The 72,089-nt window shown below is 36.7% G+C and overlaps 5 protein-coding genes across 11 annotated transcripts; 4 read left to right on the top strand and 1 right to left on the bottom strand.

Moving 5' to 3' along the window:
• The first annotated feature begins 2,348 nt into the window (after nucleotides 1-2,348).
• LOC114524265 (metalloprotease TIKI homolog) lies at nucleotides 2,349-13,125 on the top strand. The gene is made up of 8 exons (XM_028545412.1): nucleotides 2,349-2,498; nucleotides 3,276-3,474; nucleotides 3,580-3,654; nucleotides 3,729-4,289; nucleotides 10,039-10,360; nucleotides 11,071-11,161; nucleotides 11,672-11,851; nucleotides 12,067-13,125. Exons 2-8 carry the CDS (start codon nucleotides 3,433-3,435, stop codon nucleotides 12,233-12,235), a joined length of 1,440 nt encoding a protein of 479 aa, XP_028401213.1. The 5' UTR covers nucleotides 2,349-2,498; nucleotides 3,276-3,432; the 3' UTR covers nucleotides 12,236-13,125.
• Nucleotides 13,126-17,718: 4,593 nt separating this feature from the next.
• LOC114524263 (dickkopf-related protein 4-like) lies at nucleotides 17,719-19,692 on the bottom strand. The gene is made up of 3 exons (XM_028545409.1): nucleotides 19,519-19,692; nucleotides 19,037-19,410; nucleotides 17,719-17,938 (listed from the first exon to the last, which is right to left on the bottom strand). The coding sequence occupies exons 1-3, from the start codon at nucleotides 19,675-19,677 to the stop codon at nucleotides 17,881-17,883; spliced, it is 591 nt and encodes a 196-aa protein (XP_028401210.1). The 5' UTR covers nucleotides 19,678-19,692; the 3' UTR covers nucleotides 17,719-17,880.
• Nucleotides 19,693-27,056: 7,364 nt separating this feature from the next.
• On the top strand, nucleotides 27,057-31,688 carry LOC114524262 (adenosine receptor A3-like). 3 transcript variants are annotated; one of them, XM_028545407.1, is made up of 3 exons: nucleotides 27,057-30,880; nucleotides 31,127-31,206; nucleotides 31,292-31,688. In XM_028545407.1, the coding sequence occupies exon 1, from the start codon at nucleotides 28,353-28,355 to the stop codon at nucleotides 29,259-29,261; it is 909 nt and encodes a 302-aa protein (XP_028401208.1). In that variant the 5' UTR covers nucleotides 27,057-28,352; the 3' UTR covers nucleotides 29,262-30,880; nucleotides 31,127-31,206; nucleotides 31,292-31,688. The 3 variants fall into 3 exon arrangements, with proteins under 3 accessions (XP_028401208.1, XP_028401209.1, XP_028401207.1); XM_028545408.1 differs by lacking the exon at nucleotides 31,127-31,206; XM_028545406.1 differs by having other exon boundaries at nucleotides 27,057-31,206.
• Nucleotides 31,689-35,258: 3,570 nt separating this feature from the next.
• LOC114524239 (titin-like) lies at nucleotides 35,259-47,358 on the top strand. Of its 4 annotated transcripts, XM_028545382.1 has the most exons (9): nucleotides 37,023-37,322; nucleotides 37,470-37,868; nucleotides 38,251-38,297; nucleotides 41,356-41,640; nucleotides 42,095-42,388; nucleotides 43,799-44,101; nucleotides 45,001-45,273; nucleotides 45,971-46,021; nucleotides 47,193-47,358. In XM_028545382.1, the coding sequence occupies exons 4-9, from the start codon at nucleotides 41,622-41,624 to the stop codon at nucleotides 47,318-47,320; spliced, it is 1,068 nt and encodes a 355-aa protein (XP_028401183.1). In that variant the 5' UTR covers nucleotides 37,023-37,322; nucleotides 37,470-37,868; nucleotides 38,251-38,297; nucleotides 41,356-41,621; the 3' UTR covers nucleotides 47,321-47,358. The 4 variants fall into 4 exon arrangements, with proteins under 4 accessions (XP_028401182.1, XP_028401180.1, XP_028401181.1 ...); XM_028545381.1 differs by lacking the exons at nucleotides 37,023-37,322; nucleotides 38,251-38,297 and adding an exon at nucleotides 35,259-35,326; XM_028545379.1 differs by lacking the exon at nucleotides 38,251-38,297 and having other exon boundaries at nucleotides 37,021-37,322.
• A 5,576-nt stretch (nucleotides 47,359-52,934) lies between these two features.
• On the top strand, nucleotides 52,935-63,654 carry LOC114524240 (titin-like). Of its 2 annotated transcripts, XM_028545383.1 has the most exons (5): nucleotides 52,935-53,240; nucleotides 54,698-55,108; nucleotides 60,067-60,348; nucleotides 61,302-61,586; nucleotides 62,211-63,654. In XM_028545383.1, the coding sequence occupies exons 1-5, from the start codon at nucleotides 53,162-53,164 to the stop codon at nucleotides 62,300-62,302; spliced, it is 1,149 nt and encodes a 382-aa protein (XP_028401184.1). In that variant the 5' UTR covers nucleotides 52,935-53,161; the 3' UTR covers nucleotides 62,303-63,654. The 2 variants fall into 2 exon arrangements, with proteins under 2 accessions (XP_028401184.1, XP_028401185.1); XM_028545384.1 differs by lacking the exons at nucleotides 52,935-53,240; nucleotides 54,698-55,108 and adding an exon at nucleotides 56,207-56,269.
• Nucleotides 63,655-72,089: the final 8,435 nt, after the last annotated feature.

The raw sequence follows: 72,089 nt of genomic DNA, 5'->3' as shown, positions 1-72,089 counted from the left end.
ATTAAATATACCCACTTTAAGCCCTCTATTATCTGATAAATTTATTATCATCACAGTATCGCTACCATTATTTGCAGGCATGCTGGTAGCGTGATTGTTCATACATGTTCTTACACTCTTCGACATGCGTGTAATTTTGGCATTTGTGTAATATGAGTAAATTCTTGCTGATGTGCGTATTTTCCTAATCGTGCGTATTTACGCTTCATTATTATGCATTCTTCGCTCCATTCCCCACACCTACGCATTATTCTATTCGCGCGTGGAGTCCACGCATATATACGACATATTGAGACAGTTTGCGACGTCCCGCGTGGGGGTAATCTACTCACTCCTGATGGACAGTCATGTTCAATAAACAAAATGTGTTTTTACATGTACATTTGAGTTGACTGAAGTTAAAGCAGCCGTATTTTAAACCTGCATGCGTAACTGTACCAAACTGGCTGTCACATTATTTAAAGCCAGAACGTATGAGCTTTTTACAAGAGTTTGGTACTCATATTTGACGTGGCATATCGTTTTGTTTTGTTATCTAGTTTTTTCAGTTGACAGTCAGTGAAAACGTCATAAACTAGAAGGTAATTCCCTTCCGTCTGTATTTGGCATCACTAAGAGTTGCAACTATGAACCTCGATAAGAAGTTAACATTTATGCATGGGCGTTGATTCCTGCTATACAAAAGTATGTGTTATTCACGGCTAAAAACGCTGAGCCTACCTGTGCTCTTTGCATGTACAGCAGGTTAGAACAATATTATGCTGACATATCAAATATCAATAAGGTCCAACAATGCTGAACAGTATTGTTAACAACTAGCAACAATAGGCGTAGCAACGGTAGCACGATATTGTTGCAGTCTGTTTTTACTAGCATTGAATGCCCATTAGCATCGGATAGTGATTTTTAAACCTTTGGAAAATGCTTGAAAAGCAATAAAAGAAAAGAATATATAAAGCCATGAAAATAAAGATTTTAGAAAAAAGAAATTGTAATTTAAATTACAGATCCGGGTTGTGTTATACCAAACTATATAAAGCGATAAAAAGACTTTCTCAGTGTTGGATAGCGCTACCAGCTTTTCACGGCCTACTTTGACGTGCGCAGTATTGTACATTTTGTGCATTATTGATGAGAAAGCGCATGTAGTTTTGTAAATATGTGTAGTATTGAAATTTGGAAAACGTTGATTGTATCGAGCATATATTAATAAACATCAATATGATATGTGACGGAAAAAGCGGGGCTAAAGAGTGTTGAAATATCTTTCCTGGCCTGCAAAAGAACTTACTATAGATAAATCATTTAAACACATCGTTGCCAATTGTATACGAAGGTGTATATAATATATATTATTTTACTGAAAAGCAATCTGCTGAGGAACTAGGTAAGGGGCAAACTGAATCTCAATGTTTCAGTCAATCATTTTAGAAATTCGTGATCTCACTTTCAATGTATGTAGTGTTCAAAGCTTTGCATGCAGCTTCTTTCGTACAACCAGCCATGTTTGGAGGATAGAAGTTACCATTGCAAGGGCTCGAAAAACCGGCATTCAACACAAGAATCAATTTCGTAGCCGCGTTTAATAAAAGGATTGAGGAGCAGCTACTTTTTTGAAGCCCATGCAGTCAGAAAAACGTTTGTCCTTAAATTTAGTTTTGAGGATTTTTGTTTACAGATAAAACTGAAATTCATGAAATTTGGATTACCTACTCGGATCGTCAAGCTTCATCCGTATTAATTTTATTCGCAGCAAACCTGAAATCGGTTGCAATGTAAATGGGGCTTGAGCCATTCATTAAACCTACGTGGACGTGGGGAAAACTGATTATCGTTACTGTCAATACAGTTTCACTACAGGAAAATAATTATGGTCATCAGTTAGACCAAGTAATAAAATCAGATTCTTGATACTATAGCTGCTGTAGTTGTGACTGGTGAGCTGAAGAATCTCAGTACGCGCTTAGAAGGCTATGGTCTCCAAATGAGCAGATCGGTTATGCATAGAATGGAAAATCCCGCTCTACTTTGGGTGAGTTTGCCACGTTCTGCTGTCTACTCGGTCTCCATGCCCCAACCTTACCTCTGAACTAGAGGGGAACTGAATTGGTCGGCGTTTCGGTGTGAGTAAAATTGAAGGGAGGCATATTTTAATTGATGTACCAAGCCAAGGTGAGGATTTTACCAAAGGTTTGTGTTATAGTCCACTATCTGGTACCTAATTTTGGGATCAGTGAACAGATAGCACGTGTTCTGAAAAAAATGTGTCTATAATAACGCTATATAATTGATTCCATTGAAATATAAAATACCGTCAATATTTGCCATTCGTTCAAAGAGAGGATTGGAAATTATATAGAACTAGTCTTCACAGAAAGTTAGCTTTGTATTCTCTGGTAAGGTTTTCGCAGGGATTAGTTTAGCCTACACATCGCTTGAGAAGAAAGTCTTCGATATCAATGGTCTTTGGCTACTCGTTCCGATAAACAACACTAACGGTATGTGCCAAGCAGCGAATAAATTTGTGTACCTATATATAGTCTCTCTATACGTCAAAATATCGTTTCAATGGCAAAATATTTACATAGTGAAGACAAACATGACATTAAACTGCTTATTTCTGAATTAGCAGAATGAGATTAACAGCAAATGGTACAACAAATATACTAGATCAGAATGTTAAGACGAATACGAAATAATAAACGGTTCAATTTAAAATCAAGCATGCGTATCGCACACTTTCACTACACCGCTTAGTATATAATTGATCGGAAAGAATATCGGAATGCTTGTATATATATATATAAATTATTTCGGGAAGAATACATCACTACGACCAAGAAAATGAGAAAGCCGATTCGAATTCATGATCGAATTTTGATAAGCTGATTGGGCTATAGATTCCGAGCAGGTTATACAAAATATATTATCCAATTAGAATATACGTTATCTGTGTCATATACAAATATTTATCGAGCGGATGTGGGGTTATGTTTAAATTCTGCCATGCAATAGATTTTGTAGTTTATTTCCCACCGTAGACCATGTCCACAAATGGGAACCATGTTCATCGTCTAGCACACGAACAAGATGTCCGAGGAGAGTCCTTTTTTATCCTGCATTTCATATTTAAAAATATACATTGACTCGGCAATTTAATGTCGGTTCCCTGCTGTGGTTGAGTGCCTTTTATTGAGGAGTAGATTGGCGAAGGAAGCGCAGAGGACCAATTAGAGGAGACATTAAGTTGATTAATCTCTTGTCTTTTGTTTCAGCATTATACGAGATGAACAGTAGCTAAGCGAGGTTAACTGCCGAAAGCTATAGGCGAAAGACTCGCAGGGCACAAAGTAAACATGTTCGAAGCGTTTTGGAGGCTTCCGTTGATAATACGTTATTATCACGTACTCGATAATTTCTCATAGACAACAAATGGCCACTTACGCGCTGTGGCTCTGGTTACTTGTTAATTTGGTAAGCAAATATAGAATTAAATCGGGTAACGACCGTGAGACCTTCTGTTGATTTAATTATTTGTATATTTCTGTTACCTAAAAGACGACGAAATTTTCGTTTTAGCAAAACGACGATCGGATTACACGACGTTTGACGAAACGAGACTTCGATAGCACAGGGGAATGTCCATCTGACGGGGTAAGATAAGCGATACACCAATTACAATTCTCACTTCGAATAATTATTCTGAGTTGATATATTTGTAATTCCAGCCACGACAGTTCAACTCGTTTCTTTGGGCATTGGAGAGGAATCCTCCCGTGTACTTTTTTGGTACTATACATGTACCGTATACGAAAGTGTGGGATCACATTCCGGCGAATAGCGAGCAGGCGTTTTACGAATCCCATAATATCTTCTTTGAGCTTGACCTAACGGATTCGGTAACTCAGCACACGCTTGCCAAGTGTCAAATCCTCCCGGGAGGAACGCAGCTCCGCGAAGTGATCCCAAGGACACTGTTCAGACGGATTCGACGGCACTTGTCGTACATTAAGAGAACTTTTCCTCGGTGGATGACGACGGAACAGCGAAGCATGGGCTTGAATCCAGTAGATTTGTTCACGTCCATGACGAAGGACTGGCGGAGAAAGAGGCCCATCTGGATCATGTTGCTGCTCAATGCCTTAAACGAGTACGACACGAAAAATCGTGGCACCTCCGTCCTTGACACGTTTCTGATCCGCGAGGCTTCCTTGTTAAACAAGAGGAAGGGATCAATTGAGAGTGTCGAAGAACAATGTGGACCTTTAAATGCTCTTAATAACAGTCAGGTAATGCTTATATAAAGAAAGACACATTTTAATACACCATAATTCACCCAAATTCTACCTCCAAAATTTTAGCTCGTAATTGTCATTAATACATAATCGTTTCGGAACTATCCTTTTAATCGTATCTACGAAAAATGGCAATGGATATTCAAGTCTGGACTGCAACATTAGCCCGATACTCTTGGTTTTTAACGTTGACCATGCCCCCTTTTTCGAACATTTCATGTCCATGTCCAGTGGAACTGTTCAGGGCCATGCAGATGTATAAAAGGTTCTTTTTGGAAAAGCATTTTTAAAATTGAATGAAAATCATATCAAATTAGAAGACACATACTGCATTGCATGTCTAGCTAAATTGTAGCTACAGTGGAAACAATTTTTAATTTTCGCGAAATTGTGCAATGATGATACCTGTGGTATAGGAGTGCACGTGAAATTTACGTGCAACAGTTATATTTTAACCCTACATTAGAAAAACTGGTCTATGTAGGCATCTGATATCGTCTACGCTAAGTTTAAGGCGTGAACTGGCTTATATTCTATCAAACTTAAGTCTTCTGGAGAATACCGAGCATAAAGTATATATTGCGTTATTGCAAAATCGTCTTTTTAACCCTCGCTTTTTGTTAAGCAGCTCGAATGAGAATGGGTTTCTACAACATAAGGTCAAGGATCCTAATACGGCAAATGAAACCCAACGGGCAGTTGTTCGCACGCCGCTTATTTTATAAGCAGAGTGTTCATGTAGTAACGACTATATGTCTATATATATATGCTCCGATATTTCTTTGTTGTAAAGGCTTGCCCTCCCACCCGATTCTTTTCAAATTTTAATAGCTTGTTTTAGGCTTTGTGAAATGCACACAATACATGGTCGATGCTTATGAGTAGGTTATTGTGACTGGGTATATAAAGGATTTACTTTGTAATCAGCTTTTCGATAATTATCAGTGCATTATACAACATATAGCCTCGTAACATAGCATACCTCGAATTTTTCTCATCGTTCATTGGTATTATAAAGGAAAATATATCATACATGCAGGAATATACATTATCTCTGTACATAAAAAAAAGACACGCTTGTGTTTGTTTTCTAACGCTAATATGCATCACTATGGTAGTCTAATATAATATTATGTTGTACTATATGCCCAGTGCCATAGATTTCTTTACTATTCTAATCATTCTTAGTTAGCTGCTATAGGGGCTTATCAATTCGTCGACTCAGTTACGAAGTATTTCGATCATCCCAACCATGAAGGCTACGCTTTAAGACAAATTGGCTATTTATTATGCATGTCTACTTTTACCAATTTTACTTCAATCGTTCAATTTTTTGCTCCATGTCTCCTCGTTGTCCATGGATAGATATGATTTCGGAAACATGATGCACTATTGACAAAACTTCTGTCCGATCAATATATGAAATTATCTTCGCGTGGAACTGCATGAATTTTTATGATAAGCTAACTGTCTGCTTGTGAAGATTTCCTGCTTTTATAATTTATTATAAACATGAGTTTGCCTGTTGTAGCGAGTATTATTGCTGGGTTGCTTTGAATAAAAGAAAAAACTTGAATAGTATATCATTGAAATAACGAATTATGAAATATAATAAAGCAACCTCGCCGGTACAGTTATCGTAAATATCGATAAATATATCGTATCTTGAATTCAATCAATGTATTTGCTCAACATCTTGAGACAAAAGTACATTTTAATAGCTTGTTTTAAGCTTTGTGAAATGCACACAATACATGGTCGATGCTTATGAGTAGGTTATTGTGACCGGGTATATAAAGGATTTACTTTGTTATCAGCTTTTCAATATAATTATATCAGTGCATTATACATAAATAGCCTATCTCGATTTTTTTTCATCATTCTTCAGCATTATAAAGAGAAGCTTTGATTCGACTCTATAGCAGCCATAATCGGGCCTAAACTTTAAATTATTGGAATTGTTTAAGACATTTTACTCGACAAAGGGAGTGGTTTTGGCAATATAGTAGAAAGGCCTAATTAATAATCTTCAATTAACCCGTTTATGGCATAATGATCTATCGTATATCTATTTCATTTTTGTAACACCAATTCATGATACATGATTGACAGTTGGGAGGGACAGATGATGGCCTACATATTTTTGCAACATTGCTCGAAATTTTCCAATTGTAGAGCAACCATGCGATTATTAATAGGGGCAGCATTTCGACATGCAGTGTTCAACTCTCTACATCATTGTCCACATATTTGCCTCACAAAACTGGCGTCATAATACGCTGTATATAACGCTGTCAATATTTCAATGTAGCTGCATATTTGCAGCTGTTCTTATTATAATTCTGTCTCCGGTTAAGCATTTTAATATTTAGTTCAAATTCATTGTTAAATATCGAAAGGAAGCTGTTAGATTATCTAGAAGTCTCTTGAGCTTTCGCACGGCTATTAATCATCGTGACCATTTTAGGACAACGGTATATGGTTAAGAATGAACGAGAAGGCATGTGGCCTGAAAAATAATGCAAAATATGAATCCGGTGTATAAGCGAAGCAATTATACTGTGGCTAGATTTAGTACCATGCACATTATGTCACGCTGCACGACAGCGCGAGTCAAAAATCACGCGGAGAACCATTCTTTCCATCAACGTCTTTGTATAGTGACATTATGTCATTGTGGACAAACAAGATAAGCCCCATGTTGCGAGCATTACCATAAAAATAGCTTGTATGCAACACAACATGCCAAGTATTCGAACCTTCGGTAGAAAAAAGAAGTTTTGTATTCAACAGATGTAATGTCTTGTAATTGCTAAGCACCAGCACTTAAACGTCCACTTGACGCTATATAACGTTGTGGGCAACAAAAATGATATGACAGATGAATCGTAATTATTAATTGAAACTCGTCAGCCCATTGATTTGAATTTTGAAAAACCTTTAGTACCAACTGATGTAAATAAGCAATGCGAGCACAAGCGCACGCGCAGTATTACGGCGTAGGTGCATGGATTTGCTTAGATATATGTTCTGCCAATCTACTGCCAAAGTTCATAGTTCGTGCACATGGCACAAAGAGGAACCAAATTTTCAAGGGCTTTTTAAGAAATGCAGAGGAAAGTCTACCGCAAAAGCGCTCAGAGGGACATTCGGCGTAATGTTTGAAGGGATATTGGAATTTCAAAAACTTTTTTATTTGAAAGACTCCAAAGTTGAGCCTCATACGCAGAAACTTTGCGTTGATTTTGACCGCTTAGCATAAGATAGAAGATAATTAAGACATCATTTTTTTAAGTAAACAAAATAATCCTTCTACATGTATAATGACGAGATTCAGCAGGATTAAATATAATGAGAAAACGAGTCAAATTTGCGATTATCAGGAGCTCGTTCGCCAGTTTTATATTAGCTGCGCATATAGTTTTAAGGACATATCACTGTGATACAGTTTTACGTACACACACGTACGATGGATGTTGTCGCGGCTTAATAGTCTGTAACAAAATAAGGAGTTATGATCACAGGGGGACTGCATTACTGAAACATTTTCGATCGTAAAAACGCCCATGCATTATGTTAACAAAACAGCCTTTGCAGAGACGTTGATAATATAGAAAAAAGAACTATAATGTTTGCAATGATAAACAATGCGTGTTGTTTGATATGTTCAATAAACAACGACGTGATACCTCCAAGAGGGAAGCATGTGTTTTTCAGCAGAACAAAAAGAAGGAAAGCGGTGTCAAGAGAACGTTGTTAAAGCACTTATATTCTTTTTGGTATTTAGTCTCGAGGAAGGTATTTAGTCCCCTGTACACCAGTGTGTTTCCTGCAAAAGATCGTTCAAAAAATAATGACAACTCACTAAGATCCTTTTCCTCGTTAGGAAAAGTACTTACGTTTGTTGTTATACGTCGAAATGAGGTATACGTCGTTAGCAGGTTAGCTCAGCTAGTTTTCTCTACATATATCTTTTGCCATATAGTGTTAGAAATTTGTCACTCGGTAAACAAAAATTAATTTGTTTACAGCTGAAACATATTCAAAGCACTGCAAGGGGCCAACGCCTGCCTATCAATACAACAATATCTTTTCATTCGCTCAAACGCGTTAACACCAGTATTAGGTGATATTTTTTATAGGCTATACTAATAATATATGACGGTATTTTCTCTTGTTAAAATGCATGAGTTCTTGGCTATTCAGCTCAAGTGAAATTTTGTTTGATTCTCTTTCATTACACACTGTTTAACTATAGACTATAGTTGACAATCATCATTCGAATTACATACAGTATCGTATTTCTCCTTGCAGTTATGTTAGGGTATGAATTATTATTAGCTAAGTATGGTGTAGCCTTAAATGCTGTAGTCCTTTTAGTAATTTGACTTTCGCTTTGAGCATATATTCAATTGCAGGAATGTAAAAGAACCATTTGATCCATTTTTGCCCTTTAGACTTTAGAACGAAAGTAAATTAGCTTCTCAGGCATTCCATTCATTTCTTATTTCTGAAGCGTATTTTTGGAAAATCAGGAAGTATTTCCTGCTATTAATGTCGTCAATCATCATACAAAGAAAATTCTCTCAAGAAGGAGTAAATAGTCGATTTAGGTTCAATTCAGGGATTGAATTCAGTTGAGAGACTTTTATTCTTACCGAGTATACAATTAAATCAGCAAATGACCAGCAGTCATGCCTTTTCTCAACAATGATACATGGGTATAGCTTGTTCGTATTTTTGATGACCTATTATACGTGCTTAATGTGCTCAAGAAAAATAACAACCAATAAAAATTGCAACCAGATTGACCAACGATAGGCTCGTGTGACAGGCTTAGAAGTGAAGTACCAATCTTTCATTTGCAAAAGTAATCTAAGTTGGCTGCTCTTTAGCATTCTCTTACCTGATATTTGCCTCCGAGTGAGAGGCCGAAAATTAGGCATAAATATAAAGACAATTCTTGCAAAGCAACTGTCACAACCACGCATCTATCATCTAATGATTATGATGTCCGCACAGGAATGCGATAATATCATAAAGACATTTGATGAACTTTCTAATCGAAGGAAGATTCGAGTTTTCACTCTATAATTTGAATATCAGTTCCCCGTTTACACTACACATAACTTATTGGCACGGAACGACTAAAATTTGTGCCCTTGCCAAGTTGGTACTCTTTCCCAATGTTCAGGCTACCAAAACAAAGGCTTACGTGTACCAACTTATAGCCTAGTGTAAACGTGGCATCAAACAGAGACTTAATTAGTCATCAACAGTAACTTATTTAATGTGTAAATAAGTCACTATTTAAAACACAGAAACGGAAACGGCAGTAAAATGGCAACAACGCTGGAAAATTACAAAACTATTATTTATTTGCTCAATTATTTGCAATGCAACACCGAAAAGTTCGAAAAATATGAAAAAAACCCTCTCATTTAAGTCAATATTCAATACCCATCACTTAAAACTGTGTATGCACTATAAGCAAATTATGGTAAACGTCAAACAACTTGTCGCCGTAGCTCATATATTTCAGTTACTCTATTGGAAACGGAGGGACATGCTGCGTCGTGATTCGAAATCGGTGTGATAACTTTTAAATCGCAGATCGTCCTGTCCAGCTCCAAAAAATTTTTAGATTGTTCCACTGAAAGTCTCCGACATTCATACCAAGAAATGAACTAGAAGTAAAAAAGCATATTTTGACAATCTTGTCTCTTCATTTCATCAATTTTAGGTGATCATCGCCCTTAATCAGACTTTAGTTCTACATGAGAAAATAAGACGTGGCCTGGCTGAGTTGACCATCTCTACGAAAGAACTGATCTATCATTACAATTGTGGCGATCTCAACGACGTGCTCCTCGCCCAGACGAGTTCCCTCAGTCCACAGAATACATCAATTCCAAGCAACAAGTATGAAATTGAACAGACGAGAAAACTGGATGAATATTTGAAAGAAGAACTGATATTCAAACGTAATCGAAGGATGGCAAAACGCGTTCTGAAACTCATCGCGGAAGAGCCAAAGAAAAAGTTTTTCTTTGCTTTTGGCGCAGGTAATTTACGAGAGAAGACTTTGTTTCTTTTTCAAAAACAACTGCTATATGTTAATATAATTATCACGAATAAGGTATACTAGTTGCCTTCGAGCTGAAAAATATAAACATACACCTAAATCGCCAAACATGCATTCATTATCAATATTTCTCGACGGAGTCTATTATATAATCCATTAGCGAACTACTAGAGCTCAGACTAGGGAGCACAGGGGGTCCATGGCAAAGGCGCCATGTCCAGAATGTTATTGCAGAACAAAAACATTTTACACATTAGCCGTTTGCATTAAAAGGTTATTAATTTATAATATTGTAATGAAGGGGGAATTTTTAATATTTTCCGAAACCCCAGATGTTATGCTAGAATCTGAGCCTTGAGCGCTGTTCAGCCTAAAAGCCGCGTTGTTTGAATCCCTTTTCATAATCAAACGATTAAATATCAACGGTTAAATTTTCTTTACCCTACTTTTCTCTTTTCTACTCGCGGCGTTGAGTTGTCATAAAACGCAATATTGGCTTTGATTAAACTGAAACAGTTTATAAAAACTACGGATTCGCTAAACGCATGAATAACATATGCTACACGAAATCCGCAGTTTAGTCGTAGAAGCTCGGAAAGCATATTCGATAAATTTGAAACACGAAAACGCCAACAAACCAATCTATCATTTACATGGCAATTAAATTTAGGATTTTTTTGTGCTGTTTAGGTCATTTTCTGGGAAATGGTAGCGTTATTGATATCCTGAAGAGAAAAGGACACAACGTTACGCATATCAAGCCAGGTGATGCATTGCCAAGGTGAGGAATATCATCCCTGTTCTATAAGAGAGATTTTACGTTACCGGCTACGGCAAATAAAAAAAACCGTTGCATTTTTTATAAAATAAATAAGCTTTTCGCCTTTCTACTTTGAACGGTGGCGAGCGAAAATTAGGGGAGGGGGGGAGTAATTTATACCAGTTGAAATAATCATAGGAATGCGCGACTTGCCCCATTCACTATAATTGTTAGCTTTTCCTGTGATATTATATGGTAAATTTACTTGAGAATCGTGCTTGTGAATGAAAAAATCAAATACAATGCCTTTTACGAGGAATATAGGTGAAATAGTGGCCATCGGTAGAAATATTCGGTGTCTCGTACTCCAAAATCAATAAATAAGTATGGTTAATTTTAAAGTCACAAAATATGTGCGCAAATTAAATTCGAATAACTAGTGACCAGTCGAAACTATTTCGGGTACAATTTGTAATAGATTGAAATATTGGATTATAAATTTAACTATTCTTTTCTGCATTATTATTAAAGGTATGGAAATATGCGTACCGCCAAGAGACCGGCGAAGAAAGTTCGATGGACACGGAAGCGAGTGAAAAAGAGAGGGCGACGCAGAAGGAGAAGAAAACAGAAAATAAGAATCTCAAATGTTGATAACCTCTGGGAGAGAATCCACACTTGGACAAATCGTCCAGACATCTTAGATGCAACGTAAGTTATCACCCCAATTTACGAGAAGTCGTAACTTGTTGGTCTAAAATTACTGAACAATCAAAACATCATTCCAATTCCAATCTTCAAGCTAGACAGCTGTTCAAAACAACAACTGATGCGACTACAAGCTAGCCAAAGAAAATTGCTAATTGTTCTCCATACTCCATATAAAAGTGCGGTAGATTTGATCTTAATTTTTTTCTGTGTAATAGGTCGGTTCCTCGACAATACGTTGAACGAAAAACAAAGAGACCGTCGAGTACTATTAACCGGAATACTGGAATTAACCCGGTCCGTTCTTCCTCGTTTTCTAGCAGTGCAACTGCGTGGGTGGTTTGGATTTGTTTCGTTCCTATTTTCTATGAAATATTTCCCTTGTAAATGTGAAAATATCTACAATGAGTTGTTGCGCACTTGGTCCCCCCCCCCCGCCGAAAATATTGGAATAACTGAGTGACCTTTCCGAGTTGGACGTATTTCCAGATTAATTATAGAGAAGAATAAAACAAAGTTTTTATATTAAGCATCTTCCATAGTCCGGTTTTGGAAAAATGCATAGTTGCATTGATCATGTCAGAAATTTTTTCCCTTTCATTTTTTCGGAAAGTTAGTTATCCGCCGATTGGAACAAAAATGATCCGGATACTGCGTTTTTTATAAGTCATTCTTTAAAGAACGATTTTAGGTTTACATATAGAATTTATAACAACCTGCTTTTGAATAGTTTATTTTTAAATAGAGAAAAAATTGTTTTCGGGGCATTCAAAACGCTTATCGGCATACAAAGTTATTTCTACGTATTTTATTTCCACTTTTCCATATAGTTAAGACAACAATGATCGTCATGTGACGATGGTACATGGGACGTCTGTGAGGGATGCTTTGAACATAAGTGCGTTCCCTGAAGTATATATCCTAAGTTTTTTTCGCTTCAATTAAAAAAGTACAGTATTTGTGACTCCCTATCAACATCCAGCCACTTCATATTATCTATATCAATGTGATGGGGTAACTCCGACATTTTCTACCTAAATTCTCATCAACTGTACAGATTGCTATCGAATACGATAATTCTTTTCTCGGACTAACACATTCTAGCTTAGAAGTTTGTAAAAATGTAATATCAATTTTAGCTTCATAATTATGTTTATTATAAGAATATTGGCGGAATATTAACCAAGGACTGGTTTACTAACGTATACGCTTGTGTAAACAGGTTTACTATCGTATACGCTGAAATATTAAAGGATATATTATTAATATATATATTACTAATAAAAAACTCACGATAGTCGTGATCACAAAACTTTCAGACATTAAAGCCAAGCCTGATTTTCATCACTCGCGGACAGTCGGCGATGCTCTAAGATCTATTGTTTCGCACTAGCTCCTAATTAAGCATCGGGGATCCATTGTATTACCTTCCGATAGACAAAGAATTTTGCGCACTAGTGACCTCAGACAATGAGAAGGCCTGATTCTTGATTCACACTAGCTCCTAAGAATCGGGGATCCACTGTATTATTTTCCGATAGACAAAGGATCTTATGCACAAGTGACCTCAGACAAAGGGAATCCCAGATTCTTACGACGAGTGTGAACCAGGCAATGGTTCTCGTATGACGTAATTCATCGACGATGCTCTACAATCGTTACCGGTGACCAATGAAGTAAATAATTTTTTCGATAGACAAAGCAATTTATGCATGAATTACCACCGACAATAGACATCGCCGATGAACGGCGATATATGAAAACCAGTCATCACGACCAAGTACATTTTTTTCTCCGTGGGGACAAAGCGCTTTGTGCATCAGTGACAACTGACATCCCGGAAACTTTATCCTGAGCTATCCCAAAAAAACCCCAACAGGTTGTCCCCCAAAACCCCAAACTCTTGCAATGACCCATAACAATATAATAGAGTTTGAATGTCTAAGCACCCTTTATATGGACCGGAGCCACAAGTGTCTAAATGTTTGTTTAAAATTTACAGATATGGATAGCAATATTTATATTTACAACTCCAGCTCCATGACCATCGACATGTCCCTCCTCTCTAGCAAATTTTAAATTTTTGTATAGGCCTATTTAGTATTTAATAAGTTGCGTTAATCCCCACCGGCAAGAATTCACGAACAGGTCATTCAATTTCCAACAACTGGTGATTTGAGTACTTTTGGGGCTTTTGGGACACTCTGTACAGCGTGTATGGTCCTTTGCTTAGGTCCATTTTCCGACATCCATGACAACGAATTTTTGATCATTCCAACCTGGAAGTTGCAGCTCTCTTCCCGTCCTGCACGCATAAGATTTCATTTTGCTGCTGTTGTAGCATTGTATGTATACTAAGCATCATACTTACGTTATTTTGATTAACTTCTTGGCGAGAAGGAACTTTACTTGGTTATTTCGAAAAGGTATGTCGACCATCATGAACGTGTCAATTGCGAAGGGTAAAATCAGCTTAAATTTGACATCGAAACGACCGTTTTATGTGACCAAGAAGTATATAATATCCGTATTCGAAACTATTTTGAGGGGATATTTTGACAAGACTCATGAGCTATCAACGGATGTATTGATGAGCTGTGCCTATTCGAAATGGTTAAAAAAAGAGCCCTGGAAATCGCAGTGTAAGAATCGCATGGAGACCCAAAGGAATGTTTTAGTCATAAAACTGACATTGTCCGTTAAAGGAAATGCTCGAATTTGACGTACGTGGGACAACTGCAAGAATGTATTTATTGTACATTTTATAATTATAGCGGGCAAATACAGACATTTGGCTGGTGAGTATGCAGCAGTTACGTAATCGAGTATATAAACAGAATTTGGTATATAAACAGAATTGGAGACCCTTTCGCAACTTCGCTAGCCCAGTTTTTGTGAGTAGCCGCGGCGCATGCGCGGTTAACCACTATGTTGTCGAAAAGTGTCTGTGGGTTCGTTCTTCCATTCTCCACCATTCTCGGATGGACGAAAGATGACGAACATACTCGCTCGCGCGCTCGTCACGACCTTCGGAAAATGTCGTGAGTTGTTTATCGAGATTTTCATTACATCATCTTTAAAATGGGGAAACGAGGAATCGGTGAACCGGAAATGGGGGAACAGGGAAACAGGTGGAACGGTGGAACTATGGACTCATTGAACAGCTAAAGAGTAATAGTTTTGAACCTAATTAAAGTAACAACTGTTAGTATAAACTATCCCCATAGGCGTGTATTTAACAGTTATTCTGCGAACTCGAGTCGTACACACAAACTTTGTCGCCCTTTCGGTGCATTTTGGTGGGCTATTATCAACTAAAGCTTGGATTTCTTTTTCACTTAACTCCCCAAATCTTTCAGCCATTTTGTTTACTTTCTCTACTAGATAGATATGAGCTAATATCTGTCTAGTAGCCAACCAATTAAATTGCAGCATACGTATACCTCATATCTAGCGCTTGTGTATATAATAAACAGTATTATCGCTTTCTGCATCTGGGATCCTAATTACAAATATTTTTATGGTTATTACTTTGTATAATGCCAACCTGGCAAGTAATATTGTGAAAGGCATTATTAGCCCCATTTACACGACACTCGATTTATTGGCACGGCACGGCTAAAATGGGTACCCGTGCCCATTTCATCTGTGCTCGGCCCTGTTTTGGTAGCCTGAACACTACTAAAATTGGGCCCACGGGTACCCATAGACCAATAAATTGACTGTAGTGCAAAAGGAACTATTGTATTTGATTTTACACTATTCAAAAATCATGATATACATCCCTTTCAGTAAAAATCAAAATTATAAATAGCATGATGGTATTGTTGTGTGACTTTTAATGGAACTACTATAAGCTACTGTGTTCATTTAGTTGGCATGCAAATTTTCAATTGAATAGTGTGTTACTTTGGAGGAATTGGGGAGTAAGAGAACAGGGGAATGGGGGAGCTGGGTAGCAGGAGAACTGGGGGACAAAGCCACAGAGGAATTCCCTTTTCCCCCCGCTCTCCATCCCTGTTTCCCCCATTCTCTTGTTCCTCCGTTCCCCAGTTTCTATATTCCGCCGGTTGCCTCTATATTCCGCCGGTTGCCTCTATATTCCGCCGGTTGCCTGATGCCTCTGTTCTCACGTCTCACATTTCTCCTACTCCCCAGTCCCTCCATTCCCCTTCTCCCCATTCCCCGTTACCCAGTTATCCTACTCCGCAGTTCCTTCATTTCTCTTTTCCTCATTCTTTCCGCTTCCCAGTTCCTCAATTCCCCTGCTCCAATGTTCCCCAGTTCCCCTGCTCCCGAGTTCTTCCATTACCCAGTCTTTGATATGAATGCTGGTAAATAGTGTGTATGGTATGTCATGGTATCCAATTGTTTTCATAAAAAAATCAGTGAATATTTGGGATCAGTCAATTCTAAATAGTAAACCCAATTTTATCAAGAGAAAAGAAAACAGCTTTGATAAGGGGAAAGGGTTTGCATGAGATTATCCGGCAGTAAATAAGACTTACTAATTGTTAAAGGCTGGTTTCCATTTAATAAGTACGATCAGTAGCGGTCGTAATGACTGCTGAAGAGATCGTAACGATTAAATTGAAACCAGCCTTAACTGATGTCTCTGAGTTTGAGAACATAGATAAAACTATAATATTAAAAATTAGTAAAATATCGGTCCTCCGGCAGAAATCGAACCTACCCTTTTGCGACGCCGGTGCAATGCTCTTGCCACTGAGCTACAGACAAGAGCAAGCTTAGTTAATGTGTATAATATGATATGGTAATGCTGGGAATAGGTGAGGGTAAATCAATTATGATTTTTGGCACTTCACTCGATGCAGGTAAAGTCTAAAGGCTTGAATTTAAAGTCTGTATAATTCCACTCGAAATTAAGACCCTTTGAACCTTTCGAATTTACCACGTCTTCTAACAGGAGGGCAACTTTATGTTGTGCTGTTTCGTCCAAAGTGAACAAGGTGGCACAGCCGGCTATATTCTACTCATTGATGATATTATTATGCAACTCGTGGGTCCGATTCGAAATAGACACCTTTGCAACCCTACCTAAAAATTGATTCCCTGTGAAATTACTGCTTTTAAGTCGTCCCAAGAAAAAAGTTTCCTCAATTTAATCTTGTTAGGAGGCGTCTATAGCCTCAGCAACGCCAATATTGGAGACTCGATCCTAGTGAGATTTCGGTGAAGTCCCCACCCTGGGTGCGCCACTGGGTTCAAAGTGAATAGGGTGGCACAGCTAGCCAATTCTACTCAGCCATTGGAATCAGTCCAGGTATTGTATATTTGATCTATTATCATCGGGTTGGCAAACAACGTCAACTTTCCTACCTTTTAATTTTATGCTTTAATGATTCCATTGTCCCAGTGCGTTTCTAAATGCTAATTTTATGTACCATAACGAATTCTAAAGGTTTTATTCAGGTGGAGTTTTTAAACTTCCTATCCATTATTTATCCGTATAAAATTTGCAATGTATGCCCAAAAGAAATAAGAACGAAAATCGTATTCATGCATCGTGCATGTATAAAAGTCATTGGATTTAAATGTGGACATGGTATTAAAAATACGACGTAGACTTTGAGGAACCAATTTCAAAAATTCTCCTTCAAAATTTAGGGCCTTCTAAGCTTATACATGAAAATATACGCCATTTTTAATCACACGCAAGTCGAAACGTAAAAGTCTGAAATATAACGAGTTCTGAAATTCGCATTAAAAGCCATAACTAATTAATTTATGTTCGGTAACAATAATTATTTTTTTACAATTGTAAAGACCATCTTATAGAGAGCTTCTGAATCATGAACAGAACCACTTCGACAGACTGACCTAAATCAGTTTCTTTTATTGCAGAAATTTTTTTATTTGATCCCCCTAAATGCACCACAATGCAATGCACGAAGAAGTTCACTTACTATATTATATTTATATCATATTGATGCCACATTTGTATATTACACTACGGAATTAATTTATATATATATGTCCACCATTTTTAATCCAGTTACGATTGTTATGAGTCATTTAGGTTGCTTTTTCTTACAGCGTCTCAGCGATAGTTTGTGGGTTTCTTTTAACCTGGAAAAATAGAATGAATCTGAAAATTACTATATTGTGAAAACACGACTTAAAGACGAGCTTTCTACTGTAGGCGTTAATAAGGCTTAATTCACAGCGAATAAGCAGCTTTACTAAATTATCAACTTGTAATATTTCAATATCTCGTAACGTCTGAAATTCCTCAAATTTTATTACATTTTTGTTGACTCTTGATCACTTTTGGCAATTCTTAACAACCTAATACATAGAGCCACTATAATAAATTCAATCCCACTCGCGAAGGTGGACATACTTTAAGACGGTTAGAATATGACACGTGTGCTCTGTAGGATAAAAGTCTTTTTAGATAAAAGTTCACGCTTTTATTTATTTCACCGGGCTGTATATATTCACTAGACCCTACATGGATTTCGATCATGCTCTGTAATTGCATAGGTCTTCAATTAACACGTATACTGCTAACAAATGTTTTTTTACAATATTATAGTAAAGGTCGATATTTCGACCTAAACAGTACTCTATATGCATTCATTTTGGCGTTACGCACATCTTCCTTGATAAACAGGAATTAAGTGTTTCTTGAAACATGAACATGTGTTTCGCATGGCGATGGCAAATCATTTCGCTTTGACATTTGAGATAAATAAGCTTTGAATTGTTCTCTAATAATTCATGCAGGCGTCAGAAGTTTAACTGTTTTGTCCTTGAATTGAATTGGAACAATTTCTTTGTCTAACACTTTCCTCATTTCTATATTGATGGGATACTGTATACAGGTTAGTTTCGCGTTCTAAAATGCGCCCGTCTTTATTTCTAAGCTCTATTTGGTAAATTGTATACTTTCCGGAAAGAATTGCTATTCCAATATTAAATCTAATGCATGGCTTGTCAAGATGCTAGTATAAGCCAATTAGACCATGCTTTTAGCATGCAACTTATCAGTAATGTAAGACATGTTAGGGAGAATTATGACCTCGTTGTCAAACTAATGACGTGTGAATTGCACAATTTCTCTTATTATATATTCTGCTGATGATCATAATTGAGTTTAATTGGTACGCCTGCCTACCAGAATGCCCCAATAAATTTGCAACAAAAAATAGATATTTTCCTTACCCTTTTCTTCTCCGTTTTTGAGTTGTGCACACCAAGCCATCGTCACAAGGACAACCATGGTTAACGGTGTAGGCAACGCCGCCTTCCAGGACCGAACAAATTTGGTTTTCTCTCAGCATAGGTTTGCACACAAACTCCCCATGACTCTTGGCACAACATAGCCCCTGCTTGCAATCTTTGTCTTTCCTGCATCGCGAGAGATAGTTTCCCTTCTTCACTATTGTTCTACATCTACCGAAGACGCATTCGAGACCCTTGCAGCAGACATGATCCCGACGGCATTTCGCTCCAACGTTCTTGCACTTGTGACATATTCCGTAGTGACGATGACAATAGTTTGTGGCTCCACACTGGCGATCCTTGGTGCAGTACGTCTGAGGAAAATAAGACATTAAGTACAGAACGAAACACAAACATGCATGTTTGCCGGCGTGTAAGTCCGGTAAATACGTATTCTAGCTGCCAAGCGCTGTCATAATTACCTTCTGGCTGGTTTGGTTCAACAAGCGGCTTGTATCGTTTTGACTTCGCGGAGAATCTCCGTCGATTTTTGGCAGACTCATGAGCCAACTGTACACAACGGTTTCACAAATCGGAATGATAAGAAATATGGAGAATACGACACCGAAGAGAGACTTCATTTTGCACCCGACAGCTTGAACGACAAATTCGAAATAACAGCACATTAATATCCCCTTGACTTGTTGGACAGTGGTTAAACGCCTATCATTAGTAGCAATATTCCTAATTCTGGCAATTAATTACCATGTCTCTTTGTTTCTCCGGTTATTCTTACCCTAAAGAGGCGTGGGGTTCTACAATAAGGCGGAGTTTAACCGCCTGCATTTATAGCCTTCCTATAGAACCCTCATTAATGCCCTATCCAAACAATAGATCCTGCATTTAAGTACACAGTAAGTGTGGCATTAGAGCTGTGAAACAAACAGATAAATGCTCAGTAGGATAAAAACAAGCTTGTATAATCCTTCCTGAAAACAGCATGGATGTCGCAGTACTTATTGCATTAAACTCAGGCAATAGTCGTTGTTTCTTGAATAATATAATGAGAGAAAAAGCTTCGTTGTGTTAACCCTTTCTCTTCTTGCCTTTATCTATACTTTAACTGCTTCGGGGAATTAATAATATGATTTATCTAACCCGTCGTCCTGGACTCTTGGTTGAATCACAGCCCAATATATGTTTAGAATAGTGCCAACTGGGTAGGGCTTTAAGAGACTTTTAATATTAGGTAAACTTCGGAACCCTCGGCGCTTTTGAAGTTTAGTCTGTAGACAATCACGAAGTTTGTTTTAATCCACTTGTTTCGTAAACATTATTTTCCGCGTTTAAAACGTTTTAAAATCCAGATTACGAAACATCGAAACTGTGTATAATTTATTACTTATTCACACATTTACAAATCTGACCTCATTAAAAATATTTCGACCTTAAAATTGGCTTATCCTGTTTAATAAAGTCGTTATCCAGTCTCTTAAGTGGGTCGTAGCCATGACAATTCGCTTCCACACCAGAGGGCTGCTTCATTTACTGTTCTGGATAATTCAGAACAGTACGAGAAGCGTGTGTAATGGTGCGCATATTGTTCTGGAACAGTGTTCAGTCTATTACATATACGTTCAACCATACGTTTTATAATTGTTCGCATAATACAAAGTATAATGATTTCATGTATTTTCATGTCTAAATGCATTTTTTAGACCCTTTTACACCTTGAATCTCTCACAGCTATAGCCATCACATTCCTGAAAATAGATATATGTCTATGGGTGACGATAAAGTCTTAAAATAAGGCCAACATAACATCACATGGTTAAACACATCATCTGTTATCATCACTTTGAAACATGTGAACCGATTGTACGCGTCACGTGCTGTGTTCTGACTGCCTACACTTAAAAGTAGGGGTAATCAGAACAATTCCGAACTTTCACGTGACAGTGTTCTGTCCCACTCCATCAGGCCGCTCCATTTACTGTCCTAAAACATTTGGAACTCTGTTCTCGAATAATGGAGCCGCACATGGTGTACTGGAACAGTGTTTAGTGTATTATATGTGCGTGCAACCATCCATTGCTATAATATGGCTCCGTTTACACTATACCTAATTGCTATCGGTGCGGGACACATTTTGAAGGTATTGAAAGCCTGTTATGCTTTTTAATGTCAGCGACCCAAATGAATATATCAAAGGCTCAAAGCTGTCAAACCACGGTCAAACTAATAAGCATTTGGTACTAACCTTTGCTCCTTAACGGCAAACGTAGATAACGTGACCAGCGAATCCGGTATAGTATAGACAGGGTTTAAGCCACCACTAGTTCGAATAATAAGTAAGTTTCGCAACGTTTCAAACGTTAATGTGGCCGGCTGTGACGATAAAACCCCCCATAAAAATAGGTATATATCGATAAAGAGCTGTTATTCATTCAAAATAACATTCTATTCAGTGTGCATTGGATATCCAAAATCTAAAGCCTCTATTTCCAATCACGTGAGTCACATGTTCTGTTCTGCTGCCCCTACTTTAGAGTTGGTGTAGCTGCAACAGTTCAGAACAGTCATGTGATTCTGTTCTATTCCATTACATTACCTAAGATTAAGATCCGGAATACTCCGAACAGTAAATGAACGCAGCCTGCATTACTGCTCCTGAAATCTGGAGCACTCCGCACAACTCTAAACAGTAAATGGAGCAGCCTGCAAGGGGGGAAAGAACACGGAGGCGATTGCGTGTACTTTTCTTATTGTACTGTGCTATACTAGCTATACGAAGTACGTATACTATAGGTTCTTCACCTCGAATCTTTCAAGCATACACTTCGTGCATTAGGTTTTTTACTTCTGAATGTAAAGAAATTAAGGTTTCGTTTGCATGGGGTAAATTGAGATAAACTACTAACACATTGCATTATGCTTATAATTTACACATGGCGATCAATAATAATATGTAAATGTCATTTGCGGTACACTACGTGTATTCTGTACTGCATGGCTATCGGTCAGTTGACCCGGACCCGTGTATATATTGCTATAATATTCAATAATCTATTCAAGTGGTTCAAATGGTTACAGTCATCAAGTCTGTTGTTGCCAGCTAGAGATGTGGTAAGCTGTATCTAAACGTATGGCATCTTTACGACGCGTATAGTGAAAGAAAATTTGTGTTCCGTTACAATTTACAGATTTACGGATTACGTTACAGATTTTTTCGATCGTATCGGCTATCCGCGATTCACTTCACCTGGTGAAGCAACGATTCACTTTCTTTCTTACCGAAAGCATGCCAAAATTGCGAACGCTATTGTATAAAGTTTTGGAAGAATATTAACCTTTTATCGCCATTCAATGTGGTCTGCCTGCATCATGTTGAAATTTGAGCAATAGAATTACAGGTTTTTCCACATGCTGGGTTTTAAGTAACTTAAGTGAATCCAAATTCTTAATCTGACTTAGGGCGTCGTGTTAAACTTGAAGTGCAGCGTAATGATAAAGTCCTATTTCTGAGTTTTTGGCAAATCAATTATACCAACCGAAAAACATGTTACCGGATGTCAGTGGATCTAGAACTGACAAAATAATACTATAATCATATAAGATTCTTAAAACCCAGCCCAAGCAACAGTCTGAATAATGCCATCAACTTTCCATTTCAAAACCGTATTTAATTCGCTCGCAGATCTGTTTTATCAGTCTGTTAACCAACACACCCTTTTTGCATGATGGTCGCTATGTAAGTCGACCAGGCATCGCCTTTAATTCACGAGCTTCGTAGCTAGCCTACGTGTTTTCTCAAGCTATGGAAGGGTGAGGAATTGAAATTGCGAGAAAAACGTGTAAAATGCTCGGACAGATTATATATAATCTGAATCACAATACGTTTTGGGTTTTCTTAACCGCCAATTTGACAATAAGGAAGTCGGATTTTTTTCTTTGCCCGAGTAATCCAAACAGGAAAAAGGGGTGAAAATCGCGTGATACCGCTTTGGCATACCGCGTATATTGTCTCGCATTTGACGTGTTCTTGCCTGATAAAAGTCATCATTATCATGCATGTGAAGATGGCGAAACTGCTGTATATTTCATTGTATAAAAAATATTTATACAGGCTACGACAAATTTATACTTAACAAATAGCCTAAATTTTCACCCTCCAAGTCTAACTCAATAAAGCTAGTTACTAATACACTAAATAATAGGAATTTTCAAATGATGGGAAGTTTTTATTATATTAAAGCGACGCCAATAAATATACAAAATCAAATACGTATGCTACTTAACGGCCTGCAGAGATATATGCCAGTCTTCAACACCTAACTACAAGACAATTTCGAATTTTTTTTTCAATTTCACAATTCTTTTCGTCGACTGTGAAAATTGAGTTGAATATTATTATTTGAGTTCCCCATGCGTTTCAGATCTCAGTGATTTCTAGAATCGGCTTTCATGCAGAATTGTCCAAATTTCAATGAGAGCGGCACAGGGAAATATTGAGTTTGCTTAAAAGTTAAAAAGTAAAAATTCAATTTATTCTGGACTTTTCTAGGACTTGTCCCACCACGGCACACTGCTTTTAAACCTTTGCTCCCAGCGAAGCTTGCACAGGAAATTGCACGTATTCTTCCAAAAATATGCTTAAACAAATAGGTGCTTTTGCAAAGTTATGCAAATTAGAGTACTTTGACTTGTTCTTGAGCGCTTAGTAACCTAAGGTATGCCCTTGTATAAAAGGCAGCATAAAACTTTTCCAACAAAGCATTAAAAAATGCGCGCAGTGGCGAATTTGAAACAGGTGAAGTGAATCGCGGATAGCCGATACGATCGAAAAAATCTGTTATTGTAACCCAACATAAATTTTCTTTCACTACGTCGTAAAGATGCCATACGTTTAGACACAGCATACGCAAGTCTACGTCGTAAATATGCCATACGTTTAGACACAGCATGCCACGTCTCTAGCTGGCAACAACAGACTTGATGACTGTAACTATTTGAACCGCCTGAATAGATTATTGGCAACATATGCCGTGATGAAAGTCCGGGTCAACCGACCGATAGCCATGCAGTACTAAATACACGTGGTGTACCATTTACATATCATTTCAGATCGCCATGTGTAATTACAAGCATAATGAAATGTGTCAGTAGTTTTTCTCAATTTACCCGATACAAACGAAACAATAATTTCTTTACATTCGAAAGTAGAAAACCCAGTGCACGACATGTATGCTTGAAAGATTCGAGGTGAAAAACCTAGCATACGTACTTCGTATATATACCTAGTATACGCAATACTAGCGTTTTTATTACACTTTTCCTCACCAGCTCACTCATTACGAGTGCTTAGGCCTTGGGACCCTAGGTGGCGGTTTAAAAGGAGAAAGGAACGCACACACAACCCAATTGCATTTGGCTGAGGCACGCCTTTTTTGAAGTAATTTCCGTATGGGTTTGATCCTCCTTGCCTGGCTTGATATCCAACTGAGCAGCTGGCACCAGCGAACTCTATATATTATATGGAAGGCTCGCTCCAGTTCAAAGTGTGAAGCCAAACATGGTGGATCATGAAGGCTGCTTGGGTACCGAACCAGACCTCCACGAAGCGTAAAATGGGAAATTAAAAACGCGTGGGAATTAAAAATACGATTCTTTCTAGAGAGGTAACATATGCCGTATATTTGTGTTGTGTTCACAAAACTGACCGAGTTCCATTCCTACACGTTGCCGCCATATTGAATTTTAATCGCTCGTGCGTGGAGGTCTGGTTCGGTACCCAAGCAGCCTTTAAGATCCGCCATGTTTGGCTTCACTTTTAGATTACGCAATGTACTAGGACGAGCCTTCCATATATATAGAGTTCACTGGCTTGCACTCAAGTGTCCATGGCAACCGCAGGTAAAACAGATATCTGGGGGGTTTGCACCAGATTGCTGACCGACTGTGTGAGAAAATAAAAAGTAAAGCAATGAGAATTACACCGAACACTCTAAAGCTCAGTGAAAATGCATTTGGCGATGTCTTCTACCTCAGCGCTATTGCGCTATGTAAAATCTGTTTTGTGTGGCTTTATATTTAAACGTCTCTCATTGGAGCTTCTTCTTTGCCGAGTGAATATCGTCCCGATAGTCTTAAATAGTCTTAATTAATAGTCTTAATTAGCATACCTACCTAGCATGATCACAATCATGCATGCATGCATTCAAACAATAGGAAAATACTTTATTTTGATCCGTGTGTCAGCCGTTTAAAAGGTTAAACCAGAGCAATTTCATAATTATATATTCTGTATGCTTCGCAATGAGCAGCCAGTGCAGCAAATTGTTCGATTACTTTCTTTCGAATTTTCCTTTTTTTTGATTACTTTCTTTCTAATGTATTCAGCAAGCTTATATCTGATGCATGGGATCTGTTCGCCTGATTGTCCTGTCGGTGTACATGTGATTTTACACCCCTGCCGCCGTGCAGTTTAGTTATATATATATGCGACGTTTTATAAGGGTTTATTTTGTTTTGTAATGGAAATGCCCAGCTGTGGCGAAAAATTCCCAATCGCGGGGCAGCCTAGTTCGTTCCCAGGCGCTTTAAAAATAAAATGTAAAAAATTTGGGAACACTACAGGCTTTTACATAGATCAGTAGCTAAGCTGATCGAACGCAAGGAATTTTGGGAGGACGCAGGAAGGGTTTGGCTTAAAACTGTATTATAGGTGTACTGTATTATAGGTGTACTGTATTATAGGTGTACTGTATTATAGGTGTAGCTAATATCTGCGGAACGACCGACAATGATTGATCCCGTTCATTTTACATCTTGTAGTTTGATTGATCGCTTATAATTATGACTCATCTTCTTTCTTATTATACACTATATTATTTTCTCGGGATTATGGATATAGTTATAACGCAAAACGATTTGAGACATTTTAGTTACAAAAATAATAAAAAGCAAAGGAAGATGCTATACGAACAATTAACAGTCATCTTCTGCAACCTTACTTTACCGTGTAAGTTTGATGTATATTTGCATTTTGCATGCGAAAAATATCGTTCACTGCCTGACCTATAAACCAAATGTTATGACTACAACCAGCATAGATAGAACAAAATACGTCTATGTTTCCAGGTTTCGAATGTATTGATGAAAAGCCAGTAGAGACCGGGGGGAGGCGCTGAACCAGTGTGGAAATTGGACAGGCTGTATTCTTCAAAATACCCCAGCGATTCAGCCTCGTTCCCAGGCGCTTTAAAAATAAAATAAATATAGGAACACTATACGCTTTTTCATAGATCAGTTGTTAAGCTGACCACGCGCGCGAGGAATTTTGGGGAAGACGCGACGGAAAAATGGAGTTAACCCTAACCTTAACCCTACGTCTTCTAAACTGGAATTGTGAAAAGTCACGATTTCCACCCTCTGTTTCCTCGTGCCTTTTTCCAACCCTGGGAACGAGTTTATAGGGTTATGGTTACAATTTTTTACGGCCAACATAAATATAATCATAAGTTCATTTTCTACTGTGGGTGTTTAGGTTTGAATAGATACGGAACTGACGTTCGAAACTGACGTTCGAAAATATGAGCACACTGCATTGTTCCTAATTTAAAAGAAATTAATTTTCCAAAATTGCAAATGAATTGGATCGTCTGACGTGCATGCATTATCCGTAATATTATATATTGCCTTATATCCATTCAGATCTAATGCGCGAATCATGGCGCTATTTAATCTGCTTAATGCGTTTTTCATTCATCAAAAGGCTTTTGTTATCAATATTACTCATGTAAATGACAATGTGATATGAAGAGACTTTTTCCCATGATTAATTATAGCCTACAAACTTAAAAAACGCAGTGTCTAATCCGATCTTAATTTTGGCGTTTACAATTTTCCAACGTTGTTTTGATAGAAATAGAAGTACAAGTATAAAATTACCTTAAATCAATGTGAGTATTATCGTTATATTCTCTGTATTTACGTATACCTTATAGTAACTTGCACATGCATGTGCCTTTTAACCGTTATCGAATTTTGAAAGAAACGAAAATGAATTTTTATCTATCATCAAATAGCTAGACATTCAGCTGTTCTTTATAAGCTATCGTTAATCTAGCTTGCGTAGCCAACTGTATAATTTAACAACTGTATATACTGTATAGTTTTTCTAACAAAAAAGCATAGTATTAGTCAAAAGAAATGCTTAATATCACCAAAGAGAGACGCCCGGAGGATAAGCCTGATATACATGTGTACCGATTTGGTAAACTTTTTTAAAGGTAGTTTTAAATTATGGTTCCTACAATGTCGTAGTTGAAAGAAATTGTGGCAAGTTAAATGCAGCAAGCATTTCTCAAAATGTATTACGTGAGTTATTTTAAACATAGTTTTACAGGTGTAAGTATACTATTCATTGTCTCGAAATGGATTTGTAAGTTTTAATTGTCGTGGCATCAAGCGGTCGAGCTGACAGGGTAACGGGGGAATTACTTGTAAAAAGACTGGAAAATGTTTCGTGCAATGCATAATAATTATATGGACAATGCATGCTCTGTATTAAAACCACTCGTTGACTCCGAGGCTTAATCTCAGTGACTAAGGCAGATAAAAAGATAGCTAGTTAGATAATATGGACCTAATGCAAAAAGGCTGTCAAAAACATAAACAAAACGGAAATTTAAACATGGAGCCCGCAAGGGACGATGCGTTGTATTGTAAAGCAAATGCTGTGTTGGATAAGCGTTTATCATAAAGCCTGCTACGTGATCGTTTGACTGAGCTGATGACTACGCGTGGCGTGTATAACACACTGTCAGGTTATGTATATAGCCAATCTCTACGATGAGTCTTTGCTGCAGAATTAAACGCGCGTGACCGTTAGATAAATCGTGGTTGCAATAAATTTGTATGCTCTTAGAATGTGGATAAATTATTCATTGAATTTCTGAGTAAGAATTTCATTCCTAAATTTAAACTTTAAACAATGTCGCGCCTATACAATGGATTTCACATTACAGTAGTTTAATTATTATATAGCTGAGGTGAAGCGGGGTTTACTAAATATCTCTCAGCAAATATAGAAGATGTTTGGTTATTTTTACACTACTATTCTTCGCTGGTTCCATGTTTTAGGTCAACATTTTTTAATTATCTGCATCCTTCTAATCGGGATTACCAGTGGTACACCTTCGCTTCGGACTATATTATTATGCTCCTCCTATGTAATCTCGTATGTAACATGAAGTAAGAGGTATATAAGACTAAACACATAACTTACGGATATCACGGGTTTTTTGTAGCAAGCATGAACAATACGCTACTAGCACATTACGTCAAAGACTGCTCCATTCTCGGCTATGCATATCTAATAATCGTGGACTTTCCTTCCAGTGAATACAACCACAACCAAGTTGTCACATCCGTTATGAACTGCGTTCTAACGATTCCTGTCATAGCTTTAAATGGTATAACCGTTCTTACACTCTGGAAAAATCGATTTCTGCTTCTAAAAGTTTCCAACATCCCGGTCCTTATTCAATCTATAGCAGACTTGGCTGTCGGATTGCTTACTCTCCCTTTATTCGCGTTCCTTCACCTAACCGAGGTTTTTGGGAGGCCTGATTGCGCGTTAAGTTTTGCATTCTCTTCAGCGGCATTCATACCATGGGGATTATCCCTTGCCGCATTATGCGCACTAACGTTAGAGAGATACATCAGTGTCGTACATCCAATTTTTCATCGAAACCTTCTTACAAAGAAAACGTTTTTCGCCTACAGCTTCATTGCGTCATTCGTAACGTTGGTCATAGTACCTTTAGCGGTAGCTTCAGCAATCTTCTATTACATATTTTGCGGAGTTTACGCAATAGTTCCTGTGCTACTGCATGCATTTTGTTACATAAGAATACTGCGTTCAAGAAGGAAACTTGTACCGGCAAACATGACCCGTAATGAAAAGGGAAAGTCTCTGAAAGAATTAAAGCTTACCAAGTCTTGTGCACTGGTTGTGCTTACGTTCTATGTTTGCTGCATCCCTGGAGAGATTCTCAACTTGTATTATCTTTCGAACATAATAATATATCGAGTTGTGATCTCTTGGTACTGCGTAGCACTTGGGATCAACACAGTTCTCAATTCCGTGATATATTTCTGGACTAGACCAGCCTTAAGAAAAGAAGCCATTAAAGTTGTTAATAACTTCTGGACTGCATGAGGCTTTCGAAACAACTACAACGTGTGAAAAAAACTTGAATAAAACTTTTAAATTAATCCTAGTTAACTAAGAAATAAACAACTCTGATTGGCCAATTCGGTCAAAAGTTAAACTAGCCTTTTGTACAACTAGCCCCTGATCGATAAAAGCATGCTGTCCTCGTGCTTAGCTGCTGTACATGTGTACAATAGTATAATGTTGTAAATAATACTATTGTTAAATTACGTTACACCTAGGCCTAATGAGAAGTAAACGTAAGCATCCCCCTCCGTAATTTAATTTAATGCAGTACAAAAATTATGCATACAATAAATAATAGTATCAGTAAAAATGTTCAGGGTAATGTTCGGTGGTTCCAACATTTGGTCGTATGAGGAATGAACAGTATAAAAAATAAGGCAATAGTTGGTTAATTTGCTACATACATGCGTGCTTGGTTATGCACGAATATTTCGTGCAGACAACGAATTTTCTTTTAATTGATTAATTAAAGCATTTTTATTACTACACGCCTACGAACGCTCAGGTTGATGCAGGTTGATACGGGCGGGATGGGGCAATTTTGTGCTGCCCACGTTGTTCAGAGTTGTTATCGGCATTGAACGATATTGTTGAAACTGAATCGGGTGTAACAATATTGTTCAATATTGATAACAGCTCTGAACGGTGTGGGCAGCACAGCATTGCTGCATCCTGTTTGTATCAGCTTGCATCAGCCTGAGCGTTTTTACGCGTGTATATGGCGATTTGTTGAAAAGGTCCGAAGGACGAGACTAGTACTTTTAATCGCCTTACCTTTTATCTCTTTATCTTTTTATTGTACATAGTGTCGAAAGTTAACAATATATGTATTGAGATATTATTATGAGCATTTATATTAGAATCATGAATGCAATAATGGTAACATGAATATGTAATTATATAATAACGCTCTATTTTCCTTCTCTTAAAAAATGAACTAGAAATACTGGCATTTATTAAACAAGGAGGAATTTAGTTTTGAACTAAAGTCAGCAAACTCGTTCACATTTTTCAAGCGACGTTAACTATATTTTTATGTAAAAATTTATGTAAGAAGAAAATTTTAAAAAAGTGTCCGCTTTGCACCGTCGACTCCGACATCCTTTGTGACGCAGTTTTTGAATTCGACCAATTATTTTTGCCCCTCTTGATAGCCCATTAATTTTGAGATCAGTTGTATGATAACTTTTATAGCCTTGCGCTTGCGATGATTGATGAAATTCGGCCGGGTAAATAGCAGAGCGGAATCAATACCCTTGCCCAAAAAAGGTCAGGCTTCCGCCCAAATAATTATATGAAAATTATGCCACTGAATATATTATTAGCTTGCAAGCAGATTTCACTTGCTATGGAATATACTCAATATCGATTCAATATACACCTGCGATGTAGACGTTTTTATTGCCAGCTGAAGCTTTTGACAAGTTCCTCGCAATATATGCATTTCAAGTGGCTTAAAGATGACACAACAATTTTCTATTAATTGTCGCAGATTATATCAATTGTCACAAATTATAGTAATTACCACAATTATATTCCCGCCTGCATCTCTGATGTGTGAAACACCTCTTCGCCGGAAAGCGACATTCTATTTGAACGTAAGTATCTTTTAACTCCTAATATTTGCCGTCCATATTCATTTAACAAACATTGCGAGAATAAAAAAATGTCGCTAAAGAGGTAATGGATTTTTCTTCCGAACTGCGATTGAACTAACTATAGCGATAATTTTGTGACACAATGGGCATCATGGGGATTCTGTCGTAAGCTTAATTGGCTATATTGCTGGACGCCACGAGGACTGCAACATATATAAGATTTCGATATCCTTTGTACAACTATAGTCGATGATTTCGAGGATTAAAGATGGTTCGTAATGCGATTCGAGAAATAACGTTGTGGCTCATTATTGCCTATTTTTCAGGTACATGTAAATGAAACAATCATGAATAAAGTTTTATAGAAGAAGTATATTTTCCAGTCGCTATATCATTAACTTTTTCCTGTAGAGAGCCTGAGCTTAAATGAAACAAGCGACGTATACGTGCTGGAATACCCAGGACCCACAAAATGTATTTTAGCCGGGGAAAAACTCGAGCTTCAGTGGAAATATCAAGTGAATATGGCGACTAAGTGGAGAATTAGCCTGTACGAATACAATTACACCAGTGCCACCAAAACAAAGCTTATAATGTTACTTCAATCGGGCATCACAGTTACAAATCCAAATTACCTCGACCTTGCATTTCGGATGTTTGATATGGAACTTTCTTACGATAAAGCTAGAATCTCCGTGCCGACAACGAAATTCCGCGACTACGACGGTTATGGAATACTTTTTGAATCGACTGGTGCGAACGACGACCTTCGTACGCATTTAGAACGGTTCACTGAAATCAATATTATCGGCAAGTATTATATCTATCAAATGCTTACCTCAATAATTTGTTTATTTCAAATTTTCATTGAAAAAGAAATGCGATATAGAGCGGGATAGAGCGGATTATACCATGCATGCAGGGCCCCGCCGAAAGCATTCGCTATAACCAAATACTGAAATAGCATAATACTAAAATACTACGAGATAAACTTTCATTTACGACTCATTTACGCGGATTATAGCGTTTATATTTTCTCTTATAAAAAATCCACCCTAAAATGCTTAAAAACAGCCATGTCATTAAAATAACTATTTTTACGCATGGATGTCATATCGTGAATTCAATTAGATACAAAATGATCGCATATACTACTCGATTCATTATTAATGTGTTGTGGGATATATTCATCAAGCATGAGTGAAAGCAATGAATATTTCATCACATGTATGACGCCGGTAATTTTTGGCGTAATTGTCGAGGAAAGGCAATCTTTTTTGTATTTGTTCTTCAATTTTCAGAACTGAACGTCTGAAATGTTAAGAGCGTATGTGACCGAGTTTCGCGGTTGTTTCTATAGACTGATATTCGAAACTGCAAATTTAGTGACATTGGTGTTCAAAGGAATTATATATCAATACTAAGCATATATATATAAAGATCATGTTGATAAATGGCATTATCTATTTATTATTTAGAAGCAAACGATGTCAAAGACGTGCCACGTTCTTCAGGAAATGCAAACCGTCCATGGTTTTCTTTTGTACTCCTCATTTTCATAATACATAAACTATAATTATATATCGATCGATAATAATAAATTAAGCTGAGAAATATTTTATATTTAACGATTAGTGATTAATTTATTTCGGTTAGAAAATCTGACTGCTATCGGATGAATAAATGAAATAGGACGCTTCTCTGATATGACTTTCGAAACGAGAGCTGACAGCCTGAATTGAAATTTCGAATGAGAAACGAAAATGAACAGCAATGCTTCGTGTGTCGGAAAATGCAAATCACATATAGCTATAACCATGGTAACTGGAGGCTGATAAAGAAATCATTTGGAGATGTTAATTTCAAATAGGCCTAAGTACTAGAACCCTACCTGTCGCCACTCTGATTATTCTTGGATAAGTTGGATTTCATTTGCTCGCTAACAACTGTTTGACCGAAGCGTCTTTTTCATCTCATGCAGTAATTATTCTGCATGCAGCATGCACATTTTGCAATTTTTTCTGTATATCATATTATGATGAGTATATTTACAAACCCGTATATGTAGCTACGAATACCTTCGAAAATTATTTGGAATAAATAAAACTTAACTTAACAAAAAAACATAAAATCATTTCATTCTCAATAAATGCATCCACTTAAGGATGTTATTGGGTATATCTTAGGTCTATAAAAAGGATTATACTTAAGTTCTATAAAATAGTATAGACATTTAGTTTGTATGTAATTTTACATTCAATAGCATATAAAAACTATGACGAAGATGTAGATAAAACAATATTTATAAGGAAACGATCTGTGCTAGGCACGACATTTATTACAGCTGTATGTAAATATTTAATTCTCATATCAGTTATTTGCATTGGCGTGGGAACCACGGGCGCTGGGAGGTTTCACTGCAAGAGTTTTTACACAGAAAGCACAAAATCATAATAAATATTAAATCTGACCCTAAAAAAAATAAATCTGAGCTTGTCACATAGAAAAGTGATAAAAAGTATAGGTAGCGATTCTACTTTTTCCTGGCGAATCAGTTTTTTTTTTATAACCAATCACATCGCCAGATTTCATATACATATATCTCTTCGCATCGCGTGAATAAACTCGCCTAGTGGAAAACGGGCTTTAAAGGCGATTCTCCATTACGTCCGCTCCCCGGGAGCGAAGCGCGCCTTGTTTTTGAGGCCGGTCACGGTCACATAGGCAGATTTTCTAAAGCCGCTTCGCCCGCGAGGGTGAAGCGGACGGTATAATGGAGAATAGATTTAACTCTTATCTCTCTCTCGGTGGAGATACCTATATATATTGAACATTCACCATAGCTGTGCCAGCATCGTAATGCATTTTACAACGAAACAAAACAAAATATCGCCACTGCATGTACATTACTTTCATAATTTTATGCGATATGCAGTGGCAATATTTTATTTTTTGAAAATCTGCCCATGCGACCGTGACGGGCCTGTATATCCGATACTAGTTCAACTGTTCAATCAATAATTCTGTATCATTTGATACAGAATACTAATAGCCCTATCAGTATTCTGTATCAAATGATACAAATCTGTAGTAAATGATACAGAATACTAATAGCTTTATTAGGATTCTGTATCAAATGGTACAGAATTATTGATTGAACAGTTGAACTATAGTACCACAATTAGTGGCGTAGCCATGCAGCCAGACTTTTCAGTCTTGCTACGCTAATATTTTGGTATTCTTTGACTGTGTATTTAATAGTCCTAAATGACTTGCATAGCATTACCAAATTGTCATGCTGGCTATACGCCACTGACTACCATGGAATTTTTTCGAGAAGGTTGGTACGTACCTACATGAACAAGCTTTGCTATTGGTTGATAATCACAATAAAACACAATGAACTACAGAAATTGACTTCTAAAAGAACGAATCATAAACACTGATGCTCACTATTGTTACAAAAAGTTCGTTCATATTAGGTAGATACCTACTGTTTTGAGAAGCTTTCGTCAAAAACGATCCGGTGTTGTTTATTCGCTAAAGTCGCTCGTTCGCACGCAAAACGAACCATTCGCAGTTATAAAAGTATACAGTGTAAATACTCAGTTGACTGCATGTCCTCCAAGTAAATTCTGTCTCCCAACTCTAACTCTTCTTCGTCCTTCACATCACTTCTCTCCGGCCTCGTCTTTGCCTGAACTATGCGTACTTTGTTAGTTTCCCTCACTTCGGCATCTATAATGCCTTAGGAAAAGTCGAAAATCTGTATATGGGAAAAACAAAACTTAGAACAGGACAACAATACCAACGATTCGTGTTCTCAAGTATACACATGCTTCAGTGCGCTGATATATATACGTATTAAACTATCCTGCTTTCCCATTTCGTATTGTATCTTGCATTTTTTTAATTGTTTCTTGCAGCCATGAAACCTCTTCCTCAACAATTTTCGGATCTGGAAAACGTGAATTTGCCATTTACAAGGCCAGTTCAACTCACCACAACGTTTGAATAAATTTTAATTATTTAACCAGTACAATGTACCTATCCCATGGGCATTCTCTAACTACCTATACACAGCACATTAAGTATAAATTAATTCTTGGGCGAATGATGGCTACGCTGATCTCGTAAAAACAACTCAATTGGGTGCTGCCTAATTATGGATATTCTATTTCTGCCCTGCGGCCAGCGCCTGATAGCTTTGTTTTTGCCAATAGCATGAAATTTTTGAACGGTCAAAACATAACTTTTGCTGTTTATGTGGATTACCGCTACGGTTAGCCACAGGGTCAATGTCCGGCGATGATTACTCTGGCGATGTAAAGTTAGTACGTCAATTGCCACCCTTTCAACTTCAAACCATCACATCGTTTAGCGCTTTTCTTAACTCTCGCAACATTCCCACGTGCTCGGATTAGGCCATTGAATGATCGAAACACAGTAAGCATTAAGTAATAGACCTTTCTTATGACAAAGTCAAATGCGGAAAGTCTGATGTTACACGAAATTTGATAGGCTCCACAAAACTATCGAGCCAATCAAACTTTGTGTAACATCAGACTTTCCGCGTTTGACGTCATTATGAAAAAGGTCCATTGTTTTATAAAATAACAAAACAAGGCAGTGTTCACGTTTGATTTTCACACGCGAATTAAATTTCCGTGTTTGCATGGATGGCTTCGACCGATCAGAACACACGTCATATAATTATATGCATATTATTTTATAAAATATTTTCGTAAATGTCGAAAGATTTAATTAATAATTGATATGTTAACATTTTTGTAAGAAACCGCTTGGCACGTGTTCATTTTTGTTTGTTAGATATTTCTAATAAAACTATGATTCAAAACGTCTCAGTTGCACTTCATTCAAGACAAATTGCGGGAATTATAATCTTCCAGAAATGATCTTCAAAAATAGACCGAGTAGCAGGTAGATCAACCTTCGATAAAAAATGAGCTTAAGCCTAATTTCGATTCATAACCGCCAATTAAAAAGGACGCAGATATCTGAAGAACGTACGTCTGCTCAAATCGCTAAAACTGTAAAATAATCGACTCCAAGTAATCATTAGTCTTTCACAAGAAAAAAATATATCACTGCATCCCCCTTGTATTAATTAGCACCACACACGTAGGTGGCTTGCAGCATAATTTTCGGCATTTTTCTCAAATTCTTTCATATTGTGTATTTCTGATTTCTACTGGAACAGGCACGAATTTGCAATTTGGCGATTAATGGTTGCCTGCATGTCTCACGCCAATTTTAATGAGTTGTGTACACACGATTTGAGCGTTTATCATTTCGTTTTTCGTTTTTCAAAATGCTGAAAACATCCTGAGATCAAATGCGATTTTTACTGCAAAAGGGCATAGATTATTGGGAATATACAACGAAATAAAAAAATTCATACAAATAGAAAATTTGCTTCTCGTTCGGAAATTTTGTTAAGTTTTATAGATAATTCTTTGAGCCAAAATTTTCTCGAAAAGCTATACATGATGCATGTTTCGGACGAAGATGGCGAATAAAAAGTGTATTATAAAAGTCGTGTTTGTGTTCAACTATTCTCTTTAGCTTATTCATTTGTGAGATCATGATCAGTCGCACATACATAGATATAATTGGTATAGAAAACCTTTATATATATGCATGCTTGTAACCAGTTGAAAAGCGTCTGGATTTAAATTTTATTACTGTGCAATAGCCATCTGAACATTCGCGAATAAGAAGAATTCATCAAGTACGTATATTTTATACTTTATTTTGAAAATATTTCTTTTAAAATTTGACTTTATTTTTAAATTTCAATTGGCTTTCCACTTCACATGCAACTGTGCAAGAGGTTGCCCGCTAAATTATTCAATATTTACAGAAGAAATATACATTATTATAAATAAAAGTTATTTAAATTGAATTCGGTCCTGAATCATTGTAAGTAAAGCCAGTGTACATACTTCACTTACCACAAACTCGGCCACAACTTTCAATTAAATGCCGTGTTTAATTACAATGACACCTGCACTTATTTTGTAAAATATGCCACTTTACTCTTATAATAATTAAGATGCAATATAACACATTTTAGTCTTCCAAACAGTATTCTTAACTTTTTGACTGTTACGGCGTTTTAACAATACCAATATTCAGTAATTCAACGATGGGAATGTTCAAAGTTTCAAACCACCGACCTTAAAGGGCGAAAAAGCGAGGGATTATAGCCTAATATAAACTCGGGTACGGACATCATGTGGATCGTTATCTTCTAATCTATGGATTCTTGACATAAAACGGGAAGGCGACGAAATTTAAATATCTTTCAGAGATATCTCGCACACAACAATTTCTTGATTCGATATCTTTAAGCCGCGTTATGAAATGGGAGGTTATACAATCCTGAAAGCGGTTTGGATAAGCTTTGTTGTTTCTTCAGGTAATTAACACAAGAAAACGCAAAGGCACAACAGCATCGCTGCGGCATGAGCATGTATACTGATATAGCACGTTTTGCAGCGTAATTACAATTTCTTTAACGCTTTAATATATAGATGCATGGCGATCAATTCACGCTTTTTTGTAGGCGCTCTTCTACTAAATGCGGCAATCCATATCGGATCGTTGGATTGCCCTCCTGCGAGCAAAAGACTGATGGTCGGTAAAAAATTGGAACTTCAGTGGAATTACGTCGTCGAAGAAAAGGCACAAAGACAATGGACGATCAGTTTATACGTTTTCAATAACACCAGCAATGCCAAAGAGAAAATATCGACTCTGCTAAATCCAAACACACTCTTGAACAGGACATCGCTGCCTCCGCGGTATCGAAGAATCAAATTTCATCTTTCATACGACAAAGCGTACATATCCATACAAGCTGCAACCTTCGACGACACTGCTAGTTATGGAATTTTGTTTGAGCCAGTGGAAAGTAGCAACAACACAAGGTCTTTTGAAAAGGTCACTGATGTCACTATTGTCGGTAAGCAAAAACAACTTTATAATGTAAATTATCATAAGATAATAATTATTATAAATTATTATATTTTGTACCATTTCTTTGACAATATTTTGTGAGAAATCGCGGAAAAAATTCTTCTGAAATTTGTTACACCTAGGAAGCATAATATTAATCCTGTATAAACCTATTATATGTATAAACACTTTAATAATTATGTAATCGATTATAAATATATCCATGCAACTTCTGCATAAGAAAGGCAGAGAAATCAATAACAGATCCGCCTTGCCTCCTTGCCTGCGTGTATAATTGATTAAAATTTTCAACGTTTGCGAAAGAAACTGGTAAATTGCAGATCCTCCTCTTACACGCAGATATACTATTAAGGCTAGTTTCCACTTAGGAAAAATCTCCTTTGGATCGGAACGGACAGGAAAATTTCCTTTGTCGGTGAGTTCTCTTGTTCAAATTCAAACTAAGAAGTTTACGCATTGTAACCTTGAAGAATGGATAAAGTGTGCAGAACCGTGTCGAAACGAAGTTTGCCGTTTCCTTGTTTTCTATAAACAGTCAGGTAGAACTAATCACTGGAAGCAAAAGAATACGGCCAATGTACGAATGATAAGTGCCATGTCGATCGAAAAGAAACATGAAATGTGCATGTTTTAACTCTGAAACGTTTTGTTCAGCATGTTTTTTGTTTATTATTCATATTATGCAATCGTATATCAATATAGCCATATTATGCAATAGTATATTTTTGCCAAATATACCGTCCTTTACTTGAGAATATCGTTGTCTTGTTGAGAGGGACTACCTGTGAAGAACTCAATTAATATACAAGTACTAAAAGCATAACTTTTCGCGTTCACGCTGGTAGAATTAATGCACGTTAACGTCGTAATAAGCTAGTCCAATTGAGCAGATAAATGGATGGGAAACAGCACGTTATACACGAACATTTATTATTTAATTAGGGCCATCGATGTTTGCCATATACGTTAAGATCATTACATATTTTGCACATGTGTTACTTGTGCATAATCGGAAGTAATAAAAGTGCATCGTCAAACAAGTTAAGATTGTAGAAATTCAAATCAATTTTGCCGCCATTTTCACCGGACTCGCAGTTTTGTTTTGCCTACCATAGATGTATAGCTAAGTGCATGCAGAATGAGCTTGAAATTATTACTGCAGGAGTTATCATTTGGTACTATCTATACTTAATTCTGATGTTGAAAGAAAGCTGCATACTTCAAAAGCATTTTAAAATTTGTGAAAGCATTTATTTTGATTTTTTGTTTGATTAAAAGATGTTTGAATGCCGCCCACACATATATATTGCGATTTTTTCAATTTGAGTTGGAAAGGATTTTTTTGGAATTACATGTTTTGCGGTTATAGATCTTCCACGACCGATTGAGATTACTTTGAAGACATGCAGCAATGACAAAACTACGATATGTATAAATGTGCTTTGCCGCACCTTATTATATAAACGGGCGGAATTGAAATATTGTAGAACCATTACAGCTACGTATTTTCAATCTAAATGCATATCGCATTTAATATTTAACAAGTGTCGCTTATTTTTTATTTTTTCATCAATAATTAATTTGCTATAATTACGTGCATATGCGATAGTTCTCTGAAAAATGCGAGGATTTTATACGTGATATGGAAAATAATGGAGAGTAATTGGAGTAGGAAACTTGAAATATGATATAATACATTTGTTCACAATATGACAACCGAACAGGTCTGAAGTACGTTTATATCCAATGTTTTGGAGTGCTTAATCGATAATTCATAGCTTCAGCGCCAGCGGCTTTAGTCATAACGGGAATTGAAATCAATCAACTTAGTGAAACCACATGTTTATAATTGTCTATGTGAAAAAAAGAGACGCGGGCAATAATTATAATCATGCTTTTGAGTCAAAATTGCGGTTGTCGTCAAAGAATAACACAATATAGAATCGTCATTTCATTCTTGGTTGAATGCCCGCATGAAGAGTATGCCAAACCTTTAGAAAATTAACCTCTGCATGTTCCCGCAGAATAAAAACCCCGCAAATCCCAATATATGTTACTATAAAGCCTGGTTTCCATTTAAATCAATAGTACGGATGTAAATTTGTCCTTCTTTCTGTATTCCAATCGGTCATCGTTGGCTGCACACAAATAGCACGTTCACAACACTTATACGACTAATTGGAAACCAGGCATAAAAGTTGTGTGTTGTGTAATGTATGAAGTAAACTTGTTCCTCTGTAGTAAAAGGATTATAGTTTCTCATCTCTGATCGTGTTATTAGCTGGCAGTTTGACTTCTGCGTGTGATAATAGAAGCTGGTGTATATATTAAAAGCATGTAATATACTCTAAGTGCACTGTGTGTTCAGCCACGGGTTTAGCACATTGCTTACTGATGGAAGTATTTGCATAAGTTCCAATATAACCAGGGAGCAGCGTGGCAGCGTCTTCAAACAACTTATATAGCATCAAATGTGGTATAGCAACTGCTTAAAATAGACAAAACACTTCTGGACGTTTCGATCTGAGGGCCTTCGTCAGGAGAGTTACTATGAAAATAAATAGGGGAGAATACATGTTTTGTATGGGGGCGAAACACGTGATAAAAATCGGCCATTAAAAAAAACAAAAAAATCAAATTGGAATACATTACGTTGCCAAAGAGACGTCTGATTGTAGATTAAGAATAGCCTGATCGATCAACAACGAAAATATATTACAAACAGTTTTGATGTAAACAAAGAAATGGAAGTCATAATATATATTACTCTGGGTGAATCAGCTTAAATGAAAGAGAGTCTGAAAGAGTGCCAAGACTGTGGATGAGTCGTAGTTCTTGTCGTTTACGGCTATCGTTAGTACCGGAAATGGGACAGAGTGCTCTAATTCTCATGTCCGTGACACAATGATTAGGCAAAGTGTCAGGCAACACAGGCTTGGTTTTATCGTGGTTGTTGACCGACCTACGCGGTGCTCGCCAAACCTTACCGACCCTTAGAGATATTCCAGTTTCACTGATATATAGTAAATCACATTTGTCAGTGCATGAGATGCAAAAAAATTTGGTTGGAAGAGAGGCATGCGAAATGGTGCCTGATGAAAAACTGTGAATTGGGAGCCCCTCCTTCAATCTCATTGGCGGGCCCTTATTACTATTTAATGGATACTATGGGGGCTCTGCATGTTTATCTGTAATAATCTTTTATACTATCAACTACTGACATGTAAATATCCCCCGACGTCCGGGGAGTATAGTTCTTTTCCTACCCTCGCCTTACGTTATCTTTATCTTTGCTGAATACTTTTTATAAATGTACCGCACTATTACTATTAGCTGCATATATAACCATGTTTGATACTTTTAAAAAAATGTATACATTTTTATTTACCTTTGGGATTTATATGTTAAAACTGTGAACGACTGTTATTTTGCCGCGTTTATGCAAATTATGAAAGCGTAATTTCTATTTCCAGACCTGTTTCTTATACCTAAGGAGTCATCAACAATTCTTCGAACCTGGATTGGTCAACCTGTAACGTTTGTTTGCGCGATTGATTTGAGAGACGGTGCAGATTCCCCATCTTTTTCATGGAAGAACGTTAGAAAAAACCTAACAATCACCGAAAATGTTAGCAAAGCAAGGTATAAAAGTGAGCTAATATTGAAACCACTGAATAAGGATGACTTTGGGAGCTATAAATGCTATGCCTGGACTAGCCACACAAAAATAAAGCACAATATGACGTTGCTAGAAATTGGTAAGTATGTCGAAAAGTTGGGTAAATTCAAATGGTTGTGGCACTAGGCAACAATCGCAAAACGAAATTTAATTACCCTTAACTTTTTGGTCTCGTATACCAGTATTAATTATGTAGCACGTGTCCCTTAATTTTTTTATTCATATTATTAATAGGTAATAGCATAAATTCTCGTGCAATTTGGAAAAACATGCTGCCTTTTCTTTCGTGAGTTACATCTCGCGAGTTTTTCAAAGACTTCAAATTGCTATTATCCCTTGTGCTGTGCATGTTTTTTTCAAATTGCACTCGACCACGCTATCATTTATATGAGAGCCGAATTGCGAAGTTTGCATGCATGTTTGCGTGTCCCTTTCCCATGCACATACCTTTCAGGTCAACTGCAAGTCCGCAACTCAGTACAGTAATTTATATATAAGTCAAACATTTGCTTTTATTTTTTCTATGAATTCAGACTATCCTGGATATCCGTTCCTTCTTAAATTTGCACCAGAAGGTCCTTTATCGTGGAAAGCGAATACTACTGACATTAAAGAACAAAAGTCGTTCTTTGTTGTGCAATTCCTACAGCAAAAATTAAAAAAGTGGATGAACGTAAATACAACATTGGAACTTTCTATGTCTCTTTACTCTCTTTCGAAATTTATTCCCCATTATGCAGGGCTGAATTGCATCGTACGAGTCTGTACTGAGCGAAAAGATGATCAGAATAACATAACCTGCTCAAAAAACCTCGAAGTGAAATCAGGTGAGTGCATTAGTAATACGTTCTATAATTATGAGTTATTAAGTTCCAATGTTCTGTGCGCGCAGTGGAATATACATATTTCTACCGCTATATAGTTATGTTCTTGCTGAAATTCGCTTCAATTTCGGAACCGTAAACGACCGAATCCGGAAATGACCGACCGAAAATATTTCCCCAAAATTAGTGAGTGCGTGCCCTAAAAAATTCATTGAATACCAATTCAAAATGCAAATGAACTGTTGAACTTTTTGGACACAAAGATAAGGTACAGTACCTAGCGTGAATTTAGTATGGAAACATTTTTGTTTTGTTTTGCTTAATCGTTGCAAACCAGGTCAACAGAATAGAGACCTTTGTTCTATTCTGTGGCAAGGTCGTTTATATAGGTCGTCTACATGAGCACCCTGTTGCAATAAGCTGAAATAACCTAAAAACAGCCATTAAAAATTTGAAAAATACAGAACTCATCATTTCTTGAGTATAGCTTAAAGGCCGCGTTACACGTTGCGTTACAATACTTGCAATGCAATTTCACTTTTGAGAGATGTGAATTAGTAGTTACACCCTCAACAGATGTTTTCTTATTCGTACTTTTTGAAAACTTTTCACTAATTCACATCTTTTAAAAGTAGAATTGCATTGCAAGTTGCTTGGGAAATTGCATCCTATAACATAATAACAATTGCACTCATCATCGTCCATTTTTTCAGAAGGAATTAAGCGCGCTGTCAAAATATAAAATAAACATTTTGGCAATTCTGGGGGAACGTAATTTTAGCTTCGATTATTCCCATTGATTATTACCGGTTTCGGTTATTTCCGGTCTCGGTTATTTCCGGTTTCGGTTATTTCCGGTCTCGGCTATTTCCGGTTTCAGTTATTTTCGGTTTCGATTATTTCCGGTCTCCGTTATTTTCGATTTCGGTTATTTCTGGTCTCGGTTTTTTTCGCTTTCGGTTTTTTCCAGTTTCGGTTTTTTCCGATTTCGGTCGTTTTGGTTTCCAGTGTTTACAGAGACCCATCAATTTCCGCCATTTTTCGCTTTACATTTTTATAGCCAATCGGTGGATTACTTAGATATCATGCTTCAAGTTATCACAGTTTAGTGGCATCGAGTTACCGGCATGCGTAACCATATTGACTGTCGTTATCGTCAGGTGCGGGGTTAACCTATTAATTTAACGACACAAAATTAATGACCGATTAGGGACTACAATCTTCGAGTTTAGCAAACGGACAGGCCGAAATTTCTTGGCAGAATTTTGTTCGACTTCTTCGCTTACCTATTTACTTTCTTATGTTAAAACAAATTTTTAGTTGTGCCTGGAGTTTTGGCTCAAATTGCCCTAAAATTGGGAGAAAAAATATTTCCATGGCGCTTTTGTGGTACTAATTTCAAATTTTATCTAGAGATATCGCCCGGTCCAAGTCTTTGCTTGATTAGCAGCAATTCTTCTAAAAAAATTACATTGACGTGGGAGCGACAAAAGGCAGACAATGCTCCAGTTCTGGGATATGTTATACAGATGTTTCCTCCTTCCAAATTTGGGGAACCAGACTATTCGTCTTTTCATCTGAAATACGAGAAACGGCGTGAAAGTTACACTGTCGAAAATTTGGACGTTGCCAGGAAGTTTGTGTTCAGGGTGTGCATAAGGAACACACTGTGCATTTTTGAACAATCTTGTTCGAAGAAAGTTGGACTGAGCCCAGGTACCGTGACAATCCATAGAGCATCTATAACGGCAATAGGCCAATTGTGAAAGTAGCTAACATACACAAAAAAATCTGTACAACGCGATCATTGCCAAATAGATAATACACGAGCTCGGTGCGAGGGTATACTAATCCTGCTGGGAGATTTCTTACACCCGGCTATTTTCACAGAAGATAGCGTAATCCAAAATTGTCCAAATTCTATGTCATGGACGGTCGACGTTCCATGTTTTTGTTAGTCATGCCCATGCGCAAGATTTAAGCAAGTAAGGACTGATTATCAGCAACGAATAGCTACATTTGGACAATACCAATAACAATAGCTAGGTTTTTTGATACAGGACATATTGCGGATACATTCATCCTCATAACCAATATAGACACTTCCCGAGTTTGCTTGAGTGCACACAAAACAATAGCTCGGGAACGAAGCGGGCAATGTGATCTATTGTCAGTGAGATTTCTTTATTGTCGGAGAACAAATTCTGGAAGTGTCTGTATACTGTAGAATCATTATTCACCTTCAGGAACTTTGAATTTGAATTCTTGCTGAAGTGTTTTTCAGACGGACCTTAAAATAAATATCCTTTTTTAAGTATTCCAACTAATCCTCTCTCTTAAGTCTAAATCGGCGTAACCCTAATATCCCATCCTCCAAAATTTGACTCTGTCTATACTACTTCTTGTACGTTAATGAATTACAGAATAGTTTACATATTTCCAAAGATACATGGACTATTCAAAACGAGTCATTTGCAACAAATTTTCTCTGGAATAAAAAATTGGATATATTAATATCAAAATATTGGAAGATTGAAATTATAGTCCACCAATAGAACTCCTGAAACTGAAAAACTTTGCATTATTATAATGATAACTTATTTAATTCTATGTAGTGTTTCCTTCGAAGCCCAGAAAAGTTGACTTTCAGTTTTACAATAACTCTGTTAGTAAAGGAAAGCTTTCGTGGAAAGCACCTCTTGAAACAGGGAAGGGAATCTTGTTCTATGTTGTTCAAGTTCAAAAAGATGGAAAGGGAAAATGGAAAAAGGAGATAGAAACAAAATATTTCCACACGACTCTTACTTCGCTGTCGTTAAGAGACCGCATTCGGGTGTGTGCGAGGAATGATATTGATCCCGAAAAGATCTCATGTTCGGATTTTCGTGGTAAGAATAATCATGATTTTACTGTAAATTTTACCTGAATTACGTTAATTCTGGCTCGGCTCGCCAATTGAGTGGACCAAATAGTTACTCATATTTACAAATTGCAAATGGTTAACCACGTTCTTCAACTGCCGAGGAATAAATGGACATCCTTATTGGTGTATGATTATAATTTCATCGTATCAATTGACGTAAATTATAATTAATTCTTAGCTAGCTGCGTGTACTGATGGATATTCCTTGAGTGTGAACTTAGTTTAATTTCAAGATGAAATTCCATTATATATTATTTAATTGGTTGATTCAGGATAGAAGTCTGTTAAATTATGTAATCGCTTCGCACACCTTAATGAACAATGGGAAATGCATCAAAAATGGTATTTCGGGTGTTAAGATGAATTTGAGCATTAGACAGTCGGTTTAATGTTTAAAAGGACGTATTTAAAATCTCGAAAGAAATATTTTTGCTTTGCTGTTAAATAGCGTATATTCGAAGCTTATATATATATAAACATTTAATATGTGAAAATTATGAAATTTTGAAATTCTTCGTATGAAAACTGTAATGATGAAAATCCGCTTCAAAAATCTTTTAATATTAGATTATTGTGTCTTCTGTCTGGCCTGAGTGACTATATTTTCGATCAACTTTTTAAACTGAAAATGGTTAAAATTAATGTCATTACATTTTTTCTAGATTTGGGCAAGGAAAAAGTCGACGAGTTTTCTGAAATTCTGCGTACAAAAAGTACTGTGATGATAAGAATGAAAAATTTCAAGTTCAATTACACCAAAAATAAACTACACCCTCACTAGCATGCAAGAGAGCACGAAAGTTATGGAAGACATAATATATCTAGTCGATTAGCATGATATTTCAAGCCAAGTTTTCAACTTCTATTGCCCCAACGGATTTGAAAACCAAGATTATTTTTCTATGTTTCAGTTGAGCGATGAAAGCTAAAACTCGGTTTCAAAAATAATACGAATAAACTGCAAAATATTCTATATATAGTATGCAGTAATTACAAAAAAATTAGTCTCTGATTCGTCCAACGACCAGACGCCGGATGTTCGAAAGGCGTTTAGCTTAAACGGTGCATGGATAAGCCAAGAATTAAAAATACTCTCATACATGTTGTAAATGACTGAACATGGATTTTATGGATTAAATATGTACTTCCATTGAAAATTAAGCCATTTACATCGAAATATTTTAGTTCATTTGTTCAATAAAGAGATAATTTTTTTCCGTTTTGAGCTAGCTTATCCGCCGTTTAAGCGAAACGCCTCTCGAACAAGCGGCTCCAGGAATTATTCGCGATAATCATCTATACGGGTTCAAAGTGACCGAGACGAGAAACAAATTGTTTTTTTTCAATAATCACCTTTGTAATTATACTAAAAAAATTGTTCGCCTTAGGCTGGATGGATATATAGTCAGAAGTAATAACTACAACTCTAACTTGCAATAATATTGTAATGTTGGCGGATTTTTTATGTAAAAATATCCTTTAGAAATGAGTAACCAATAGCATTGTCATGAAGGTGTTTTAAAAATTGGGCCATGTAATATAATAATTCTGACTTTAGCCCCGTTTACACCACACTCAATTTATCGGCAAGGCACGGCTAAAATTGGTACCCGTGCCCAGTTTTATTAGTGTTCAAACTACCAAAACAAAGGCCGAGCACGGATGAATTGGCACTGGTACTCAATTTATAGTTGTGCCGTGCCAATAAATTGAGTGTAGTGCATGTAAACGGGGCTTTTGTGTCGGTTTTTGCTCGGCGATATTCATCTCACCTTAGGCGAATAATTATTAAATAATTATGTCTTATATCTGGACTGCTCTTATGATAAATATTGTCACCTTTTATTCAAAATAGCTTGAATTAACTTTATGATTCTTTTCTAGATTTGAGCAACGAAAAAACAGAGCTTCCTCGCGAGTCTAATAGGAGTTCGCACAGCGGTGCAGGAATATTTATCATTTTTTTGGCGATAATCATACCAATATACGCAATGGTCTCTATGCAAAGTTGAAAGAGAAAAAAATTTGAAAGGAGATACAGATCAATCAGGTGTAGATACTAAATATAATTTATATACTAATATAGTTCGCTTTTCGTCATCTATGGAATCTTCTCCTGAACGTATTCGTACTGTCTAAACGACCATAATGTATGCATGGAATACACATAGCTAAGTTGAATACTGTGCGTCTCAAATTGTGGCTTTAAAATCCCCAGTCAAAGATAGACAGTAGTTGTGATCTGTATTTAACATGTCGCCTAGCAAGCATTCACGCTAAGCAAAATAAGTAAAAAATTTAAGAAAATATAAAAGCGACATGGACTTCGACTGACTCGACTAACCTCGGCTATACTATCAAGTATTTCAGAAATATTTATGTTTATCGTTTTTAAAAATTATACATAATCAAAGTCAAGCTCCATGGCCAGAAATTGCGGACATGGAATATGCAGATTGCCGTAGCAAATTTGCATATCTGTTCAAATATTATTCGTTTGCAGAACTAAAAATTATATTGCGCATTCTTAAATTTCGCAAAATTAAGGAAAACCATTGCATCTTTGCAATTTGCCCTGGTTGTTTCTTGTAATTCGTGTCATATTAAAGATCCTGAGGTAATATTTTGCTGGTAAAGGTTTATGTCGGCTCTGCATTTTTATTTTATTTGTACGCTATTACGGTTTTCGTTTTATATGGTATTCAACGTGATAAATGACCAAAACTTTGTTTTGAAAATGCAGAACGAATACTGATAAAACATTTTGAAATACTGTCTCAAAATATTAAGATTAACTTTCTCTGCAACGAGCAATTAAGGCAAATTATAATCGACCACCTAAAGCTGTATTTATAGCGTTTAGTACTGTGCACATTACAGTTTACTATAAACTCACGAAGCTTTATTTTGACACCATATGCAAATTTAGGCGGAAGTAGAATGTTAATTATGTCCGAATTTTCTGGCCATGATAAAAACAGTTATCTCGATTTTTTTTCCAGACAAAAATGTAGTGAGGACTACGAAGTTTTCTTAAAATGCCGTAATCAGATGGGCGATGGCTACGAGTCTTTGGCCTCAGTACGAAATATCACGTCAATTCAATCTTATAGCAGTTGCAAGAACGGTAGTCAAAACAAAATTTCCCTTTAATGACAGTAAAAAAGAAAACAAATATCAGCTTCATTCCCCAGTACAGTAAATTAAGGCATAGCCAAACAAAATAAAATGTAACTTGCTGCTAAAATGAGCTCAATTAATTTCTTGCAAATAGATGTTGGATTCTGAATTCCGAAAAAAAATTATTACCTAATGACTTTATTTATTTTAAACACGATAATAGTTAGAGCATAAAAAGCTTGTGGGGTCGTGTATACCTTTAGAAAAAATATAATCCTAATCTATTTTAATTAAATAAATAAAAAATCCTTATAAATAGTTGTTTTTTCAGCCTCGTAAGTTCTTCGATGTTTTTGTTGCTATGCAATCTAACCGAATTGCCAGTCCCGTTAGCTTCCTGCAACAGATGGTGAATAAGGGTGACCAATGCATGCGTATATAGTAGATGAGTTATTCAAACTCCAAACCGCCGCCTGTGAATTCTACCACGTATACAATTAATAACCCAGTCAGTAACAAAACGCTCGCAACACTTCGATAGCGTTTTAATAATGGAAATCGGTTTTACTCAGTCCCGGTTGACATTATTGAGACTGTGTGAATTCAGAATAGGGATAACATTAGCGCACTTCCAACGATTCGGGACTTGTGCGGTTTGAATAGACGCATTAAAAATTGGAGGAGTTTTTTGGAGAAGAGTATACATGGGAAATCATAGAAAACTCATCATTAATTTTATTAGCTAGTGCGGCGCCAGTGAGGGGTACCTTATCAGTACATTATATAATTGTGGTTGCGGCTTGTGAGGGAGTACGTGAGTTTTAGGTCTTTTTGGAATAACAGTCTGTTGACATCTGAATGGGCTAGAACCAATACTGATAAACAGGATCGCTTATCACTAGGCTCTATCGCGTCTAAGAGGTTCAACAATCTTTGGTTCTTCCAAATTGAATATTCTCTAGGCTAGCCGGTTCAGCTAGGAAGGAATGGCGGGACGCTAAATACCCCTGCTACATAGTCTTCCCGCAGAGGCTAAGTAAAATGGTTAATGCGACATCTTTTCGCGTTACCACATGTGCTGACAAATCCATCATTATAAATAAACAATTTTGAGATTTTATGGTGTTTTCGATCGAAAAATTCCGCCTAGTGGAAAACCGGCTTAATCTCGACCGTGCCACGAAAAGAATATTGGATAAAACATAGTTGGTCCTAAAGTGATCAAATGAAAACAAACGACGACGGGGAAGCAAGACCAAAACATGTCTTACCTCGCAGAGGAATAATTTCATCTCTGATTTATGCGCACAATTCCGTTTACGAATGGCTTCACTTCGGAACGTTGCAAGCATTTCATTCCCTTCTTTCATTCCCAAGTATATCTTCTTGTAGACAAAGGTCGATGAAGTGATTAGTGCTGCATGGCAAGGCGAAAAATACGAAGAGCCCCAAAAGTGCTAAACAGAACACTTAAAGCAACTATTGGTAAAACCAGAGTTGTAGCCTGACCGATAATTGAGAGGGTGGGGCATATATTCATATAATTTATAATCAATTGTCTGTACTGTCTTTTATCATGAATATATGAATATGCCCCCCCCCTCCCAATTATCAATGCTGGCAGCGTAAAACCAGCATAAAGCCACCAGATATGATGCATAGAGCCCTTGACTTTGTCAGCAACCTAGATAGGGGATCAACATAAATAGTATAAAGGAATAACAGACCTTTGTTTTAAGAATGGAGTTCTGCTAGAATTAGAATTATTAATACGCTAGTGATGATAATGGCCAAATGTCGGTTCACCTCATATTCACTGAATGGAAATTTTGGAGAAAACCCGTGGTTAACATCTGACCCAACGGTGATAGAATATCTTACTGCATGCACATACAGTATCAGTGACGTCCTTAGCGTGTTAAAATTTTGAATTTTTCAAGCCTTTGAAGAATACATTAAAAATAATTGATATAACAAGGTGATAGCAAGGCCTCATTCATAATTATTATGCATCTATTTTAGTGGAAGCTAATGGAAGTTTCTCTCCAGATTTACTTTATGCATGTAAATATTAAAACAGTATAGGATTATTCCCATGTCGGTTGTGGTCTTGTTTTTAATGGATGCGTGCTAAAGTAAAATGTAGTCTCCAAGTATAAATTCCAAACATTTTTAAATATTAAAATTCTAGAGGTAAGTGGACATGGTGTTAATTAGTCTTTCATGATTTTTCTTAAATTGAACAGCTTTTATCCTCTCATTTATATGCAGTATATTGGACTTGAGTTAATTAAGAACATCAAGTCAAATCAATATCCCTTTAATTTTCGTTTAAAGTAGAATATAACTTGAAGTATAAATACTAGCTTCCTTATATACACATAAGGGAGTAATATATAAGCTAGTAACTATTATTTACTAAACGAAGATCGCCAACAAGACGTCTGAGTTGCCCTTGTATTCTTTCAAACTGATTGATCGGCATCAAAAAGCGCCTGAACATTGGCAGTAAAAACCACGATGAAACTGAACAGTGAACACCCAATATTATAATGACGGTGCAAGAGAAGTGTTGATTAAACAGCAACCCATAACCTATATTTGATATTAAATTATTTCAACTTCAACAGTCCGCAACCTTCATTCATTTAAGATCAGAGTGGTACTTCAACGCCAAAAAGAACGATGATGACATTCCGCAGGTTCGCCTACGGTAACCTTGCTAATGCAAAATTAATTTTACATCATTTAAATGAAAAACGTTTGGAAACCTTTTGACCGTCTGTCAGATGGGCGAAAGATAATCTGGAAGTGCCAATCCAGAGGCCTTATTGAACCATCTAATTGGTAGTAGCAATCGTAGCATTGTCCAATCCTTCGAATCGAGAACGTCTTTCGGCGCAAAACAACATGATAATTATGGACATCATCTTAGACGTAATAAAATAACCGATATGGGGCAGCTGACTCCTTGCTTTTTACCCGTTGGGGAAAGATCTATCAGTTCTAAAACCGGGAAAAATTTTTAGCTTTATAGGGTGATTTTACTTGGAGTAAAACTGTAATCTATTTCCTGAATCTCCTCCCGCGTTTAAGATGACAATTTCTCTTATTTTTTTCGACTTACTTTTTCGGTAACATTATTTTTGGGACAATGTGTTGATAATTTTTTTATATTGTCGACATAAACTTGTACATCGCAACCTGTAAGTCGACAGGGAAATCAGTGTTAATCCCGGTAAAAATATGAGGAGGTTTTGGGTGTTGTTTATTACATCATGCAGATATTCATGAACAAAATAATTAGCTACAAAAAATCAACAATTGTTTATTACAAGCGTTTCTCTACAGACTACAGCGTCCCTAAATAATATTATGCTCATTGGGAAATATATTTAACACATATAAGAATTGTGTTCAGAGAAATCTAGTATACGTTCAATATTCGATTTAACATATATTGTAACTTACAAAATTTATGTGAAAAAATTGATTTGTTGCATAAAATTTAACTGCGAAGACAAAGACTATTTATATCTCCTACTTCCAAACAGATTCCCGAATAATCGTTTCAATAAAAATCAGCTAATTTATGTCGCCCTAGCTCATAATATATTATTGTTCAATCGATATTATTATATTGCGAAGACAATGTCATATAAACGTTGGCGTGCATTCTTAAAAACCTTTCTCGGGGAATAACTTTGTTTTGTCTTGTGATTTATACGAGACTTGACTCATCAAAAAGTTTTATTATTAATGAGTGAATATTACATTATGGCAGGCCGCAACATAAACTGATTTTCTTTAATTATCACAAAGGATTTGGCGTTCGGCATAACAGGATTGCACTATACGTCGAAGCAATATGAAACGCTATGATATAAATATCCCGTGCAGCTGCCATGTCACCTTTTGCTTCTTTCTTCCGCTAAAAACCAGGGCATTATCAGCGTTTTCTTTTTGAGAAGCTCGTTACTCATTGTTTTCACCTTTTATATTAGGCACATTAACAACACAATTAAAGATGCCTTTGTTTGGTCAGTTCGTCTAAAGCAAATGGTTTACCTCCGAGGAAGCGAAGTCAAACTATGATATTTAGGCTTAATTTCACATCCATTCTTGCACGTTTACGATTCAAGGACCAATAGCAAAATTCAGCGATTATATTCTTCATTCCATCTTTTTTTGTCAATATATATTCTGTTGTATATTGATACATAATACATAAGTATTATCAGCGTTACTCAGCATTCCCCACAAATGGAATTTTCAGTAGACAAAAGTTATTTGCAAGTGTCCTTATCAATTTCAATACCGGCGAAATATAAACGATAAGGAGTTGGTTCTTGCTAGATTTAGATAAGTACCTTTGTCTTCTATATAAACCGTTAAACTAGGTTAATATTTCACTTGGGGAATATTATAAATTTTTCGGTTCGAAACAGAGAAAAGGATTACATGGATTGAGAACGTTACTATATAATTAAAAGTTAGCCACCTACTACATCAGACGATTATAGAAATCTCGTCAGAATTGCATTCGTCGTTGCGGCTCTCTGTGAGGGAGTTTGAGGTCTTTATCACAGCTGGAATAACAGTGAGTTGACATCTGCATGGATTAGAAACAATACACACTGGGTCAGGGCGCTATTCGCTTATCACTAGGCTCTACACCACATCACAACCTAGGAGGCTCGACAATCTTGCTGGATTGAATCGGCGAATTTGTCATGAAAATTCGACAGCTGAGGCTAACAACCTTCAAATTAGTTCTCGCGATGCTCTTCGCTTTAATTTTAATATGCCAAGGTTAGTAAAAAACCATTTACTTTCTTTAATTTTGCATTGCATATGCTACAGAATCGTTAGATCATAACAATTGTCTGGATCATTTAGTGGCATATGTAGTTCTCAATAGGTGAATCGGCAAATTGCCAGGAGTATAGAATGCTTGCAGTCATATTACGCTATGGAACACAATGAAATGCATCTTGTCGAGGTAACGGAGCAGTGTTATATAATTGCCAATTATATGAAAAATTTCATTATAACGGATTTTACTCAAAAACTCTACTTTGTTTGAAATTTTGCACTTTACCCATGCCGTAATATCGACTTATTTTATTCTCGGGTAACTGTAGTACGTAAAAGAATCTTATGTCACTTAATTTTAGTGACAAATTTTCACAAACATAATTTTTTGAACGTAATTTGGACACTTTATTTTTGCGGCTCCCTGTTGGAAGCACATATATAAAATATACAAAGCATATTAAACAAAATATAGCCTACGAAAATTAGTTGTCACGCTTTGAAATACACGAATGATAAAATTAAGAGAAAGGAATTAACTTTTTTTACAAGGCAGATGTGTCAATGGTTCCATGTAGTTTTGATTGTATGCTTGATACGCCACTTCGTTGTTATGCCTATCTGTTTATATTTTACTGCCTATCTCACTCGTGGGAGGCAGATATAAACACTGCATAACAAGCGGGAGAGAAAATTAGAGTTTTCTCTTTTGGTCAAACAAAAGCAAGAATTGACCGTGGGAAGGATGCGGTGAAGACAAATGACAACTCCTAATTGAGACTGAAACTTTTTGCCAAGAAGAAAAATTTTTTCAAGCACGTTATAAACACAACCTAAGAATGGAAGGATTATTACAGCTAGTTTTCTTTTTATATTGTTCTTTTTTTTATATTGTCTTGCCCTCAATCATTCTGCATGCAAAGAAAAAAAGGTGATCTTCTGAGCCAAGAGGAAAGTGATCAAGTCTCAGCAAAATTTCAACCACGACACATGCATGCAAATGATGCAATGCATGCGATAAAATGCATGAAAAATATTCGTGAGATCCTGTGAGATGCAGGCATTAGACATTTTTGGCAGTGAATAATTTTCATTTCATTTTTCCTTCTAAAGAGTATGACAGTGTAGATTTGTCCTTCTTTGGCGATAATATGGAGAAATTCATTTGCAAAAAATGAAAATTCTACGCAAAATAGATTTACGCGGAACCTATTATAACACCAATTCCTTCCCACTAGTAAACTCTGGTCAGTAATGCCTTTTAGCATCTCGAAGAGCTCACACTACGGCTGCATGCGTAAAGAATTAGAATGAAGTGATACACTGTCAAACATTTTAGAGGGAAATAACGTTCTTTGCTATGGTTTATTTCTATCGATATTTCTTGGATATGATCCCAACAGAAAATTAATTTTCTTTTACAGTAATTTTAGTGCTAAAATCTTTCTTCAAAGGAGAAACAGTGAAAGCTAGATCCGAAGTGTTTGCTCTAAACAGTGGTCCTCCACCTTACATGAAAGTCCTATCCGGAAGTGACGTGGATTTCACTTGGAAATTTCGGGTTTTTCGGCCAAAAACGATCACTGCTGTGTCGTGGCATTTCATTCATTCAAACGACAACTTGTTGGATGACATCAAGCTTATACATGTTATGGTGAACAATTCCGTGGCAAATGCCCAGCATCCCCTCTTGAATTTAGATATACATAATCGGGCGAATTGCTCTTTTCATTTTCAAAATGACATCTGGTCGTTGCGTTGTCAATTACGTAACACTACAGTAGACGACAGTGCCCAGTACGAAACGAAAATTCATTTGGGAATAGACACGGTTGCGTCAAATACGTCGTTTTTGAAAGTCGTAGGTAAGTGTGATAATAAGCATTATAATATAACATTTATAGTACGCGCGTGCTGATTGGTCGAGAAGCGTGTTTCTATAACTGTATAGAAACACGGGAATTTTCCCGCCGAACTTGTCAAGCGAAGTAATGTAATGAGAATTTGTAATTGAATCGAATTATAATATTTGTACAAAATCTTTTTATTGAGTTATATTATAAAATAAATAGAAAACATTTTTTCCTGTGTTTCTATACAGTTATAGAAACACTTGTGGGAGTTTGGGAGAACTCGAAGTAACGTGGAAAAACTCGCCCTACGGGCTCGTTTTTCCACTGATTATTTCTCGTTCTCCCAAACTCTCACGCGTGTTTCTATAACTGTATAGAAACACGGAAAATGTTTTCTATTTAACAATTAGACAACGAGTCCGAGTTGTCTATTCGCTCATAGACAACGAAGGCGAGTTGTCTAATTGTTTTAGTATACACCATGTACCTAGATATATTAATTTCGAGAAAATAATCAATACACCGCAATTACACCGAAAAATAATTCAATTTTATACGGTTGCGCTAGCGAAATTTTCCCAACCGTGCACCATCACGAATAGACAATGGTTGAGTAGCCAATCAGAATGTAGGATTTGTAATAGACAATAGTCGGGTGTATACTAATTCTTAATTGCAAACGCTGGCTCAATAAATGCATGCATGCAGTGTATTGACTTGCTCATCCGGTAGTTAGATAGCCTAGGGGAGAATGGCTTGATAAATTCATTTATAGTGACAAAATGGTCTGGCAACAGGCTTGGTGTTATCATGGTTGTTGACCGGCCTACGGTGTTCACCAAACCTTACCCTTCAATACAACAGCCAGAGACGTGCCGGGCGGGAAGCGTATTCGAAATATAAATATTAAAGCCCAACATAGTGCTTTCAGTAAACCCATAAGAGACAATTAAACAATTTGAGAATAATAAGTATATATTTGGTAGTAACGTTTCGTCTTAACTTAAGACATCTTCAGACTAAATGATAAATTACATGATAATTTGAATATGTAGACTAGTAATATATTTACAAGGTATCAATTTACAAAAGGTGATAACAAGAGCAAAGTGAAGACAAACAGTACATGAGAGGACAAGGGACAGAGACGTCACGACACGATGACAATACGAAGTAAGGACTAGAATAGGTACAACTATGGAATACCCCGCATGCGAGAGTACTATGTAAGCTGGCTACGTGGCTACGTGTTTATTTTTTGGTTACATTTAGGGTTTTACGGTATTTAAAGTTTGAGGGTGCTTGTTTAGGAGGCTTTTTAGTGAGTAACACTGTGTTAAAGTAATTCAACTGGTTGTTTTATAGGGCGTTGAATAATAGAAGTTAGCAAATTATTGGAATTAAGGTTCTATTTTAAGAAGTGTGTATTTTAATATTTCGGTATTTTAATGGTTTTGTGCAGAATTAGTAAGTATCGGGATTTTAATTACGTAAGGGGTTGGTGGTTAGGGTTAGGGTTAGGGTGAGGGTTAGGGATAGGGTTACCAAGTGGTCAAGTAGCCATGTAGCCAAGTAGTCATATAGCCATGCATCAGTTGGCAAGTAGCCATTAAGCACGTAGCCACGTAGTCATGTAGCCATCGTCGTAGCCACGTAGCCACGTAGCCACGTAGCCATGTGGCCACGCATGTAGCCATGTAGCCATGTAGCCACGTAGCCATGTAGCCATATAGTCGTGTTGGTAAAGGAAGAGATGTTCGCATGTATGTTGCCAGGTAGCCACAGGAAAGCAACACTTACATGTGGCGGGGTATTCTATAATTACTTCCTAAAATAAATTGAGTGTGATAGAGTTGCCTTGAGCATTAAGGGAAGATTTAAGTTTGGTGATGAGGAGACTCTCATGTATCATTAGCTGATAAGAGTCAGATGAGGAAGAGAGGATTCTAAATTCGTCAAAGCTTGCCGAGTGTCCGTAAGCCTTTAATAAGTGCGAATGTATACTGGACATAACAGGGCTTGAGGTTTGTTTACCAGTGATAGATGATTTTCCCTCCCAAGTGCTCTGATATTCTGGTATGTAGATGACGCGTGGTTTGACCCGCGTGCGACGCGGAACAGCATCGACACTTAAATAAACAAGACGCCTGTTCTGCCGTTAACTCCGGCGCGCGTGCCAGTCTTTAATATAGAGCTTCTGAACATAAACAATACAGTTCATATTCGCATTTAGATGCCTTGCGAACCTAAATGTTCGATCGCGAAATTCAGAAGCACATCGTACTTTAAAAAGTATAGAAGTTCAATTGTTCAAAAATGTAAATAAACCGCATGATACATTCGCTTTGTCTTACACTTTGCCTTTGGCATTCGCGCTTATATATTATATCTTCAATCCTGTGCAAACTTCGACGTGTCAACGCGCCCATAGGACCAGAATCTACATGTATTAAATATATTCTTACCCCAATTTAATCTAAACTTAATCGAAAAGCATGAAAAGAACGGTTTATTTGTTCCTCTTGGAGGAATTGCCGTATCATGCGAGCGAAATCGAATCGCGCATCGGAAAATTAGCCAAAGCTGTGCACCACTACTCTTGGGAGATAAGACTGGGACGTAGATAAATACGGTCACATACGCGTTTAAAATACTAGAATGTTTCGCGCCATTTCAGACTTGCGACGACGAAAAATAAAAAAAAAAAACAAAAAAAAACAAACAAAACCGAGGCGAATTTTCAACTCCGTCGCTGACGCCGGAGTAATAAACTACACCAGATCTCAGGACTTTATCTTTGAAAGGAGAGAGTAAAGAAAGCCGCCTAGTGGAACGAAAAACAAATCTAACATCTATATGCGGAAAAGCGGCGCTACAAAGACAGTTGATTTGAGTGCGAATCTGAATAGAGTGTAACCCAGTAAAAGGGAGCTTAAGGGAACTTAAGCCCTCTCTTAATGTTAAAGGCAACTCTATCCCCTTCGATTTATTTTAGTCCTTACTTCGTATTGTCATCGTGTCGTGACGTCTTTGTCCCTTGTCCTCTCATGTACTGTTTGTCCTCACTTTGTTCTTGTTATCACCTTTTGTAAATTGATACATTGTAAATATATTACTAGTCTACATATTCAAATTATCAGGTAATTTATCATTTAGTCTGAAGATATCTTAAGTTAAGACGAAACGTTACTATACCAAATATATTCTTATTATTCTCAAATTGTTTAATTGTCTCTTATCGGTTTACTGAAAGCACTATGTTGGGCTTTAATATTTATATTTCGAATACGCTTCCCGCCCGGCACGTCTCTGGCAACAGTAATGAAAAACTTTTCTTAAAAAGACCTTATCTTAGGGAAACCTTGTCTTATCTTATAAAAACGTATCTCTAGAGATCTTAGTTTCACCGATATATAGTATACTATTCGCGGCACTCACCTCTCTGCTCAGTGGGGAGATTAAAAAATGTAAACAATATCCCTTATCTTTCTAGGGAGTAATTAATATTCATCATAAGTAAACGTTTCTCATGCAATACTGACTTATAAGCTATAAAATATATTTAGGACCAACTAAATTAAAATTAATATCGTCACAAACAATTATACCTCCAAATTTCCTTCATTTTCCTGGCCATTAACGTTTGCATCATCCACGGCATTTCGAGGTTTGGGGCCGGTTCTGGTTCTTGATCCATCGCTACTTGTGGCGGCTCTTGCTGTGGAAATTGAACCGCTTCGCATTCAGCCATACTTCTGACAAAATTTACGAGCTGTACAATAATTTTTCTGTACTCCTTTCGCGGCCGGACTGAACTGAGCAAAAAGGTCATCCTGCGGTAGCACACACCCTTTTAATACCACTGGGAGTCATTTCTGCGCCTGTCCATGCCTTTTCAACCATTAAATTCCTTCTAATACTCACTCTTTCCACTTCGCATATCATTATAAGCGCCGCGAATAGTAAACCACATTTGTTTCATGAAATGCAATAAATGAGGCTGGATGAGAGGCATGTGAAATGTTGCTTAATGAAACTGTGAATTAAGAGCCGAAATAACTGTGCTGGAATCAGTAATTGAGCATGCTTTACATTGGCCAATGCCACAGGGGAATGTGCCATTGGGCTCTGAACAGTTTTGCTGTAGAGAGCTGTGAACCAATGTGTCCGGGATATTTTTGTTGTGCCGAAAAGAGACTAGGAGGTTGTCAGTGAAAATGGAAGATGTCTCGGTATATTCTGCGGACATGAAAATTTTTAAGTATGATATCCCTAACAAGCTTAAACTCTCTTTTACCTCTAGGTTGTACCAGTATATTGTCCCAGTATGGATTTTATGTTTCGAAAATTCAAACAAACGCTTGCATCCTATATGAAATACAAGCATAATTATAATCCTATATATCAGTTCATTTGAAAGAGACTTAAGTTTATATATATATAATGTATAATAATTGTTAGTACGTAGTATTTAAATTATGAACAGGATAATTTAAATTATATAAATCACTGAAAATATATAACTTCAATCATCTTTAACAAAACCTTTATCACATTGACACAAATCAGAGCTGAGCATAATGTACCAGGGTGGTCCATGAAGCTTTTAACCAGCGTATTTAATGCTAACAATATGCTTTCTTCAACGTTTTAAAGATGATTTGATTTACTTGGACACCAGTTCCTGGCATTGACATTGATTCTAGGTGAAAAAATAAGAACATTTATCATCTCGATATAATTTAGAGGTTTAATTTTTTGCATATCTCAACTTTATACATGCATAACAGAAAGCAGTTCACAATTGCAATTTGGCCATGCATTGAGATATTAAGGACGCAATATAAACCGTGATATTGAAATATTTATGACGCGGAATTTTCGAGAAGAGTCACATTCATGAAAAAAACTTCGCTGTAACTATACTCTTCTTCTATTGCCTAATACATTTTATATTTTTTGCAATAAAGACTTGATGTTGGATAGCAAGAAAACGGACAACGTCGTGGAATCCTGGATTGGAAAACCGACTGTTCTGAAATGTGCCATTTTCAGGAATAGGATTCTAAAGACATCGTACATGTGGCAGGTCGTCAGTGAGAAGAAAGATATAACGCGCGGTATTAAAAAGGGAGGAAGTAAGACCTCTTATACCTTTATTCCACAATCCGACAAAGACTTCGCGAGATATAAATGCACAATTTCGACGGAGGCGACGATTGTAGAACACGAAATCCTTGTACAGCAAATATGTGAGTTACGCTAGATATTACAAACTTATAAAACATAGTAGCTACGATACAGTCGATACTTAAGAATTTATATATTCGGCGGTATAATAGTTTTCATTGACCGACGCAAACTTCTGCACGAAAAAATAGCCAAAATTTTAGAAAACGGGAATCGAGAAAGAAATTTATTTTTGAGTATAATTAAAAATGCATTCAAATAAGGAAAAACCGAATTATTTGTTCGGTTCTCTGTAATTCTCAGCGGATTTCACAATTTCACAGACACTAATATATAGTCGTAACCCTGTATAACCGCTGTAAACGGGAGTGTAAAATTAACCATATGCCGGCGCTGAAATGGGAAGAAGTGATACATCTATTATAGCTACTGATAGATGTGCCAAATAGAGTACAAGGATAATTTAAGACCTAAGAATACAATTGCATAATAACGGTACGTAAGATACAAGCTCATATGCAATTATGTTCTTTAGGTTTTAAATGATCCTTGTATTTTATTTGGCACATCTATCAGTATACCTATATCACTTCTTTCCATTTCAATGCCGGTATGGTTAATTTTACACTCCCACTTTTAATTTGCAATTTGTACTTATAAAGCTATAACGTGTCCATGCATACGAGAGCGTATACTGAAATTAGTGAAATTGCAAATTGGGTTGAAAATGGTAACAATTTTCGTAGGTAATACAAAATTAATGTACTCAAAGGCAGCTTTTGCAAGCCTATATTTTCCGAATTTTACCGAATTTTACAACCATGCATACGCTGCACTTTTACTGATTTTAGTGCGCTCTTCAGTTTAGCTGTGAAAAGGAAGTCTGCTTGTGAAATGGAAGTCTTCAATGCATGTAAAAAGTCTATTCTCCACCTGATATTGCTTATCAGTGTTAATTTAGTATAAAATATAGTATAAAAAATATAGTATAATTAATAAAAAGTTGTTCGTTTAGTTAATCCTGGTCCGCCATTGAAACTAAACGTTCAGGTCACCAACGGAGGTAGATATGTGCGACTTTTTTGGTGTCAACCAAAAAGTGATGGTGGAAGTACGATAATCAAGTATGAAGTCATTGTAACCGGAGAGGACAGACGTGAAATACGTAAAAGCACAACTGAGCTTTCGGCAGGTGTTACATTGACCGATAAGAATCGTTATGAAATACGTGTATGTTCCGTGAATAAGGTTGAGAAGCTTGTTAATTCTTCCTGTACAAAACCACGTGAAATAAAAATATGTGAGTTGGTAAATTATTTGGCTATCATTCTCCTATCCTAACCACGTATATAATATACAATTAACACCCACTATAGTTGTCTGATTGCAAGTATGGAGACTGATTTAAATTTGACTGATGACGTTTCTATTATTAATTTTGATATTATCCATTACCACTGGCATCGATACTAGAATGAGCTGGACAATCCGGAATATAGTTGTATGTTGCAACATTTATACGTAGTTAAACCTTGGAACCAAGGGGGATCATTTTTCGTAAAAAATCTACACAGTCTACTTTGCCAGTTTGCCCTTTTTATGTCATCGATCTTAGTTAATATTTTCTAACACCCGTTAAGTCAAGGTCCCTAAGTAATCGTCCTCTTATAGTAATTATAATCCCTCTAAGAGTACCTCTATATAGCTGAGAATGAAAATGCCTTCAAGTACATCATTTTATGCGGAAGCTGTAGAAAATCTTGATAACCTTTTTGTATACTCTTTCAAATAATACAGGTCGATCCATTAATTCATTACGTGAAGTTAAAAACAAACACTTTTTAATCAAAAAGCTCTTTAAATTATATAGCTATAGGATCAGTTGAACGCTATAATTATTTACTGATTTAATCTTCCTTTTTAGCTCCATTACGGCAAAAGGGTAATCAAAATAGATTGGGCAGCCATCGGCTTCTCAACATGGCCGGATTGATGCTTGTATACTGGATTATTTAAGCCACGATTGGTGGTACGCACGAATGATGCTCTTTTTCGCTGGACACAGAAAGAAGATCGAAAAAGCGTGCTACACACTCTTCCTGGACACCGGAATGAAGAAATTGAGTTATACCCGCATAGCCGAAATGGCTACATGATAATATGTCTGGACTACTGACCATTTTTATTTATATTTCAAGTAATAATGATTTTTAGCATCATGATATGAATGATGCTAAAAGACATGAATGATGCTTACTTAGCTGGACGCGGCAACTTTATGGTTCTGGATCATGAGGAGGATTTGGAATTTTTGGAGCTCCAGTGGAGCTTCGTTAACAAGATGTGCATGGGACGACTTTGAAGAAAATATTCGAAGAATAAAGGACACTTGTATACCTAATAAGTTGTCTAGCTCGAGATACAACCTCCCTTGGTTTAACCCATCAGTCAGGAGACAAACAAGAACTAAACAAGTGAGGTGCCAAGTCCTTGCTCGCGCATTCGTCTCCTGACTGTGCTCAAGGAAATGTCGAACATTTTTGCTCTACTAGCTCACAGCCGTAAAGTTATGCTAAATTAAGTAAGCTAATTGGTCTCTAGAAATATCAAATTTAGATCTCCCGGCATTCGACGCTGATACTCCTCCTGCTTCGTTGTTTTCATTAACAGGGTGAGGGCGCTCCAAAGTAGAAATCAATAGCCTAGCTTGGTTGAGGTATCCGTTACACGCATCAGGATCTTGTGCTGAAAGAACAGCAAGGCTTTGATAAATAGTTTCAGAGCTATTGAGAATTTGATAAGAAATATGAGGGTCAGGATCTGATTAGATGACAGTCATAACATCATTTATGGCTGTTTATATGGAGCGAGTTATCCCGCCTAGGCGAGGTGAAAACTGCATATAAGACTAATCAGGTTAAGCTTTTGATGTGATGCGCTTTTCATTTCGCCTAGCCGCAGGGGTTGTTCCAGCACAAGTGCACTAATTTGCAAGACACAAGAAAACTGCTAAAAATAACCACTTTGTTTTGTAATGTAAATTAGTGCACTAGTGCTTGATCCACCCCTGCGGCTAACCGTAATAACTGCATAATTGAATCTCGTAGTTCGCGTTCCGCCATCTTGTTGTCAATTTTCCAATTCCAAACTCGCGATGCAGATTACAATTGTAAATATAAAAAATTGTATACTATTTTACGGCAAACAAAATTTGTTACCGTTTTTGGCTTGAATTAATGTGGTAATAATTTCGTTTGTAGTAAAAGGTATACAAATTTTCAAACTTTGCAAGGCTATATTTTCCATATTTTACAACATTTCACCACCAAATTTTGAAATTTCTACTAATTCTAGCACGCTCTTTTCAGCTGGGGCAACTTAATTCTCGCAAATAAATTGTTGTAAAATAGAGTTTTTATTATTTAAAATAGAGTAAAACTGTTACCAAATGGTGCGGTTTTTCTTAAATTATTACTCCGCCGTGGAAGACTTAAATTTTTACTTCGCCTGGTTTTTGTTTTGTTCTTTTTATTATTTCTCTCATCGCAAGTGTGTTTTGGCGCGAAATATACTAGTAGTGAATGCTCATTTGTACCCATGACTTGAATGGATGCAACGCTCATTGAAGAGCGTATGTGATACATCGCAAGAGTTGTGGTTCACTGCTCGAAATCTTTGGCAAATTTTTCGATGCGCGCTGCGATTTGACTTCGCTCGCATGATACAGCAATTCCTCCATGAGGAAGGAATAAACCGTTTTAATAATATTAACCGTCCCATTTTATTAATATCGCTCCATTTCGCCGTTTAATAAGATGTGGTCGTGTATGGCGCGATGACACGTCACACACGATTGAAGAATACGAACAAACACAACACGAACCATCTACATTCATTCGGGAACACATTATACACATTGCACGGTAATATAAGCTTTAAGGTTATTAACGAATTCAAAAGCGGAAGACAAGGTGAAAGTCATGTCCCTATGTAGACGTATCAGTGTAGATGTATTTTTGAACTTAGGCTCACAACGCTTCTATACTTTTTAAGCACGGTGTGCTGTCTGAATATCGAACAGCATTTAGGTTTGCAAGGCTTTTTAAACAATGAGTATGAACTGTAGTGTTTATGTTCAGAAGCTTTATATTCAAGACTGGCACGTGCGCGGCACGCCGGAGTTAACGGGTTAGGGTGGTTAGGCTTAGGGTTGTGTCAGACTAGTCCCTAGTCCTCTTTAGCCGCGCCTTGCATTCTTGTGACTCAACCGGTTTGAACGCAGCTCTCAGCGTGGGCCCCCCTATCCTGTATAATTAACAGCGCGCGCTTACGAGGCCTGGGACTAGGCTGGGGTTGTGTTGGGAGACTGTGAAAATTGGCAGCCTCGTACCCAGACGCTTTCAAGGTAAAAAATAATGTTGCATTCAGTTATTGTATAGAGGTCAGCTAAAAAACGCGAGCGCGCGAGGGTGCTTAGGGTGGTTTTGCCAAATTTAGCGCCTGACAGAAAATGAATTCAACATGTAATCAAATGAATTATACAATATAATATAATACAATATAATTATATACTATAATTACTTAATTGAATTAGATCCAGGTTTTTACAGATACACCGGTTTTTAAAAATGTTATAGGTTGATTAATATTGAACATTTCATGTTACAAATTATATCCAATAAGTATTACGTATGGAATCAATTTACTTTTAAATTCAAGTTGTTGCCATAACGCGTAATTCGCCTTGAATTCATCATCGGTTTATTAAACCTGTAAATAAAGGAATATGAGTTGATCTCAGTTTATATCATGAACAGAAACCTCTTAATATGTTGTAAATGCGCTCGCATTTCCCAATAGTAATATGTAAATACGGCTTGCGATTATTCGAGTACTCGACGAATATAGTCACTCCGACGGAAAATATTTTAAAAAAAGTACCTTCAGATGATTCTTCACCAAAGGAAACGTTTATAATACTTGGCTAGGCCATCGGCAGTCGATCCAGTAAAAAAATTATATATAAAGAAAATATAAACTGCAAAATACAAGCGTTTTCCAGAAAGCGGTCACGATTTGCAAGAAATCGGTCATTTTCTGCCAGGCGCTTCCTCGCAAAATACCACCCCAAGCACCCCTGCGCCCTTGCTTTTTTCTGCTGATCTTTACATAAGACCTGAATGCAACGTTACATATTTTACTATTAAAGCGCCTGGGTACGAGGCTGGAAAATTGGAGCAGTATTTATTTACTTCACGTCCGCGTCGTAGATTTGCTGAATTTATACTTAGACTTCAAATTTGGTGTGCAAAAAGGTTAAATAATGCCACTGAACAAAGTATGACTTGCACAAACGATTTGAAGCATGCAGACAGCTGTTATGGCAAAGAAGATTAGTAGAAGCTAAGTTTTCGGGGAGAGGGAATGCAAATTTTCCTGGGCCCATCCCACTGAACTGCATGGTGTTCTATGCGCTTGATTAGCCGTCCATGTATGTAGCACAAATAATTTGACGATAACAAACTTAAGCCTCAGAATTATAGCCACAGGTTTACAAACTAATGGTGTAAAAACCTCTCAAAGTTCATATAAAAATATCACATATCATCCTTCAGCTTTGGCATTGTTGTGAGCAATTTGGAAGTGTGTCTTACATACTCATAACTGTAAAGAACGGATAAAAGACCTAAAGGTATTAATCAGTAAATGTAAATAAGTTTGAAATATTTCATGAATTTAAAGCATATATCTTTTTTCCATCTAATTTATCATGTGTATTCCATCTATTTGCCATCTCAGCTCAAGTGTGCTTCATCTCATGTCTCTAGATCTAGAAACCTTGCGGGCGATACGCGATGTGATTTTTTTTTGGGTGGTGTTATATAATCTTGACAGGGATGTCATGCAGAACGTGCTAAAAGTTAATTATCTAATAAGAATTAAGCTCATTCAGTTGTATAATTGTTAAGTAGAAAACCGCGTGGCGAAAACTCGCCCTATACGAGCTCATTTCCAACTGAGTATCTCTCGTTCTCCCAAACTCCCTCTAGTAATTCTATTAATTTAACTTTAACAATTAGGCCGGAGCCGAGGTGATTACGAAATGGTATATCCAATTTAGCCGTGCCGTGCCGATAAATTGAGCGTATAGTATAAATGATGTCTTTATCGGCCTCGCAGCTTTATCAGCCATACTTGTTCAGTATCTTATACTTCAAAATAGCAACATTTTAATATTCTATTTGTTCAAAGCATCCAAATTAACGACATTTTAATAATTTATAATTACTAAAAACTGTTCAAATGCATCAATATGCTTATTCAATATCCTTGGAATGTCAATTCTCATACCCATTGCGCGCATACGAAAACTATATCCTAGCCATGCAATGACAACTGACGATGCATGGATTTCGTTTACTAACTTTAAAATTGGGATGGCACCGAGCTTGAGACGACTAATTGTTTTAGTATAAATTTCGAGGTGTTTAGAAATAAGAATCAACACAATTTCTTAAAGGTTTCTAGTTACTACAAATTTCTTATTTGAGAATTTTGAAAATCACTGATTCCCTAACTTAAAACATAAATTTATTACCAGGGAGACAAATATGAGCAATTATAATCTTAGAAATGGCGACATAAATCTCTGACTTCCTAAACCGAAAACTGAATATTTAAAAAAGAGTTTTGGTTACAGTGGGGCTGCGCTATGGATTAGTCTACCAAAGCAAGCAAAGGAAACAAAATCCGAGTGGAGTTTTTCGAAAACGCCGGTTTCCTGTTTACGTGTGGACGGGCGAAAACGGAGGTTTTGGAATTCGATTACGTTTATAATCGGATCCAGTCTATAGCAGGCCATTAACGGCGCGTGTTTTTTATCTATTCAAGATGGTGAACTAAAATCGCTTTGTCGTTATACTTTGGCCTATTTCATAATTTCAAGTCTAATAGCATGCATTAAGCTTCATGTTACTATGCTAAACCTGCACGGAGACTGTTTAAAAAAGCGAGTGCATAAATATGATGAAGCTGCTTCCCGTCTCACAAGCTAGACCACGAAGATTTTGGTCATTTAGTCATTTTAATTCAAGAAAGAGCGAGCATGAAGCGAACCCAAAGCAAATACGCGGAATTGTTTTTAAATTCCGCCAAATTAACATAGTTTTTATCTAGGCGCGCATAAATTATTGGCATTCGAGCCCTGCGATCGTTTCGAAGCGCTCATATTACTTAGAAATGCGCATGCTCTACGCCTGGCGATAACAATTTTCCTTTATTTTAGTGCTACTGCATCGAAGTTTTCGACCCCTTTTTATTGGCTCAATTTAAAGTGCTCGCTTTCCTGATTTCATTTCTGAAAACAGAATGAAAATTGGCTTCTCAAAAGATTTTTATAGCTCTCCAAACATGAATTTATTACCAGGGAGACAAATATGAGCAATTATAATCTTAGAAATTGCGACATAAATCTCTCTAAACCAAAAACTGAATATTTAAAAAAGAGTCTTGGTTACAATGGGACTGGAATAGTCTACCAAACCAAGCAAAGGAAACAAAATCTTTAGGCATCTTTAATGAAAATTGGTTCCTCAGAAGATTTTTATAGCTCTCCAGAAGCACGATTTTTGCCACTTGCTGTGCGAACTTTTGCTCCGTCATATTGTGGTTTGTGACGTAGAAAAGAGTACCGATTCTTAGCATGGCGTAAAAATACTAGTGTTAAGTAGCCTCGTCGACGAAGAAGCTGTGTTTCTTACAGTCCCGACTAAGCCGGTATTCATCAAAATTTTGAAATATCTATACAGTCATATGTTCCTAACGAAAGAGAGGGATCGCCAAAGTCGAAGAAAATATTGAATTTTGTTCCGACTTTCTGTTTCATGGTGCGGTTCTTTGCGCGGCTAAGTCGATTTCAAAGATTCGTATATGACTCTTGTTTAGCAAGATCCCTTAAATAAAAGAATATTGAAAGAAGATTCTGTGCATACATTTGATGTCTGAAGAATCGTAGCACAAGTTGAAACATATAACACCTATATAGGCAAAGGCTGGTTTTATCATTAATGCGAAGATACTTCGCGCGCACATGCATTCATGATGAATTATAGTGATATTGGCTTTGGTGTCATAATATGCACGGCCAGTGTCGTTTCTTTCAGTGTCGAAAATTTTGTTGCAGTAGCACTTTACGTGTGGACGTACAAAACGATTCGAATACGCTTCGTGTGGACGCGAACTTTTTTAAAAACGGAGAAAAAATCCTCCGTTTTTAAAAACTGATATCCGGAAAATTTTATAGAAACACGGAAAGTGTTTTCTATGTATACGAAATAAAAAAACTGTTTTGAAAAGTCAGTGTCGGCCTCCACTAGCACGTACGTACTATCAATGGTTATGCAGTCTATTGTGACGTATACTATCAATACAGCTCGGTGACTCGAAGCTAGTGGCTAAACCAACAGTCGGGGCTAATTTTTTGTACGCATGCATGTCAGTAGAACTGTAGTCTACTTTCAAGGCGTCCGTTAACGCGCAAATTTTACGTACGATTTTGGTGCGTACGTACGGCGCAAGTGGACGAGGCCGGCATATACGAGGCCACGAATGTGAACGTCGAAACGTCCCGTAGCTAGAAGTTAATTGGAGTGTGTATAATAATATATTCGTCTTGTATATTCGTCTTGTTTCTTAACGCTATTGTCACTATGATATTGTTACTTATACGCTATTGTTCCTCTTATGTGTAGTCAATTAAGAATAGATGAATATAGATAGCCCTCTCTCCAATTAAGCGATCCAGCTACGGCCCTGTACTTTAGCAACATCATCCAGGCGAACTTAAACAAATCCGCTGAAATACATTAAAGGAACTCTAAGTTGGAGAGTTATACACAAAATTAGTGTTGCTAGTAAATAAGATGGACTAGCCGAAGAAATTTCAACAATGAAGGAGAGAGAAAGGTAGAGATTGGCATTATATGCTGAACTGCATTATCTGCATTTAACTGAACCCGACCTTTGCTATTTTGAGCAATTAATTTTATATAATTAAAAAATTAAAAACTATTATCTGTAGATATAAAGTCACAACTGTACAGAATACCAGGAATTATTTGTAAATTTGATGTAATAATTGCAAATACTATGCATTATTTGAAGTTAGCTAACCAACTGAAACGGAGTTTATATAGTGAATAAATAGCTAATACGTATTATTACAGTCATTTTTAATAAAAAGGAAGCAATGACGGATGACCTCTTAAAATTTCGACGCAGATTTCAACCGTACACCCCCCCACACCCTAAACGCCCACACCCCCATCAGCAATGTGTATAATTGTGATATGAAAAATTGTTGCCCACATATTGTGTTTTTTTATAAAATTGTTGAATTGTGTAACATGCATGTTTTTGCTCCTATATTAAAAAACATCTAATGTACACTACATCGGGAAATAGTGTTTTCCCTTGAATCTTAATGTTTCAGACTCTTGAGAAAACCAAATTAAACCCACTATTTCCATCGGGAGCATGCATTCAGTGTATAAAGTAAAAGGCAAATACAATTCCCATATTCGCAATAAAAAATTTCTTTCGAGATTTCTTTAATGCATGGACGGCACAGTGCGGTGTAGATTTCTTCGCACAAGTAATCAAATTTCTCCCATGGTCTCAGCTCGAAAATGGAATGGAATAATTAGGCTCTTTGCGTCAGGACATTCTACCTGCAGCCAGGCTTCACCTTAACTGTCGGAAGACAAGTTGCTCGTCAATAAAAGAGGCATTATAAATTATGATTAACTTTGTCCTAAATTAACTATAGCTTGTCAGCAATTGTCAAGCTACGCGTAAAACCTCCTTGCAAGAAAATACTAGAAAAAAGTTCAAAATCAGAGAGACTCATTCCTATGTATCAAAATTCGTTTTCCTAATATCTTCTCTTCTTTTTAAGCTAAGACTAATCTATTTGCCTTTTTAACAGTTTTTGTCAGGTGTGATTATAGGTGAAACTTTGTGTGAAATTTCGCATTTAATTTAACGTGAAATCCTGTCACATGTGACTTTATGTGAAATCCTTTCACATTTCACATATGTCATTTCATGTGGAATTTTTGTATGGGTGGACAAAGAAATTTGTATTGCCTTTATTTTAGCAATGCTTTGTTACAATACCCGTAGAATTTGTGCTCTCACTTTTCAAATTTCACTTTTGTCATTTCCGGTTGTAATACTGATTAAATAATCTGCATCTCTCCATTTTAGAAATGAAATTTATCTCCTTCACCAGACTTGTTTTTGTATATGTAACAATTCGCCTTTTCGTCGATGGCTTGGAAGACTTTCTTATCCAACCAACAGCCTTGTATTATGTAGATTACCTTGGAGAGTCACATCTATATCTTGGAGTTTTGATGGGGGCCTATTCCATTGCTGCGGTATTTACAGCACCATTAATCGGAGCTGCTGATGCAAGATTGAAATCGCCAAAGATAATTCTTTTATTATGCTGTGCCGTCAAATTTGTTGGACATGTATACTTTACACGATACCTGTTAATAAATATTTCCCTCTTTTTGGAAGAATCTTTAGTGGTATAGGTGAAGGTACAACTTGTGTCATATATGGTGCGGTTGCTCAAACGACTAATAATAGAAAACGAACTCAAGCATTTCTTTATTTCGAAGGGCTGTATTCTATTGGCTCATTACTTGGTCCCGTTGTTGGCGCCATTTTCACATTTGATGTTAATGTGTTTGGTTGGGTCATAAACCCAGGAAATTCTCCTGCGCTTGTTATGGCTATTGTATGGCTTTTTCTTCTCATCTACACCTTTTGCTTACCAAATGATCTTGTAGCAAATTCGTCTACATTTTCTGAGTCCGGTTATAGCACAAACGCGGAGAACGAATGCGAAGTATCTTGTGAAGAATACTCTTCAAACGATAAAGAATATTCCTACTCAAGAATATGCTGCTTGTATGTTATTTTATTTCAATGCATACTCATGCTGAACATTGGCTTTGTCTACATCCCACTTTTTGGAATTAAAAGTTTTGGCATGAACTTTGTCGATTTGAGGTTTTTCTATGCTAATCTTACCTTTGCTTCGCTTCTTCTTTACCTTGGTAGCTATGTGTTATCAAATATTACGTCAGAGAAGAATCTCTTAGCAATAGGCGTTATTTCACGGATTTTTCCAGTTTTAATCTTAGGCTACTTTGGTTTTAGTTGGGAAAGCAACCGCAGTATTAATCATGCATATCTACTTTTGGTTCTCGTCATATTTGTAAGTGTTGGATTCGTGATGTTTCCGTTATCATGCTCAATACTATCTAAAGAAACACCAGTAAATAGCGCTTCCCTATATCAGGGAATATCTTTTTCTGTGCTGCACTTAGCTTTATTTGTTGGCCGTGTTATAGCTGGTGGCACATTTTTTAAAGAAGGCCTGGTATACGTTGCTGTGGGTCTATTAGTAACTTTGGTTTTTGAAGTAATGTGGATCAGTATTGAATTTCGTAACATATAAAATGGCCTACTTTAAAGGAAAACTCTTAGTGCGTTGTGTGAAGCAAATTCAATCTTTTCCTTTTGTTTGATAATAAGCAATTAAATATTGAAACCCCAATTCAATGTAAAAGATATTGGAAGCAAAATATGTTATTGGTTCATCTTAAACTACATTTTGAAATTATCAGTAAAATATTTTTATAAAATTTCCATATTCCACTTGGTTCAATCATTTCCTTCGGTCTAAAGAATTTACTAACCAAGCAAGCTATGAAAACTCAGTAAAATA

Source organism: Dendronephthya gigantea, unplaced genomic scaffold (assembly GCF_004324835.1).
Source record: "Dendronephthya gigantea isolate DGI-Jeju-01 unplaced genomic scaffold, DenGig_1.0 000030F, whole genome shotgun sequence".
Classification (NCBI taxonomy): Eukaryota; Metazoa; Cnidaria; class Anthozoa; order Malacalcyonacea; family Nephtheidae; genus Dendronephthya; species Dendronephthya gigantea.
This window is presented reverse-complemented; position numbering and strand designations above follow the sequence as displayed.

Bases quoted from the DNA above. Each gene is read 5' to 3' on its own strand.
- LOC114524262 (XM_028545408.1), top strand. From the start codon at position 28,353: ATGAACAATACGCTACTAGCACATTACGTCAAAGACTGCTCCATTCTC.
- LOC114524239 (XM_028545379.1), top strand. From the start codon at position 37,268: ATGGGAGGTTATACAATCCTGAAAGCGGTTTGGATAAGCTTTGTTGTT. The intron at 37,323-37,469 runs GTAATTAACACA...GCTTTTTTGTAG, and splicing joins AAGCTTTGTTGTTTCTTCAG to GCGCTCTTCTACTAAATGCG. The intron at 42,389-43,798 runs GTGAGTGCATTA...AATTTTATCTAG, and splicing joins AAACCTCGAAGTGAAATCAG to AGATATCGCCCGGTCCAAGT.
- LOC114524263 (XM_028545409.1), bottom strand. From the start codon at position 19,677: ATGAAGTCTCTCTTCGGTGTCGTATTCTCCATATTTCTTATCATTCCG. The intron at 19,411-19,518 runs GTAATTATGACA...TATTTTCCTCAG, and splicing joins TGAACCAAACCAGCCAGAAG to ACGTACTGCACCAAGGATCG. The intron at 17,939-19,036 runs GTAAGGAAAATA...CTATTTTTCCAG, and splicing joins CAAAAACGGAGAAGAAAAGG to GTTAAAAGAAACCCACAAAC.
- LOC114524265 (XM_028545412.1), top strand. From the start codon at position 3,433: ATGGCCACTTACGCGCTGTGGCTCTGGTTACTTGTTAATTTG. The intron at 4,290-10,038 runs GTAATGCTTATA...CATCAATTTTAG, and splicing joins ATGCTCTTAATAACAGTCAG to GTGATCATCGCCCTTAATCA. The intron at 10,361-11,070 runs GTAATTTACGAG...TGTGCTGTTTAG, and splicing joins TTTCTTTGCTTTTGGCGCAG to GTCATTTTCTGGGAAATGGT.
- LOC114524240 (XM_028545383.1), top strand. From the start codon at position 53,162: ATGAAAATTCGACAGCTGAGGCTAACAACCTTCAAATTAGTTCTCGCG. The intron at 55,109-60,066 runs GTAAGTGTGATA...TTTGCAATAAAG, and splicing joins GTCGTTTTTGAAAGTCGTAG to ACTTGATGTTGGATAGCAAG. The intron at 60,349-61,301 runs GTGAGTTACGCT...TTGTTCGTTTAG, and splicing joins AATCCTTGTACAGCAAATAT to TTAATCCTGGTCCGCCATTG.